The following is a 72,089-nucleotide window of genomic DNA, read 5'->3' on the forward strand; positions in this document are numbered from 1 at the left end:
GGGCAGAAGCGACACATGCAGGGAATTGGACACACGACCTTAGTGAATCGCGCCAGACTCCAATCTTCGTCAGAAGACGCACCGCGGGATCCCGACAGGGCCGGGTAAGTAAATCTTCCCCAATAAGGCCGAGGTCCGCCGGAATTCACCTTCTTCTTCCCGGTGCATTTAAGTGCTGATCTTGCGACACATTTCGTTTTCTAAATTCCGTGGTTTTTCCAAATCCGTCAGGTTGTCCGATGGCCACACCCCCTGATTTCTGTCACGTGCAAGCCAGTGCCAATGCACCACAATCCGATCGCGTGCGACAAAATCCTGGGGCAATTCGACGCAAAACGGAAATATTCGGGAAAACCTGACTGAATCCTGGTCCGTGAACCCTTAGTAAATGTTTAGGGCGATGTTACCCAGCGGTTGTGATGGTTTCAGCCCTTGTAGCAGATTGTGTATGTTGAGTAGAGATGAGTGGACAGACGGTCCGGTTGTGTGTTTGGTGTCCGTACAATCCTGGCCGTCACAGTTGTAGGGACATAACTTTGTCAGCTTGGTTGTTCAGCCGGCAATACATCGGGGTCAGGCGGCCGCACCTGACCTTTGACCTGTTGAGTGGACGTCACCAATATACTACAATGTAGGGGACAGGGTAAATATAAAGCGGGGGACCTATTCAGTCCTTGTAAAGTTTGGTATAAATGTCCAACCCCTTTAAGTAAATAAATGACAATAACTTCCAGGGATTTACTCCTCACCCACAAAGGAAAGAAAAGTGCGGAGACGGGATGTAAAGAGGTGGCGTGAGTTTTATTCTTTTACAGTACAATTATATACAAATTAGTCACACGTTACCACCTCCTGTGTACAGTAAGTCGCCACCAAACCATTAACTAGAGTTAAAAACAGATTTAAGAAAAGCTTAAAAACAACCAAAATAGTAACACAAAAAATGGATGTGTAGTAAGTGTGAATGCAGAGCCGGAGGTAAGTCCCCATGATACAGAGCGGGAGGCCCAGGTACTTACCTTCTCTATTGTGCATGGAGGATCATTTGTATCTACAGATTCCCCCATAAGAGCACAACCAGATCCGAAATACCTCCACACAATGCAGGTCCCAGCCGCCCCTCGGCCTCCGAGCGCCCAACCCCGTCATGGTGAATGTATTAGAAGTAAGTGCACCAGTTCTCCAGTAATTAGAGATGAGTGGAGCAGACACACAAGTTCATGTTCGGCCTCTGGACCGGACATATTGCTGGATTGGAGGTTATGGGCGCCCCTAACAACTTAGCCATGGCTGTAACTGACCACCGGATACCCTGACCAATCACAGCCATGGCTATAACTGACCACTGTGATACCCTGACCAATCACAGCCATGGCTATAACTGACCACTGTGATACCCTGACCAATCACAGCCATGGCTATAACTGACTACAGGGACACCCTGACCAATCACAGCCATGGCTATAACTGACCATAGAGACACCCTGACCAATCACAGCCATGGCTATAACTGACCACGGGGACACCCTGACCAATCACAGCCATGGCTATAACTGACCAAAGGGACACCCTGACCAATCACAGCCATGTCTATAACTGACCATGGGGACACCCTGACCAATCACAGCCATGGCTATAACTGACTACAGGGACACCCTGACCAATCACAGCCATGGCTATAACTGACCAAAGGGACACCCTGACCAATCACAGCCATGGCTATAACTGACCAAAGGGACACCCTGACCAATCACAGCCATGGCTATAACTGACCACGGGGGCACCCTGACCAATCACAGCCATGGCTATAACTGACCAAAGGGACACCCTGACCAATCACAGCCATGGCTATAACTGACCACGGGGACACCCTGACCAATCGCAGCCATGGCTATAACTGACCACGGTGACACCCTGACCAATCACAGCCATGGCTATAACTGACCATGGGGACACCCTGACCAATCACAGCCATGGCTATAACTGACCACGGGGACACCCTGACCAATCACAGCCATGGCTATAACTGACCACGGGGACACCCTGACCAATCGCAGCCATGGCTATAACTGACCACGGTGACACCCTGACCAATCACAGCCATGGCTATAACTGACCATGGGGACACCCTGACCAATCACAGCCATGGCTATAACTGACCACGGGGACACCCTGACCAATCACAGCCATGGCTATAACTGACCACGGGGACACCCTGACCAATCGCAGCCATGGCTATAACTGACCACGGTGACACCCTGACCAATCACAACCATGGCTAGTTGTTAGGGGCGTCCATTTTCCGGATTGGCTGATCGGCCACCAGTCCAGCAATATGTTCGGGGCCGAAGCTGAACACCAAATCTGAACTTGCGCATTTGGGCTGCTCATCTCTACTTCCCATATAAATGAAATCTGCAGAATTACTACTTCACTCGGTTATGATAAGCAGAATGATCCCCACGATCCCTCTAACACCAAAAGCTTAGAAAGACAACTATATGTAAAAAGATCCACGTGTCAGGGCCGGGTAGTGCTGCCAGTAATATATCTCACAAATACGCGGCGTAGCAGGGGAGACGAGGGGTAAGTAGCCGTCAGGTGATAGGATTGTTACTGGGGGACCCTTACAGACTGCGCTGACCCCTCCTAAAGTGCCTGGTTACTATGTTACTATCGTGTTTTGGGCATTATTCTAGTTTTCTGCATAGCTGATACCAATAGGACGTATTTCACATCATTCACAGCGCAAGAGACTGGAATCACAGGTCAGCGATGGGAGTTGTAGTCCACAGCTGCTATAAAATCCATATCATCCATATTATTCTAAGTGCCCCCTCCGGGATTTACATTGTTTGTATGATGAGTAATATGCGGTCATGTAGGTGCATGGACATGCGACGCTAAGCAGGAGACCAATCAGCAGGAAGGAAAACGGATCTAAAATGTCTCGTGTCTCTACATATAGAAAATACACAAAGTACAGAAGTGACTGAGGAGGATTATAAACAGGTGGGATGTGAGAGAATCCGCCGTCCCTGTAAGAATGACTACACATGACTAGCGGGAGGCCGGAGCGGTCCTCACAGGGCGCCTAATAGAGGTGGCAGATCTCCGTCTCCACCGGGAAGTAGTTCTCAAAGTGGACGATCTTTCCGCATCTCTCCGCCTCTCGCTTCTGCCTCCCTGTGAGGAGATAAAGACGCGTCATTATGTCAGAACATCGGAATATTATACAAATGCAAAGTCAGATCCCTCTATACATCTCATGATAATCATTGGATCAGAACAAGTCCAAAGCTTCCGTAGTCTTTACCTCGGATGACGCTTCTGCGCTGCAGTTTGTAGGTCTCCTTGTCCTGGCACAGACGACGAATGAAGACGCCCAGTTGGTCGACATTCTCGATGCGATCAGTGACCACCATCTGCTCGTGGATGAGATAAGACTGCGGGAGGTAAGTCCCGGCCTGCGCAAAAAGAAGAGGAAGGAGGAGAATCAATGTCAGTCCTTATATCATCAATGTAACAAGTTTTCCACTTCCATGGATTTCATTATTTGGGGAACAATCACTTTATCTTTACAGTACGGGTCAGGACTTGTCAGAAGCTATAGAACCTTCTCCCCCGACCAGCAGGATCTCAGGACATCTTGGACTCCACTATATATATATATACAGCAGCCGGACACTATAGAACCTTCTCCCCCGACCAGCAGGATCTCAGGACATCTTGGACTCCACTATATATATATATATATACAGCAGCCGGACACTATAGAACCTTCTCCCCCGACCAGCAGCATCTCAGGACATCTTGGACTCCACTATATATATATATATATACAGCAGCCGGACACTATAGAACCTTCTCCCCCGACCAGCAGCATCTCAGGACGTCCTGGACTCCATTATATATATATATATATACAGCAGCCGGACACTATAGAACCTTCTCCCCCGAACAGCAGCATCTCAGGACGTCCTGGACTCCACTATATATATATATATATATACAGCAGCCGGACACTATAGAACCTTCTCCCCCGACCAGCAGCATCTCAGGACATCTTGGACTCCACTATATATATATATACAGCAGCCGGACACTATAGAACCTTCTCCCCCGACCAGCAGCATCTCAGGACGTCCTGGACTCCACTATATATATATATATATACAGCAGCCGGACACTATAGAACCTTCTCCCCCGACCAGCAGCATCTCAGGACATCTTGGACTCCACTATATATATATATACAGCAGCCGGACACTATAGAACCTTCTCCCCCGACCGGCAGCATCTCAGGACATCTTGGACTCCACTATATATATATATATATATATACAGCAGCCGGACACTATAGAACCTTCTCCCCCGACCGGCAGCATCTCAGGACGTCCTGGACTCCACTATATATATATATATACAGCAGCCGGACACTATAGAACCTTCTCCCCCGACCGGCAGCATCTCAGGACGTCCTGGACTCCACTATATATATATATATATATATATATATATATATATATATACAGCAGCCGGACACTATAGAACCTTCTCCCCCGACCGGCAGGATCTCAGGACATCTTGGACTCCACTATATATATATATATATACAGCAGCCGGACACTATAGAACCTTCTCCCCCGACCGGCAGCATCTCAGGACATCTTGGACTCCACTATATATATATATACAGCAGCCGGACACTATAGAACCTTCTCCCCCGACCAGCAGCATCTCAGGACATCTTGGACTCCACTATATATATATATACAGCAGCCGGACACTATAGAACCTTCTCCCCCGACCGGCAGCATCTCAGGACATCTTGGACTCCACTATATATATATATATATATGCAACACCCTCGCCGATGCAATGGCGAGGGAGTGTTTGCGAATACGTCCCACCTGCATGTAACCACATTACACTACATGGTTCTGATAGGACATAGGGGATATTGCAGTGGTGAATCCTGCCTGGCAATGCAGGAGTTAAGTATTTTGTATGATGCAAGATGCTGTTGTCCAATGATATGTGTTACATCCTGTGCTCTGTAAGCTGAGATGTGATTGGAGGAGCAGCCACCACCTGACCAAAGGGAGGTAGTAAAACCTCTGGCCAGGAATGTTCTGGATGTTTTATTCTAGTGTGGAATCCTAGGAGAATCAGTAAGTGAGTGAGAAATCTCAGTCTAACCCATACCAGAGCAGGAAGAGCCTAGCCCCTGCCTCTGAAGAGTGGAGTCTAAGACTAGAGTTAGTATAGTGAGGAAAAGGGATATCATCTTACCTTTAAAGGTGATACCTGAAGCCCTGCAGGACAAGCTGAAGCTTCCTACCAGGACACAGCTGCCTCCCAGCCTGCCCTCTACATCCAGGCTGGTGAACTATCTCCTGCGGCTCCCTCCAACTCACATCTCGGCACCCTACCTACCTGTTAAAGGCACGTTTGCTGCGGTTCCTGCGGTTCAAATAAAGAACTGTAAGTTGTTTTCTTCAACTTCTGTCTCCGTCTGGTCCCTGCTAATACGGCTGCCTTCATCACCGGCACCCTGTCCATCACCCAGAGACTCACACTCGGGACATTAAGGGGTTGCCCCAGGGAGATCCGCTATAGCAGCCTCTCCCTCATCATTTCTTGCCAACACCACCCTGCTGGAGACCTGCCAGGCTGTAGGACAGCCCTCCGGTTCCCCCGTACCAAGCACCGTGACAATAGCGTGCTTAGGCCGCAACCGCCAGCCACTCCGGTACAGCGGGCCCCGGCTGTCTCCAGGCCTCACCTCAAGGGCTAGGCCCCGGTGGGGGATGTTGCAAGTGGCGTCACGAATCACAGGATATTTACTTCTGTGCCTTATCCTGGCACTAAAGACTGTACTTTATTAAGAAAAAGACTGTGCTGCCTAACCCTGCTGCCATCCGGGTTTAGGCCCAAGTATTTGTGTGTTTCTACATTGAACTTTATACTGCTGCCACGTGCTGTCGAGCGCCGCTCCAGCACTCAAGAGGTGAAAAAGCTGGTACAAGAGATGAAGACAGCCAACGTTATCCGGGAGAGTCACAGCCCATGGGCTGCCCCGCTGGTCCTTGTGAAGAAGAAGGATGGAACCCTTCGATTCTGTGTTGACTATAGGAAGATCAACAATATCACCCACAAGGACGCCTATCCTCTGCCTCGAATCGAGGAATCCCTCGCAGCCCTAGGGTCAGCTGCCTACTTCTCTACCCTGGACCTGACCAGTGGCTACTGGCAAGTGGCCATGGCGCCGGAAGACAGAGAGAAGACGGCTTTCACCACCCCAATGGGCTTGTTCGAGTTCAACAACATGCCGTTTGGGCTATGCAACGCCCCAGGCACATTTCAACGGCTGATGGAGAGATGTTTGGGTCATCGCAACTTCGAGACCGTCCTGCTATATTTGGACGACATCATCATCTACTCCAAGACTTATGAAGACCACCTCCACCATCTGGCTGAAGTCTTCCAAATCCTGACCCAACATGGGTTGAAGGTCAAGCCATCCAAGTGCCACCTGCTACAACCTAGCGTCAAGTACCTGGGACATGTGGTGAGCGCTCATGGAATTGAGCCAGATCCAGAGAAGATTGCAGCTGTTTACGACTGGCCTACCCCATCCACCGTACGGGACATCAAAAGCTTCCTGGGATTTGCCAGTTATTACAGGCGTTTCATCCCGAAGTTTGCCCAGCTGGCGGCTCCCCTGCAAGAGCTTCTAAGGGGCCTGCCAAAAGAGAGCCAACGTTCCCGAGTATCCATTGAGTGGACGGCCGAACGAGAAGCTGCCTTCCAGATGCTCAAGCAACGGCTGACTGAACCTCCGGTGTTGGGATATCCAGACTATAGTCTGCCTTTCACCCTATACACTGATGCCAGCAAGCAAGGTCTAGGGGCGGTATTATCCCAGCTCCAAAACGGAACTGAAAGGGTCATAGCCTACGCCAGCCGTTCCCTCCGAGAACCGGAGCAAAACGACCAGAACTATAGTTCCTTCAAGTTGGAGTTTCTGGCGTTAGTCTGGGCTGTGACCGAAAAGTTCAAGGACTACCTAGCTGCATCATCTTTCACTGTCTTTACAGACAATAATCCTTTGGCGCATCTGAACACCGCACGTCTTGGAGCACTGGAACAACGGTGGGCCTCCAGACTTGCCAATTTCAGCTTTACCATCAAGTACCGGGCTGGTAAGACCAATGACAACGCCGACGCTCTGTCCCGTCTCCCTGACCAGTGGGAGGGACCCTCCACGGATGCTCAGTGGGAAGATGTCGAGATGCCAGCGTTCTATGCCCGGTTTGTGCGTCAAGATGCCCAGAGAGTTTACTCCCTACCGACAGAGGCAGCGCCAGCTACTCCTCAAGAAGAGTCAGAGCCCCCTGCGGAAAAGGACCTCTGGATGAGTCTTCAGGCTGATAGCCGTGCCATAGGAGAAGTAATGGACTATCTCTCTAGTGGGCGAGTGCCTGAAAGAATCCGGCGCAGAAGAGCTGATGGAGAACTGTCTCAATTGTGGCGCCAGAGAAAGACTCTGAGCATGCACCAGGGTCTGCTAAAGAGAAGAACTCTGGACCCTATCACTTATGATCGGATATACCAGATCCTGATTCCCAGGAGGGACGCCAAGATAGTACTGGAAATGTACCATGACCAGTCCGGACACTTTGGCGCACAGAAGACTGAAGCCACCCTCCGAAGGCGATTCTACTGGGTCAACATGAAGTCCGACATTGAAGCCTGGTGTCGAGAATGCCCAGCCTGCGCCATCGCTCGAGGAGAGCGGCACAATCAAAGGGCCCCTCTACGTCCCATTGTGAGCCAACGGCCCTTGGAGATCCTGGCATTGGACCATGTGAAGTTGGAGCCCAGCAGATCCGGTCACAGTTATGCTCTTACGATCATCGACCACTATACCAAATTTGTGGTTGCAGTACCTGTCAGAGATCTGTCTGCAAGGACTACCGCAGCGGCCCTGTGGAAGAGCTTCATCCTCCCCTATGGCTGTCCGGACCAGATCCTTACAGACCAAGGAACAGCATTTGAGTCCCAAGTCTTCCAGGAGCTGTGTACTCTATATGGCTGCAAGAAGCTGAGGACCACAGCCTATCATCCCCAAGGCAACGGGCTTTGTGAAAAGATGAACCAGACTCTAATCAATATGCTGAGGACTCTGACCCCTGCAAAAAGGGCTGACTGGCCAAAACTGTTGCCCGAATTAGTGTACCTGTACAACAATACCACTCATTGCTCCACAGGATACACCCCGTATTATCTGATGTTTGGGAGACACGGCCATCTCCCTGCTGATATGACCTGGGACATGGAGTCCCCTGATTCCCAGTCTTTACTCCCCCAGACTGACTGGGTTCACGAACACCAGAGGCGCCTGGCGGATGCCAGAGAAGTTGTGGATCTGCGGTTGGAAGAGGCCCGAGAGAAACAAAAAAGGGACTTTGATCGTAATGCCTGTGCTGAGCCTTTTGCCCCAGGAGATCGAGTGTGGCTGCGCAACAACCATCCTACCAGTAAGCTAGATGGGCGTTGGGAGCGTGAGCCATACCTAGTTAGGGACAGTCTCTCCCCTGAAGTCTACGAGATTTCAAGAGGAGACCGTCCATCACTCCGGGTACATAGGAACCGGCTGAAGAGATGTCTTCGTCCTTTTGCCCCTATGTCTACACCTCTCACCTCGTCCCCCAACTTACAGACCTCCTTGTGTTCGCCTACCCCCAGTTTCTTGGAACTTGTGACTGTGCCTCAATTCTGTTTTGTTTCCACTCCAGTAAGAGGTACCTCGCAGAGACCATCATCCCCACCGCAGTCTCCAATACTGCTGCCTGTGGAGGATGATCCGGCTCCACTGTCTGCAACCCCTGAAACATCAGAGCCAGCTGAGACTCCGACTCCAGCGCCTGAATCAGAGGACGACGATGAGGAGATTGTTATCTTCTCCAGGCCGGAACTTCGAAGGTCTCAAAGGGAGACAAAAGGTAAAGCTCCTGCGTACCTGCAGGAGTACCAGCTGGTGACCCGCAGGAGCAGGAGGCAGGTACGTTTTTCTGACACCGAAGTACTTACCACCGAAGAAGATACTGAGTAACCCCTGAAGGGCTGTAGCCCACTTCAGGTACTGTACTGTGTACATATTGTATATTTCTGTCCTTATCCCTAAAGAGCCAGAAACTGTCCTGAGACTCTTACCCTTATTTATCTCAGTCAAGAGACATACCTTGAACTGATTATTGTCATGTGCTATGATAGCACCCCTTCTCTGCCACAGCAGAGAATTTCTTCAAAGGACTCTGTCCCTCTACACATAGAGGAGACCCTTTGCTTCTCAGTGCACTTTTCCCCACATCAAGGGCTGTACCCAGAAGATGGACTTTGTCGCTAGAGACCTTCTGTGAGACTTTTGCCAGATACTCCAAGGAAAAGTTGCCACTTTATTTATTATCATTTTGCACTTAATGCCTTCCTTTTTAGGTACGGACATTATGTTTGCACTTCCATGCCTTTCCTTTTCAGGTAAAGAGACATTTTCTATTTTGCTACCCTGAGTAGCCTATCTACCTATGTAACGTTTGTAACGTTCAAGATGTGTACCCATTGGGCTCCTAAGCCAATGTGAATTAACCTGTTTGCACACTGTCATATATGCCAGTAGTCTGCATTAACCCTTTCATAGGCTTTTTAGGTTGTAGTGTGGCTGTGTCGGACCGTCTCTATGTAGTACAATGTTTTATTGTGTCACATATGCCAATGTATGCATATATACACTATATAATTGCCGCCAGGGAAGAAGCGTTGATAAAACAAATATACAGGCCTTGGTGCAAGGAGTGGATTACAGGACATGACACCACACCTTTCCTACTGTACAGTTCGGTTTAATGGCGTCAGCGACCAACTGTCATACAGCTACATGTTTTTGTCTCAGTCCGACACCAACCCAGGTGCCTGTCTCCAGGACCATGGGCGGTTTGTCCCTACACATCACATAGCCTGCACTTCCCAGAAGTGCCCTTAGCCCCCTCTGTGCCCCAATACATCTGTAGTCGAGCCGAGGGCGGCTCTTTCAATTGCCCCCGGGGTATGCAACACCCTCGCCGATGCAATGGCGAGGGAGGGTTTGCGAATACGTCCCACCTGCATGTAATACCATTACACTACATGGTCCTGATAGGACATAGGGGTATTGCAGTGGTGAATCCTGCCTGGCAATGCAGGAGTTAAGTATTTTGTATGATGCAAGATGCTGTTGTCCAATGATATGTGTTACATCCTGTGCTCTGTAAGCTGAGATGTGATTGGAGGAGCAGCCACCACCTGACCAAAGGGAGGTAGTAAAACCTCTGGCCAGGAATGTTCTGGATGTTTTATTCTAGTGTGGAATCCTAGAGATCAGTGAGTGAGTGAGAAATCTCAGTCTTGCCCATACCAGAGCAGGAAGAGCCTAGCCCCTGCCTCTGAAGAGTGGAGCATTAGGCTAGAGTTAGTGTAGTGAGGAAAAGGGGTATCATCTTACCTTTAAAGGTGATACCTGAAGCCCTGCAGGACAAGCTGAAGCTTCCTACCAGGACACAGCTGCCTCCCAGCCTGCCCTCTACATCCAGGCTGGTGAACTATCTCCTGAGGCTCCCTCCAACTCACATCTCGGCACCCTACCTACCTGTTAAAGGCACGTTTGCTGCGGTTCCTGCGGTTCAAATAAAGAACTGTAAGTTGTTTTCTTCAACTTCTGTCTCCGTCTGGTCCCTGCTAATACGGCTGCCTTCATCACCGGCACCCTGTCCATCACCCAGAGACTCACACTCGGGACATTAAGGGGTTGCCCCAGGGAGATCCGCTATAGCAGCCGCTCCCTCATCATTTCTTGCCAACACCACCCTGCTGGAGACCTGCCAGGCTGTAGGACAGCCCTCCGGTTCCCCCGTACCAAGCACCGTGACAATAGCGTGCTTAGGCCGCAACCGCCAGCCACTCCGGTACAGCGGGCCCCGGCTGTCTCCAGGCCTCACCTCAAGGGCTAGGCCCCGGTGGGGGATGTTGCATATATATATATATATATATATACAGCAGCCGGACACTATAGAACCTTCTCCCCCGACCGGCAGCATCTCAGGACGTCCTGGACTCCACTATATATATATACAGCAGCCGGCCACGTTATTAGGTCCCCCATGCTAGTAACGGGTTGGACCCCCTTTTGCCTTCAGAACTGCCTCAATTCTTCGTGGCAGAGATACAACAAGGTGCTGGAAGCTCCTCAGAGATTTTGCTCCATAGTGACATGATGGCACAGCCTACCTGAGTATTGTTGCTGCCCATGTCCATCCCTTTATGAGCACAATGTACCCTGTAACATCTGATGGCTACTTTCAGCAGGATAATGCGCCATGTCATAAAGCTGGAAGCATCTCAGACTGGTTTCTTGAACTTGACAATGAGGTCACTGGACACAAATGGCCTCCACAGTCACCAGATCTCAATCCAATAGAGCATCTTTGGGATGTGGTGGAACGGGAGATTCGCATCATGGATGTGCAGCCGGCAAATCTGCGGCAACTGTGTGATGCCATCATGTCACTATGGAGCAAAATCTCTGAGGAGCTTCCAGCACCTTGTTGTATCTATGCCACGAAGAATTGAGGCAGTTCTGAAGGCAAAAGGGGGTCCAACCCGTTACTAGCATGGTGGACCTAATAAAGTGGCCGGTGAGTGTTTATATATATACAGCAGCCGGACACTATAGAACCTTCTCCCCCGACCAGCAGCATCTCAGGACGTCTTGAACTCCACCATTTATATCTACAGCAGCTGGGGGGGGGGGGGGGGGGGTGTTGGACATTTTGGCATTATTTCCTGTTACGCCTGGAATAACAGTTTTTATACTTTGGTATTTCGGGAGGCGGCGATACCCAACATGTTCATGTTTTATTGTATATCTTTATATGGTTTCTAGGGGAAGGCGGTGATGGAACCCTCTCCATACACATACATGGAATATTCCGTCGGTTTTCAGTAAGGACGTTGCCTTCATTTTTCATATTTTACTACCTTAATATTGATCAGAAGCTCCAAGAAATTCCTGGGCGGCATCACAACGGACGTGTTGAGAGGAATCACGTAGCACTTGTTCAGGCTGAGGTCCAGGTAAGCCGTGAGTTTCTGAGGACACAAGAGGTTATGATAGAAATAATAGGGAAATATCTTTCAGCATTTATTATAACATGACGACTTCTGTGTATAGTATAGAGGTACATGGCCGTATGCACCGAGGAGGCGTAACTACAGGGGTAACAGCCATAGCAGCTGCTATGGGGCCCGCAGTGTCAGGGGCCCCAGCATCCAGGATATTGGGTGTGTATATGCTGTGTGTCTGTATATGGCATTGTATGTATGTGTGTGGTGTGCGACATCAGGAATTGTGCCCCCACTTATGTCTTATTGACCAAGGAAGGTAAAACCCTCGGACATGCAGTGCTGAGAACTGATTCATCTCCCCTGCGAGGCTCCTCATACATTCTTATATCTGTGTAGACATCGGGATCAGAAGTATCAGGACCCCCGATATATAATACACGTTACCCTGTGAAAGTCATGGACGATGTCCGCGGGGTCACTGTCAGCAAACTCAGGGACGGGGACACTGATCAGCTCCACTTCTTCTTCCTCTAAGATCTGAATCCTCTCCTTGAAGGAGTGGTAGCGCACGCGGGACTCTGCATAGGGCTCGGTGAGGGACATGTCGTCCTCCGTGTAACGTATTCCGCAGAAGTAGACGCCGCGCTGCAAGAGAAACACGGAGACATCACTAGGACTCATCTCACATCTAGTGCCTCTTCTGCCTGGTGTGCAGGTGGATAATACGACCATTGTCCGGTGCGTTACACATGGAGCCCCCCTCCCTGGGACCCGGTGCCGCTGCCTCTCCCATCACTTCCAGAAATGTTGTTGGCTTTTTACATTTTCTTTTTACTTGTGAAATACAATAATTACATCATCAATAACATAAACGGTAACATGACAGAAGAATTCTACTCCCCACCAGGAGGTTGTGCAAGCAGGAAAGTCCCTACAGCCTGGACCTGGTCCTGGTTCTGGAGGACTGGACAGACACACAACTGTTATAGGATAAATACCACAACAACGAGATGAAATTTCTATAAAGGGAACCTGTAATACCTGGCGGTCTTTTTATTGGGCTTGTGACCTACATGACCTTTAATTTGGCTGAGATACAGGTGCCCAACGTTGTATATTCCAATTCTGAAGTTACTGCTCTATGAGTAGAAATTATGGTTAAGATTCCCTTTTTGTCACATCACAGAGTTAAAATGATATATTGAGTGTAATATTATCGGCAGTTAAAGGGGAGGTTTGAGTTAAACAGATGGTTGTATGTGGTTTCAGTTTGCAAATGAGCTGCGGGTGTGGTGTTCGGGATGTACTGCTCCGGCTTCGCTGCGCATGAGCTGTGGGTCCGGTGTTCGGGATGTGCTGTTCCGGCATCACTGCACATGAGCTGCGGGTGGGATGTTCGGGATGTGCTGCTCCGGCTTCGCTGCGCATGAGCTGCGGGTGTGGTGTTCGGTATGTGCTGCTCCGGCTTCGCTGCGCATGAGCTGCGGGTGTGGTGTTTGGGATGTACTACTCCGGCATCACTGCACATGAGCTGCGGATCCGGTGCTCGGGATGTGCTGCTCCGGCATCACTGCACATGAGCTGCGGGTCCGGTGCTCGGGATGTGCTGCTCCGGCATCACTGCACATGAGCTGCGGGTCCGGTGCTCGGGATGTGCTGCTCCAGCATCACTGCACAAGAGCTGCGGGTCCGGTGCTCGGGATGTGCTGCTCCGGCTACACTGCACATGAGCTGCGGGTTCAGTGCTCGGGATGTACAGCTCCGGCTTCGCTGCGCATGAGCTGCGGGTGTGGTGTTCGGGATGTGCTGTTCCGGCATCACTGCACATGCGCTGCGGGTCCGGTGCTCGGGATGTGCTGCTCCGGCATCACTGCACATGAGCTGCGGGTCCGGTGCTCGGGATGTACTGCTCCGGCATCACTGCACATGAGCTGCGGGTCTGGTGCTCAGGATGTGCTGCTGCGGCTACACTGCGCATGAGCTGCGGGTTCAGTGCTCGGAATGTACTGCTCCGGCTTCGCTGCGCATGAGCTGCGGGTTCAGTGTTCGAGATGTACTGCTCCGGCTTCGCTGCGCATGAGCTGCGGGTGCGATGCTCGGGATGTACTGCTCCGGCTTCGCTGCACATGAGCTGCCGGTCCGGTGCTCGGGATGTACTGCTCTGGCTTCGCTGCGCATGAGCTGCGGGTTCGGTGTTCGGGATGTACTGCTCCGGCTTCGCTGCACATGTGCTGCGGGCCCAGTGCTCGGGATGTGCTACTCCGGCATCACTGCACATGAGCTGCTGATGTGGTGTTTGGGATGTACTGCTCCGAAAACGCTGCACATGAGCTGCAGGTTCAGTGTTCGGGATGTACTACTCCAGCTTCGCTGCACATGAGCTGCTGATGTGGTGTTCGGGATGTACTACTCCGGCTTCGCTGCACATGAGCTGCTGATGTGGTGTTCGGGATGTACTGCTCCGGCTTCGCTGCACATGAGCTGCGGGTCCGGTGCTCGGGATGTGCTGCTCCAAGCATGGAACACCAGAGACGGGTCCAATGCACCTTTTTTTTTTGTAGTGGGCACAGGAGGACTTGCTTAAGGGCAATTTGGGACACTAAACCACTGGCTCATAAGGTCCTGTGAGTGGGTTAGTGACAGGTTCCCTTCAAGTTTGTAATTTTAGTGGTCCATGCAGAGCTGGGGGCAGAGCTTTAAGGCTTTGTTTCTTTTCCTGCAACAGGACGGATGTGATAAACATAAAAAGGAAACGACTGCAGACAAGAAGCAAACACGTAATAAATCAGGTAAAACGCTCCACACGGCAATAAGCACTGGAGCAGCGGCACGGCGCTTACGGCTTTCCCTCTGTTACTTGTTTTTTCAGTTTTTCCGGAGAGCGAGGGAACCCCCAGCAATGTGGATATAGATTATATATAGATCTTTGTCGCAGGACGTTGTGCCAAAATAAGACAATCCACAGAAGAATTCCGGGTTTTTTATTATAAAAATATGGAAAGCAAAGTAATCATAAGTGCAAACCTCCCAAAACTATAGCAATAAACTCTACAGCTCATGCTGCAACCCCTACAGAGCCCGAGTATGATCAAACTCCGCCCCTTCAGAGCCAGAGTATGATGAAACCCCGCCCCTGCAGACCCTGAATATTATGAAACTCCGCCCCTACAGAGGCAGAGTATGATGAAACCCCGCCCCTACAGACCCTGAATATTATGAAACTCCGCCCCTACAGAGCCTGGGTATTATGAAACCCGCCCCTACAGACCCTGAATATTATGAAACTCTACCCCTTCAGAGCCAGAGTATGATGAAACCCTGCCCCTACAGACCCTGAATATCATGAAACTCCGCCCCTACAGAGCCTGAGTATTATGAAACCCCGCCCCTAAAGAGCCAGTGTATGATGAAACCCCGCCCTACTGAGCCAGAGTATTATGAAACCCCGCTCCTGCAGAGCCAAAGTATGGTGAAATCCAGCCCTAGGAGCCCAAATATGATGAAACTCCGCCCCTATGGAGCCTGAGTATGCTGAAATCCCGCCCCTATGGAGCCTGCTATGATGAAACCCCGCCCCTCTGACACCAATCCAGCAATATGTCCAGGTCACGCGGCCGAATACAAATGCCAGATCCGCTCATCTCTAATGATTCCTTACTCTGGGCTAATTGTATAACAAGAATACAGGGAGGGCCCCAAACACGTGAGGCCAGTAGCTTACAGGTAAGTGTATAGATGGACCCTTAGGGTTAGTGCACATGATGCGCTGGGGCAGTGATAGAGGCGCCTGCATGTACCTCCTCCAGCTCGCTCAGGGGTTGTGTGAAAGTGGACACATTGGGGGTTATTTTACAGCACAGACACCGGTACATAGATTTACATAGATATAATAAAGTAGAAGGAGAGCTGCACTTCCGTTACTTATGGATTGTGTATGGATGATACAGACAGTAGGGATTCCCGCTGCCTCCATTGTAAGGGGATTCCCTATAAATCCTCATAATCCTCTGCCAGGACCTTATGTCAATGGTAAGAAAGAAGAATCCAACAAGAATGATCCTTCTTATCTAATGAATGTAGAGACACTTTCCTCCTGACATGTACTTTCATCTATTCTCTATGTTTGGAGGTTGATGCGTCACTGCTGAAAAGTAGAAATGGAAAGTCTCAAATATATTGGATAAAATTAGTTAATATTGTGTCACATTCCACTGAACGGATATAAATGAATACATCACCTGTGACACAAAGTATCGGTAGAGGTAGGCTCCGCCCAGCACGATGCCCGCCAGCATGAAGGCCAGTCCAAAGCACATGCACCAGCACCAGGCCCGTCTCTGTGCCAGCGGCACAACTTCTTCCACCTCCTGCAACATAAAGAGACAAAAGGCTTTAGGAAGGAGACGGTAACACTCACCGCAAATATTTATCTTCACTGCCTGGAATATTTACAGGGAACCTGTCAGCAGAAATGTACCTAATAACCCCTTCCAGATCATCATCGTGGCCCAATGTGGTGGCATCATCCAGAAAATTAACTTTTTTGTGAGATGTAAATTGGATGTGTAAAGTTGTGGAGGCGGAGAGTTCAGGACTGAAGTCAAACTCTCCTCGTGTTGCATTGTCTCCTCCACTCTAATTGACAGCCCAGCATCAAGTCACAACCAACTATTCAGAAGTTCATCACATCTGAGGGGAGTATTGAGAAAGGGAGAGCTTGACTGTAGCGCTGAACTCTCTGCCTTCCTGTCATTATACAACACATTTACATCTCGCTTTAAAGTTTATTTTCTGGATGACGCCCCCATGCTAGACATGATAGAGGAGGGGTAAGCGGCATGACAACATACTGATACAGCTATTTTGGGTAAGTTGCACAGCTGGAACTAGCAGTTATCAGTCTTTACTTTCAAATCCCAATAAACCAATAAGGCTATCACATGGGATTAAGGCTGGAGAAGGGCCGGATAAAGGCTGGTGGAGGCCCCTTAGTGGTGGGAGCCCTGGGGTGTGCGCCTCAGGAGCCCTCCCCATAATAACCCAGATAACCCTAGACCACCCATCTGACAATAGGGAAGATAACTAAGAAGTTGGTTTCCTCACAGCCGCTAACGTGGTCATTCCATTGCGCCAGTGTATGAACACGGTATCTGAATCTGAATGTTATTACGTTCACTGTTTATGTTTTCGTACTCAGTTCTGTGTCTGTGCAGTGATTGGGGCCTCACGTGGTCAGCACCTCGTGGTACATCCACGGCTCAGCTCCTATAACGCTTCTGATTTGTATTGTAGCTTCTACACTTAATTGTATCAATCTCCTTACACTTTGTATGCGAACCTCAACATTCTTTCAATAAACTTTATTGAATATAATGAACAAGTTCGGAGCTGAAACTGACAGCAATGACTGGGGACTAGAGAAAAAAATTCCACCTGGACCCGGAGCAGTGAGTGAAGGGAAACCTATACCCGGTGCAGGAGTTACACTTGGTGAAGGGGGAGATACGTCCTTAACTGATTCACAGAAATGTCAGTAACACTTGTGCCACATAATAATAATATCACCATAAAGAGCACAAAGCCGAGTGTAGGTGACCCCTGCTCCTCCATGACCCCTGCTCCTCCATGTCCCCTGCTCCTCCATGTCCCCTGCTCCTCCATGACCCCTGCTCCTCCATGTCCCCTGCTCCTCCATGACCCCTGCTCCTCCATGACCCCTGCTCCTCCATGACCCCTGCTCCTCCATGTCCCCTGCTCCTCCATGACCCCTGCTCCTCCATGTCCCCTGCTCCTCCATGACCCCTGCTCCTCCATGTCCCCTGCTCCTCCATGACCCCTGCTCCTCCATGACCCCTGCTCCTCCATGTCCCCTGCTCCTCCATGTCCCCTGCTCCTCCATGTCCCCTGCTCCTCCATGTCCCCTGCTCCTCCATGTCCCCTGCTCCTCCATGACCCCTGCTCCTTCATGACCACTGCTCCTCCATGACCACTGCTCCTCCATGTCCCCTGCTCCTCCATGACCCCTGCTCCTCCATGACCCCTGCTCCTCCATGACCCCTGCTCCTCCATGACCCCTGCTCCTCCATGACCCCTGCTCCTCCATGTCCCCTGCTCCTCCATGTCCCCTGCTCCTCCATGACCCCTGCTCCTCCATGACCCCTGCTCCTCCATGTCCTCTGCTCCTCCATGACCCCTGCTCCTCCATGTCCCCTGCTCCTCCATGTCCCCTGCTCCTCCATGACCCCTGCTCCTCCATGACCCCTGCTCCTCCATGACCCCTGCTCCTCCATGTCCCCTGCTCCTCCATGTCCCCTGCTCCTCCATGACCCCTGCTCCTCCATGACCCCTGCTCCTCCATGAACCTGTTCCTCCATGACCCCTGCTCCTCCATGACCCCTGCTCCTCCATGACCCCTGCTCCTCCATGAACCTGTTCCTCCATGACCCCTGCTCATCCATGACCCCTGCTCCTCCATGACCCCTGCTCCTCCATGACCCCTGCTCCTCCATGTCCCCTGCTCCTCCATGTCCCCTGCTCCTCCATGACCCCTGCTCCTCCATGACCCCTGCTCCTCCATGTCCCCTGCTCCTCCATGACCCCTGCTCCTCCATGACCCCTGCTCCTCCATGACCCCTGCTCCTCCATGAACCTGTTCCTCCATGACCCCTGCTCCTCCATGACCCCTGCTCCTCCAGCAATTAATGACTAAGCAGAATACTCGCTTATCTCTGGGACTTAAGTACCTAATTAAACTCCATTTATCACCTCGATTCTATGTAGAGTAAAAGCTGCAATATTCAGAAATAGTCCATGACACATCGGGAGGAGGCCATAAACCCCGGGAGAGCAGCAGAACAGGTCGCACTGACCCAGCGATGGAGATGGAGGTTCATACATACAAAATGCTCTCTTTGGGTAATCACATATATTCAGGTTTTTTAATGGAGTTTTTTAAACCAAATCAAGGTTGGGGTCTTAAAGGGAACCTGTCATCAGAAATCCTTGTTCTGGCTCCACATGTCCCCATAGAGAATAGTGTACACATTGCCAAAGAGTTTTTATAGTAAAACTGGCTTTTTCCGAAAAAAAAGATGAGATCAAAGTTTACCTTTCTGTATGCAGAGCCGTGTCCCTAGTTCCATGGGAGGAGCCAGTGACGAGTGGTCAACCCCCCCCCCCATCGGGAAACCGACCCATCATGCATCGGTTTCAAATTAAAAATAACTCCCATGTCCCCCATGTGACGTCTGATGTTCTGTGTCTTCCAACACTTAATAACTGAAGACCTATCTGGCCCTTATAGCGCTCAGTATAGGAGCTTGAATCTTTAAGCGATCTCTAACAGATTTTTGCAGTTTTGCATTAAGGAACTAAAAAAATAAAAAACATTAACATGAACTATTGGTCTCAAAACCCATCATCCGAATCTAATGATGGGGATTTTCAAACTGCAAAATCCCCCGTCAAACCCTGCCATGTGACCAAACCCTCCGGCCGTGTTCACATGTGGCGTTTGAATCGCGTTGTGCTTGGGCTTATCGCGTAGGATCAGTAACGATCGCCACGTGTTTTACATTGTTTATGTGCAAAACATGAAATGAAGAAGATGAAATGACACATCGGGACGTTCCCCCCGTTACTATGTATCATATAACGTCATGAGTCCAGCGCATCCACTCATCCACATGGAAGCGGAATAATAAGATCTGTGAAGGTGAAGGGAGGACGGAAAGAAAACACTTCAGGAGCCTCAGACGATGATCTTCAAGCTCTGATGCCCGGACAGGACGCTCAATGTTATAGGAAATGCTGAGCACGAAAACAAACCATCAGAAGGAAGCGAAATCGGAAAATAGATGGAAACCCGCAAGTCCTCTAAACCCGTCGTCCTCTAAACCCGTCGTCCTCTAAACCCGATGTCCTCTAAACCCTTCATCCTCTAAACCCGTCGTACTCTAAACCCTTCATCCTCTAAACCCTTCATCCTCTAAACCCGTCGTCCTCTAAACCCGTCGTCCTCTAAACCCGTCGTCCTCTAAACCCGTCATCCTCCAAACCCGTCGTCCTCTAAACCCGCCGTCCTCTCAACCCGCCGTCCTCTAAACCTGTCGTCCTCTAAACCCGTCGTCCTCTAAACCCTTCGTCCTCTAAACCGGTCGTCCTCTAAACCGGTCGTCCTCTAAACCCGACGTCCTCTAATCCCGCTGTCCTCTAAACCCGCCGTCCTCTAAACCCGTCGTCCTCTAAACCCGACGTCCTCTAAACCCGACGTCCTCTAATCCCGACGTCCTCTAATCCCGCCATCCTCTAAACTCGTTGTCTTCTAAACCCGTCGTCCTCTAAACCCTTAATCCTCTAAGCCCGTCGTCCTCTAAACCCTTAATCCTCTAAGCCCGTCGTCCTCTAAACCCGACGTCCTCTAAACCCGTCGTCCTCTAAACCCTTCATCCTCTAAACCCGCTGTCCTCTAAACCCGCCATCCTCTAAACCCGATGTCCTCCAAACCCGTCGTCCTCTAAACCCGTCGTCCTCTAAACCCGTCGTCCTCTAAACCCGTCGTCCTCTAAACCCGATGTCCTCTAAACCCGATGTCCTCTAAACCTGCCGTCCTCTAAACCCACCGTCCTCTAAACCCTTCATCCTCTAAACCCGTCGTCCTCTAAACCCGTCGTCCTCTAAACCCTTCATCCTCTAAACCCGTCGTCCTCTAAACCCTTCATCCTCTAAACCCGTCGTCCTCTAAACCTGTCGTCCTCTAAACCCGTCGTCCTCTAAACCCGTCGTCCTCTAAACCCGTCGTCCTCTAAACCCATCGTCCTCTAAACCCTTCATCCTCTAAACCCGTCGTCCTCTAAACCCGTCGTCCTCTAAACCCTTCATCCTCTAAACCCGATGTCCTCCAAACCCGTCGTCCTCTAAACCCGCCGTCCTCTCAACCCGTCGTCCTCTAAACCCGCCATCCTCTAAACCCAATGTCCTCCAAACCCGTCGTCCTCTAAACCCGTCGTCCTCTAAACCCGCCATCCTCTAAACCCGATGTCCTCCAAACCCGTCGTCCTCTAAACCCGTCGTCCTCTAAACCCGTCGTCCTCTAAACCCTTCGTCCTCTAAACCCGTCGTCCTCTAAACCCGATGTCCTCTAAACCCGATGTCCTCTTAACCTGACGTCCTCTAAACCCTTCGTCCTCTAAACCCTTCGTCCTCTAAACTGGTCGTCCTCTAAACTGGTCGTCCTCTAAACCCGTCGTCCTCTAAACCCGATGTCCTCTAAACCCGATGTCCTCTTAACCTGACGTCCTCTAAACCCTTCGTCCTCTAAACCCTTCGTCCTCTAAACTGGTCGTCCTCTAAACTGGTCGTCCTCTAAACTGGTCGTCCTCTAAACCCGATGTCCTCTAAACCAGTCGTCTTCTAAACCCGCCGACCTATATTGTGGATTCTACACCCCTGATCCCTGATCACAGACGCGCCGTCCCTCCATGATTTGTTTGGCTTATTTTGCCCTTCACCAGTTATTTATTTATTATGCTATAGAAATGAATTAATGTCAGTGATGTAGACAGTCACCCTACAGTTAGGGCTCATTCATACCGGCGTGTTTTGACGGTCGTATGCTATCCGAGAGCCGGACAAAAATGGCAGCTTCCATAAACTGTTTTAGAGGATGACAGGTTTAGAGGACTTGTGGGTTTCCATCTATTTTCCTATTTCTGCAAACTAATAGTGAAGGGGTTAATCCTCCCTTCTCAGAGTTGTTTAACCAAACACAGGGAAATTATATGTGAGCCTATGCAGCCTCCATAGACATACACATCTCTATGGGAGGGATCTCTTCATTGATTTTATAATGAAGTATTTTAGAAAACTGTTCACCCCCCCCACCCTCCCTCCCCCCGCACACATTATAAAAAGTTCTCAAATGACGGCTACACTTCAGACTTTTCATTACTGTTAACTGGAACCAGAAAGGAAGATTTCACAAATAACATTTATCTAACAGGAAACAAAACACAAAAGCAAAACTGACTGCAGCCAAGGGAAGCCCCGGATCCCAATCTGTTCATACCAGGATCCTTCTCCAAGACCCAGCACATGCTGCACTAACACAGAACAAGTCATTTCCTACAGAATGCATCCGCCCAACCTCTAAATTCATCGTTAATCACAATCTGGATCAAAACAAAAATCTTGCAGAAGGAAAATATCTAAAAAGTAAAAATAGATAACATGGAGCTGGGATAACGGGTCCTCACTAGAGATGAGACGACCCAATGCTCCCGCTTGGGATTCAGGATCGGCCACGCAACCTCAATGTATTTCCAATCCAGCAAATTGACGCCCCTAAAAATTAAGCCATGGATAAGGGGGAGACAACAAGCTGTGGTTACCGAGAGGTCAGACAGTCCACAGGATCCGAGAGGTCAGACAGTCCACAGGATCCGAGAGGTCAGACAGTCCACAGGATCTGAGAGGTCAGACAGTCCACAGGATCCGAGAGGTCAGACAGTCCACAGAATCCGAGAGGTCAGACAGTCCACAGAATCCGAGAGGTCAGACAGTCCACAGGATCCGAGAGGTCAGACAGTCCACAGAATCCGAGAGGTCAGACAGTCCACAGGATCCGAGAGGTCAGAAAGTCCACAGGATCCGAGAGGTCAGACAGTCCACAGGATCCGAGAGGTCAGACAGTCCACAGGATCCGAGAGGTCAGACAGTCCACAGGATCCGAGAGGTCAGACAGTCCACAGAATCCGAGAGGTCAGACAGTCCACAGGATCCGAGAGGTCAGACAATCCACAGGATCCGAGAGGTCAGACAGTCCACAGGATCCGAGAGGTCAGAAAATCCACAGGATCTGAGAGGTCAGACAGTCCACAGGATCCGAGAGGTCAGAAAATCCACCGGATCCGAGAGGTCAGACAGTCCACAGGATCCGAGAGGTCAGACAGTCCACAGGATCCGAGAGGTCAGACAGTCCACAGGATCCGAGAGGTCAGACAGTCCACAGGATCTGAGAGGTCAGACAGTCCACAGGATCCGAGAGGTCAGACAGTCCACAGAATCCGAGAGGTCAGACAGTCCACAGAATCCGAGAGGTCAGACAGTCCACAGGATCCGAGAGGTCAGACAGTCCACAGAATCCGAGAGGTCAGACAGTCCACAGGATCCGAGAGGTCAGAAAGTCCACAGGATCCGAGAGGTCAGACAGTCCACAGGATCCGAGAGGTCAGACAGTCCACAGGATCCGAGAGGTCAGACAGTCCACAGGATCCGAGAGGTCAGACAGTCCACAGAATCCGAGAGGTCAGACAGTCCACAGGATCCGAGAGGTCAGACAATCCACAGGATCCGAGAGGTCAGACAGTCCACAGGATCCGAGAGGTCAGAAAATCCACAGGATCTGAGAGGTCAGACAGTCCACAGGATCCGAGAGGTCAGAAAATCCACCGGATCCGAGAGGTCAGACAGTCCACAGGATCCGAGAGGTCAGACAGTCCACAGGATCCGAGAGGTCAGACAGTCCACAGGATCCGAGAGGTCAGACAGTCCACAGGATCCGAGAGGTCAGAAAGTCCACAGGATCCGAGAGGTCAGACAGTCCACAGGATCCGAGAGGTCAGACAGTCCACAGGATCCGCGAGGTCCGCGAGGTCAGACAGTCCACAGGATCCCAGAGGTCAGACAGTGCACAGGATCCCAGAGGTCAGACAATCCACAGGATCAGAGAGGTCAGACAGACCACAGGATCCCAGAGGTCAGACAGTCCACAGGATCCCAGAGGTCAGACAGTCCACTGGATCCCAGAGGTCAGACAGTCCACAGGATCCCAGAGTTCAGACAATCCACAGGATCCCAGAGGTCAGACAGTCCACAGGATCCCAGAGGTCAGACAGTCCACAGGATCCCAGAGTTCAGACAATCCACAGGATCCCAGAGGTCAGACAGTCCACAGGATCCCAGAGGTCAGACAATCCACAGGATCCCAGAGGTCAGACAGTCCACAGGATCTGTTCCCAGAGCGTCCAGGAACATCCAGGAGCATCCCAGAGCGTCTAGGAACATCCAGGAGAGTCCAGGAACATCCAAGAGCGTCCCAGAGCGTCCAGGAACATCCAGGAGCAGCCCAGAGCGTCCAGGAACATCCAGGAGCGTCCCAGAACGTCCAGGAACATCCAAGAGCGTCCCACACTTGTCCTGTGTACAGTCCTACTACACCTGATCACTGGTCCTGTGTACAGTCCTACTACACCTGATCACTGGTCCTGTGTACAGTCCTACTACACCTGATCACTGGTCCTGTGTACAGTCCTACTACACCTGATCACTGGTCCTGTGTACAGTCCTACTACACCTGATCACTGGTCCCGTGTACAGTCCTACTACACCTGATCACTGGTCCTGTGTACAGTCCTACTACACCTGATCACTGATCCTGTGTACAGTCCTACTACACCTGATCACTGGTCCCGTGTACAGTCCTACTACACCTGATCACTGGTCCTGTGTACAGTCCTACTACACCTGATCACTGGTCCCGTGTACAGTCCTACTACACCTGATCACTGGTCCCGTGTACAGTCCTACTACACCTGATCACTGGTCCTGTGTACAGTCCTACTACACCTGATCACTGGTCCTGTGTACAGTCCTACTACACCTTATCACTGGTCCTGTGTACAGTCCTACTACACCTGATCACTGGTCCTGTGTACAGTCCTACTACACCTGATCACTGGTCCTGTGTACAGTCCTACTACATCTGATCACTGGTCCTGTGTACAGTCCTACCACACCTGATCACTGGTCCTGTGTACAGTCCTACTACACCTGATCACTGGTCCTGTGTACAATCCTACTACACCTGATCACTGGTCCTGTGTACAATCCTACTACACCTGATCACTGGTCCTGTGTACAATCCTACTACACCTGATCACTGGTCCTGTGTATAGTCCTACTACACCTGATCACTGGTCCTGTGTACAGTCCTACTACACCTGATCACTGGTCCTGTGTACAGTCCTACTACACCTGATCACTGGTCCCGTGTACAGTCCTACTACACCTGATCACTGGTCCTGTGTACAGTCCTACTACACCTGATCACTGGTCCTGTGTACAGTCCTACTACACCTGATCACTGGTCCTGTGTACAGTCCTACTACACCTGATCACTGGTCCTGTGTACAGTCCTACTACACCTGATCACTGGTCCTGTGTACAGTCCTACTACATCTGATCACTGGTCCTGTGTACAGTCCTACTACACCTGATCACTGGTCCTGTGTACAGTCTTACTACACCTGATCACTGGTCCCGTGTACAGTCCTACTACACCTGATCACTGGTCCTGTGTACAGTCCTACTACACCTGATCACTGGTCCTGTGTACAGTCCTACTACACCTGATCACTGGTCCTGTGTACAGTCCTACTACACCTGATCACTGGTCCTGTGTACAGTCCTACTACACCTGATCACTGGTCCCGTGTACAGTCCTACTACACCTGATCACTGGTCCTGTGTACAGTCCTACTACACCTGATCACTGGTCCTGTGTACAGTCCTACTACACCTGATCACTGGTCCTGTGTACAGTCCTACTACACCTGATCACTGGTCCTGTGTACAGTCCTACTACACCTGATCACTGGTCCTGTGTACAGTCCTACTACATCTGATCACTGGTCCTGTGTACAGTCCTACTACACCTGATCACTGGTCCTGTGTACAGTCCTACTACACCTGATCACTGGTCCTGTGTACAGTCCTACTACACCTGATCACTGGTCCTGTGTACAGTCCTACTACATCTGATCACTGGTCCTGTGTACAGTCCTACTACACCTGATCACTGGTCCTGTGTACAGTCCTACTACACCTGATCACTGGTCCCGTGTACAGTCCTACTACACCTGATCACTGGTCCTGTGTACAGTCCTACTACACCTGATCACTGGTCCTGTGTATAGTCCTACTACACCTGATCACTGGTCCTGTGTACAATCCTACTACACCTGATCACTGGTCCTGTGTATAGTCCTACTACACCTGATCACTGGTCCCGTGCACAGTCCTACTACACCTGATCACTGGTCCTGTGTACAGTCCTACTACACCTGATCACTGGTCCTGTGTACAGTCCTACCACACCTGATCACTGGTCCTGTGTACAGTCCTACTACACCTGATCACTGGTCCCGTGTACAGTCCTACTACACCTGATAACTGGTCCTGTGTACAATCCTACTACACCTGATCACTGGTCCTGTGCACAGTCCTACTACACCTGATCACTGGTCCTGTGTACAGTCCTACTACACCTGATCACTGGTCCCGTGTACAGTCCTACTACACCTGATCACTGGTCCTGTGCACAGTCCTACTACACCTGATCACTGGCCCTGTGCACAGTCCTACTACACCTGATCACTGGTCCTGTGTACAGTCCTACTACACCTGATCACTGGTCCCATGTACAGTCCTACTACACCTGATCACTGGTCCTGTGTACAGTCCTACTACACCTGATCACTGGTCCTGTGTACAGTCCTACTACACCTGATCACTGGTCCCGAGTACAGTCCTACTACACCTGATCACTGGTCCTGTGTACAGTCCTACTACACCTGATCACTGGTCCTGTGTACAATCCTACTACACCTGATCACTGGTCCTGTGTATAGTCCTACTACACCTGATCACTGGTCCTGTGTATAGTCCTACTACACCTGATCACTGGTCCTGTGTACAGTCCTACTACACCTGATCACTGGTCCTGTGTACAGTCCTACTACACCTGATCACTGGTCCTGTGTACAGTCCTACTACACCTCATCACTGGTCCTGTGTACAGTCCTACTACACCTGATCACTGGTCCTGTGTATAGTCCTACTACACCTGATCACTGGTCCTGTGTACAATTCTACTACACCTGATCACTGGTCCTGTGTACAGTCCTACTACACCTGATCACTGGTCCTGTGTACAGTCCTACTACACCTGATCACTGGTCCTGTGTACAGTCCTACTACACCTGATCACTGGTCCTGTGTACAATTCTACTACACCTGATCACTGGTCCTGTGTATAGTCCTACTACACCTGATCACTGGTCCTGTCTACAGTCCTACTACACATGTTACAGTCCTACTACACCTGATCACTGGTCCCGTGTACAGTCCTTCTACACCTGATCACTGGTCCCTTGTACAGTCCTTCTACACCTGATCACTGGTCCTGTGTACAGTCCTACTACACCTGATCACTTGTTTTGTGTACAGTCCTACTACACCTGATCACTGGTCCTGTGTACAGTCCTACTACATCTGATCACTGGTCCTGTGTACAGTCCTACTACACCTGATCACTGGTCCTGTGTACAGTCCTACTACACCTGATCACTGGTCCCGTGTACAGTCCTACTACACCTGATCACTGGTCCTGTGTACAGTCCTACTACACCTGATCACTGGTCCCGTGTACAGTCCTACTACACCTGATCACTGGTCCTGTGTACAGTCCTACTACACCTGATCACTGGTCCTGTGTACAGTCCTACTACACCTGATCACTGGTCCTGTGTACAGTCCTACTACACCTGATCACTGGTCCTGTGTACAGTCCTACTACACCTGATCACTGGTCCTGTGTACAGTCCTACTACACCTGATCACTGGTCCTGTGTACAGTCCTACTACACCTGATCACTGGTCCTGTGTACAGTCCTACTACACCTGATCACTGGTCCTGTGTACAGTCCTACTACACCTGATCACTGGTCCTGTGTACAGTCCTACTACATCTGATCACTGGTCCTGTGTACAGTCCTACTACATCGGATCACTGGTCCTGTGTACAGTCCTACTACACCTGATCACTGGTCCTGTGTACAGTCCTACTACACCTGATCACTGGTCCCGTGTACAGTCCTACTACACCTGATCACTGGTCCTGTGTACAGTCCTACTACACCTGATCACTGGTCCTGTGTACAGTCCTACTACACCTGATCACTGGTCCTGTGTACAGTCCTACTACACCTGATCACTGGTCCCTTGTACAGTCCTACTACACCTGATCACTGGTCCTGTGTACAGTCCTACTACACCTGATCACTGGTCCTGTGTACAGTCCTACTACACCTGATCACTGGTCCTGTGTACAGTCCTACTACACCTGATGACTGGTCCTGTGTACAATCCTACTACACCTGATCACTGGTCCTGTGTATAGTCCTACTACACCTGATCACTGGTCCCGTGCACAGTCCTACTACACCTGATCACTGGTCCTGTGTACAGTCCTACTACACCTGATCACTGGTCCTGTGTACAGTCCTACCACACCTGATCACTGGTCCTGTGTACAGTCCTACTACACCTGATCACTGGTCCCGTGTACAGTCCTACTACACCTGATAACTGGTCCTGTGTACAATCCTACTACACCTGATCACTGGTCCTGTGCACAGTCCTACTACACCTGATCACTGGTCCTGTGTACAGTCTACTACACCTGATCACTGGTCCCGTGTACAGTCCTACTACACCTGATCACTGGTCCTGTGCACAGTCCTACTACACCTGATCACTGGTCCTGTGCACAGTCCTACTACACCTGATCACTGGTCCTGTGTACAGTCCTACTACACCTGATCACTGGTCCCGTGTACAGTCCTACTACACCTGATCACTGGTCCTGTGTACAGTCCTACTACACCTGATCACTGGTCCTGTGTACAGTCCTACTACACCTGATCACTGGTCCCGTGTACAGTCCTACTACACCTGATCACTGGTCCCGTGTACAGTCCTACTACACCTGATCACTGGTCCTGTGTACAATCCTACTACACCTGATCACTGGTCCTGTGTATAGTCCTACTACACCTGATCACTGGTCCTGTGTATAGTCCTACTACACCTGATCACTGGTCCTGTGTACAGTCCTACTACACCTGATCACTGGTCCTGTGTACAGTCCTACTACACCTGATCACTGGTCCTGTGTACAGTCCTACTACACCTCATCACTGGTCCTGTGTACAGTCCTACTACACCTGATCACTGGTCCTGTGTATAGTCCTACTACACCTGATCACTGGTCCCGTGTACAGTCCAACTACATCTGATCACTGGTCCCGTGTACAGTCCTACTACACCTGATCACTTGTCCCGTGTACAGTCCTACTACACATGATCACTGGTCCTGTGTACAGTCCAACTACACATGATCACTGGTCCCGTGTACAGTCCTTCTACACCTGATCACTGGTCCTGTGTACAGTCCTACTACACCTGATCACTGGTCCTGTGTACAGTCCTACTACACCTGATCACTGGTCCTGTGTACAGTCCTACTACACCTGATCACTGGTCCTGTGTACAATCCTACTACACCTGATCACTGGTCCTGTGTACAGTCCTACTACACCTGATCACTGGTCCTGTGTACAGTCCTACTACACCTGATCACTGGTCCTGTGTACAATCCTACTACACCTGATCACTGGTCCTGTGTATCGTCCTACTACATCTGATCACTGGTCCTGTGTACAGTCCTACTACACCTGATCACTGGTCCCGTGTACAGTCCTACTACACCTGATCACTTGTCCTGTGTACAGTCCTACTACACCTGATCACTGGTCCTGTGTACAGTCCTACTACACCTGATCACTGGTCCTGTGTACAGTCCTACTACACCTGATCACTGGTCCTGTGTACAGTCCTACTACACCTGATCACTGGTCCTGTGCACAGTCCTACTACACCTGATCACTGGTCCTGTGTACAATCCAACTACACCTGATCACTGGTCCTGTGTACAGTCCTACTACACCTGATCACTGGTCCTGTGTACAGTCCTACTACACCTGATCACTTGTCCTGTGTACAGTCCTACTACACCTGATCACTGGTCCCGTGTACAGTCCTTCTACACCTGATCACTGGTCCCGTGTGCAGGTGTCATAGGACTGTACATGGGACCACTGATCAGTCATTAAGACAACAAGTTCTGTGTTGCGTTTTGGTTGTGTTTTCATTGCGTTTTGAACTGCATTACAGCAGCTGAGGAGGTGACTTGTGTAATTACATTACTGTTTACATTTGTTATATTTGTTTATATTAACGCAAATGTTAACAGTTATGTAATTAGACAAATCACCTCTCCTCAGCTGCATTTTAAAACGCAAGGAAAACGCAACCAAAGCGCAAATTGAGAACGCACCCTCAGGCTCAGGGTCACACTCAGGCTCAGGGTCACACTCAGGCTCAGGGTCACACTCAGGCTCAGGGTCACACTCAGGCTCACACTCAGGCTCAGGGTCACACTCAGGGTCACAGAGTCTGCAATCATTGAGCAAGTGACAGGGAACCTGTAGAGCAGCAGCCGTGACACATGACACAGATATGACGAGACAAGTGCAGACCGATCCCGGACTCGCCCCTTTCATCCACCTCAACTACAAGTCTGTAATTTATGAGGATGAAATGTTATACAAAACACAACTACAACCTGAGAAGCCAAAAAATGCTAATATATGCAAATATGTTTTCCAAGACGGGAAAAGGAAAGCAATGCGTCCAGAGCTACCCTGAAGGGAACCTGTCAGCAGGATTCTCATATCATTATACACAACACAAAGATGGATTTATCTAAGAATTCACATTAAACTTTTAGGGTTTTCCCACAAAGCAAGGGGGTCCATACTCTGCTGTAATCTGCGCCAGCTCCATAGAGATGAAGAGGGCAGCCCGGGAATGCACAGCCAGCTGCTCTGACCATCTCCGGTGGTGTTAGGAGGGGTGCACAGGGACCCTCCATGGCAGAGAGTGATTGGGGGTGTGGCTTAGGGGGATCGCCGCTACGCGTGCCGCTACGCGTGCCGTTATGCGTGCCGCCATTTTGTCCCTCTTTCCCTTTCACAAATGTTGGGAGGTATGCTCAACACTGCTCACCCTCACAACACTGCTCACCCTCACAACACTGCTCACCCTCAACACTGCTCACCCTCACATCACTGCTCACCCTCACAACATTGCTCACCCTCACAACACTGCTCACCCTCACAACACTGCTCACCCTCACAACACTGCTCACCCTCACAACACTGCTCACCCTCACAACACTGCTCACCCTCAACACTGCTCACCCTCACAACACTGCTCACCCTCACAACACTGCTCACCCTCACAACACTGCTCACCCTCACAACACTGCTCACCCTCACAACACTGCTCACCCTCACATCACTGCTCACCCTCACAACACTTCTCACCCTCACAACACTGCTCACCCTCACAACACTGCTCACCCTCACAACACTGCTCACCCTCGCCCCTCTCCAGAGCGATGCATAGCGCGTGGCGCTGTAATACGGGGTAATGATAAGACATGTCCTATCTGTTTCCCAGGAATGGCTCCATTGCCGGCCAATGGGAGACTTATATACAATGCAGAGGCAGAGATTCTTCCTGTCATTGTACACAACATGTTATCTATATGTTACTGCTGTGATATATATACAATATACATGTACAACATGAGCCGGAAAGGGTTAAACACCTCACCCACAATGCACCTCACACCACATTGTCATGGCCCGGCCTGAGGCAGTGAGGGGAGCAGTGACATGGCCCGGCCTGAGGCAGTGAGGGGAGCAGTGACATGGCTCGGCCTGAGGCAGTGAGGAGAGCAGTGACATGGCCCGGCCTGAGGCAGTGAGGAGAGCAGTGACATGGCTCGGCCTGAGGCAGTGAGGGGAGCAGTGACATGGCTCGGCCTGAGGCAGTGAGGGGAGCAGTGACATGGCTCGGCCTGAGGCAGTGAGGGGAGCAGTGACATGGCCCGGCCTGAGGTAGTGAGGGGAGCAGTGACATGGCCCGGCCTGAGGCAGTGAGGAGAGCAGTGACATGGCTCGGCCTGAGGCAGTGAGGGGAGCAGTGACATGGCTCGGGCTGAGGCAGTGAGGGGAGCAGTGACATGGCTCGGCCTGAGGCAGTGAGGGGAGCAGTGACATGGCCCGGCCTGAGGCAGTGAGGGGAGCAGTGACATGGCCCGGCCTGAGGCAGTGAGGAGAGCAGTGACATGGCCCGGCCTGAGGCAGTGAGGGGAGCAGTGACATGGCCCGGCCTGAGGCAGTGAGGGGAGCAGTGACATGGCTCGGCCTGAGGCAGTGAGGGGAGCAGTGACATGGCCCGGCCTGAGGCAGTGAGGAGAGCAGTGACATGGCCCGGCCTGAGGCAATGAGGAGAGCAGTGACATGGCCCGGCCTGAGGCAGTGAGGAGAGCAGTGACATGGCCCGTCCTGAGGCAGTGAGGAGAGCAGTGACATGGCTCGGCCTGAGGCAGTGAGGGGAGCAGTGACATGGCCCGGCCTGAGGCAGTGAGGGGAGCAGTGACATGGCCCGGCCTGAGGCAGTGAGGAGAGCAGTAACATGGCTCGGCCTGAGGCAGTGAGGAGACCAGTGACATGGCCCGGCCTGAGGCAGTGAGGAGAGCAGTGACATGGCTCGGCCTGAGGCAGTGAGGAGAGCAGTGACATGGCCCGTCCTGAGGCAGTGAGGAGAGCAGTGACATGGCCCGGCCTGAGGCAGTGAGGAGAGCAGTGACATGGCCGGGCCTGAGGCACTGAGGGGAGCAGTGACACGGCCCGGCCTGAGGCAGTGAGGAGAGCAGTGACATGGCCCGGCCTGAGGCAGTGAGGAGAGCAGTGACATGGCCCGGCCTGAGGTAGTGAGGAGAGCAGTGACATGGCCCAGCCTGAGGCAGTGAGGGGAGCAGTGACATGGCTCGGCCTGAGGCAGTGAGGAGAGCAGTGACATGGCTCGGCCTGAGGCAGTGAGGGGAGCAGTGACATGGCTCGGCCTGAGGCAGTGAGGAGAGCAGTGACATGGCTCGGCCTGAGGCAGTCAGGGGAGCAGTGACATGGCTTGGCCTGAGGCAGTGAGGGGAGCAGTGACATGGCCCAGCCTGAGGCAGTGAGGGGAGCAGTGACATGGCTTGGCCTGAGGCAGTGAGGAGAGCAGTGACATGGCACGGCCTGAGGCAGTGAGGAGAGCAGTGACATGGCTCGGTCTGAGGCAGTGAGGGGAGCAGTGACATGGCTCGGCCTGAGGCAGTGAGGGGAGCAGTGACATGGCCCGGCCTGAGGCAGTGAGAGGAGCAGTGACATGGCCCAGCCTGAGGCAGTGAGGAGAGCAGTGACATGGCCATGCCTGAGGCAGTGAGGGGAGCAGTGACATGGCCCGGCCTGAGGCAGTGAGGGGAGCAGTGACATGGCTCGGCCTGAGGCAGTGAGGGGAGCAGTGACATGGCTCCGCCTGAGGCAGTGAGGGGAGCAGTGACATGGCTCCGCCTGAGGCAGTGAGGGGAGCAGTGACATGGCTCGGCCTGAGGCAGTGAGGGGAGCAGTGACATGGCTCGGCCTGAGCCAGTGAGGAGAGCAGTGACATGGCCCGGCCTGAGGCAGTGAGGGGAGCAGTGACATGGCCCGGCCTGAGGCAGTGAGGAGAGCAGTGACATGGCTCGGCCTGAGGCAGTGAGGGGAGCAGTGACATGGCCAGGCCTGAGGCAGTGAGATGAGCAGTGACATGGCCCGGCCTGAGGCAGTGAGGGGAGCAGTGACATGGCCCGGCCTGAGGCAGTGAGGGGAGCAGTGACATGGCCAGGCCTGAGGCAGTGAGGGGAGCAGTGACATGGCACGGCCTGAGGTAGTGAGGAGAGCAGTGACATGGCGCGGCCTGAGGCAGTGAGGGGAGCAGTGACATGGCCAGGCCTGAGGCAGTGAGGAGAGCAGTGACATGGCTCGGCCTGAGGCAGTGAGGGGAGCAGTGACATGGCCCGGCCTGAGGCAGTGAGGGGAGCAGTGACATGGCTCGGCCTGAGGCAGTGAGGAGAGCAGTGACATGGCCCGGCCTGAGGCAGTGAGGGGAGCAGTGACATGGCCAGGCCTGAGGCAGTGAGGAGAGCAGTGACATGGCTCGGCCTGAGGCAGTGAGGGGAGCAGTGACATGGCCCGGCCTGAGGCAGTGAGGGGAGCAGTGACATGGCTCGGCCTGAGGCAGTGAGGGGAGCAGTGACATGGCCCGGCCTGAGGCAGTGAGGGGAGCAGTGACATGGCCCGGCCTGAGGCCGTGAGGCGAGCAGTGACATGGCCCGGCCTGAGGCAGTGAGGGGAGCAGTGACATGGCCCGGCCTGAGGCAGTGAGGGGAGCAGTGACATGGCCCGGCCTGAGGCAGTGAGGAGAGCAGTGACATGGCTCGGCCTGAGGCAGTGAGGGGAGCAGTGACATGGCCTGGCCTGAGGCAGTGAGGGGAGCAGTGACATGGCCTGGCCTGAGGCAGTGAGGGGAGCAGTGACATGGCCCGGCCTGAGGCAGTGAGGGGAGCAGTGACATGGCCCGGCCTGAGGCAGTGAGGGGAGCAGTGACATTGCCCGGCCTGAGGCAGTGAGGAGAGCAGTGACATGGCCCGGCCTGAGGCAGTGAGGGGAGCAGTGACATGGCCCGGCCTGAGGCAGTGAGGGGAGCAGTGACATGGCCCGGCCTGAGGCAGTGAGGGGAGCAGTGACATGGCTCGGCCTGAGGCAGTGAGGGGAGCAGTGACATTGCCCGGCCTGAGGCAGTGAGGAGAGCAGTGACATGGCCCGGCCTGAGGCAGTGAGGGGAGCAGTGACATGGCTCGGCCTGAGGCAGTGAGGGGAGCAGTGACATGGCTCGGCCTGAGGCAGTGAGGGGAGCAGTGACATGGCCCGGCCTGAGGCAGTGAGGGGAGCAGTGACATGGCCCGGCCTGAGGCAGTGAGGGGAGCAGTGACATGGCCCGGCCTGAGGCAGTGAGGAGAGCAGTGACATGGCCCGGCCTGAGGCAGTGAGGAGAGCAGTGACATGTTGCTTCTCTGCAGTAAAGAGTGGCCTGACAGTTACTGTCTACATTGCCTTTGAGTGTGAGTGTGAGCGGTGTGGTGCGTTCCCCCACCACTGTCTGTGTCGCACCTGAGGTAGAAAGCTCAAGCTCAGAGATGTTTGCAACGTGACAACATCTACCACTTGCTCTGCCCCTTCCTATCCCCTGGGGCAGCAGATAACATGATGTCTGCACTCCCACTCCGCATCTGAAAGTGAAAGGCTCTGCCCTTGTACCATGTGAGACTTGGGCCCAATTCAGACAGAAACACTCGTTAGAGGCTGCAGGAGGAGGGTACGTGATACGCACAGCCCTGGCTCCTGTCATCCATTTTCTCGAGCTTATCTCCCTGCTGCTATCTGATCAGTCACACGGAGCTGCCTCCATTTTATTCCCCTTTCTGTCTCCCTGCTGCCACAACAGTAGCCCCCACACTTGTATCAGTCTGACAGGAAGCCCCTCATAGCTATCCCCCATGCTGTAACTTGAGCTGTGTACAGAGCGCCGAGCAGAGATCAGGATGACGGAGCACAGAGCAGATTTTCAGTGACCTGCGTACACACAGAAGCTGCATGATCAGGTCCTCGTAATCACTTGTCCCTGTACAGCCCCGGCCATGACACAGCGGCCACCATCACCTGTCCCTGTACAGCCCCGGCCATGACAGAGCGGCCACCATCACCTGTCCCTGTACAGCCCCGGCCATGACCGAGCGGCCACCATCACCTGTCCCTGTACAGCCCCGGCCATGACAGAGCGGCCACCATCACCTGTCCCTGTACAGCCCCGGCCATGACAGAGCGGCCACCATCACCTCTCCCTGTACAGCCCCGGCCATGACAGAGCGGCCACCATCACCTGTCCCTGTACAGCCCCGGCCATGACAGAGCGCCCACCATCACCTGTCCTTGTATAGACCCGGCCATGACAGAGCGGCCACCATCACCTCTCCCTTCACAGCCCCGGCCATGACAGAGCAGCCACCATCACCTGTCCCTGTACAGCCTCAGCCATGACAGAGCGGCCACCATCACCTGTCCCTGTACAGCCCCGGCCATGACAGAGCGGCCACTATCACCTGTCCTTGTACAGCCCCGGCCATGACAGAGCGGCCACCATCACCTGTCCCTGTACAGCCCCGGCCATGACAGTGCGGCCACCATCACCTCTCCCTGTACAGCCCCGGCCATGACAGAGCGGCCACCATCACCTGTCCTTGTACAGCCTCGGCCATGACAGAGCGGCCACCATCACCTGTCCCTGTACAGCCCCGGCCATGACAGAGCGGCCACCATTACCTGTCCTTGTACAGCCCCGGCCATGACAGAGCGGCCACCACCACCTGTCCCTGTACAGCCCCGGCCATGACAGAGTGGCCACCATCACCTGTCCCTGTACAGCCCCGGCCATGACAAAGCGGCCACCATCACCTGTCCTTGTACAGCCCCGGCCATGACAGAGCGGCCACCATCACCTGTCCCTGTACAGCCCCGGCCATGACAGAGCGGCCACCATCACCTGTCCCTGTACAGCCCCGGCCATGACAGAGCGGCCACCATAACCTGTCCCTGTACAGCCCCGGCCATGACAGAGCGGCCACCATCACCTCTCCCTGTACAGCCCCGGCCATGACAGAGCGGCCACCGTCAACTGTCCCTGTACAGCCCCGGCCATGACAGAGCGGCCACCGTCACCTGTCCCTGTACAGCCCCGGCCATGACAGTGCGGCCACCATCACCTGTCCCTGTACAGCCCCGGCCATGACAGAGCGGCCACCATCACCTGTCCCTGTACAGCCCCGGCCATGACAGAACAGCCATCATCACCTGTCCCTGTACAGCCCGGGCCATGACAGAGCGCCCACCACCACCTGTCCCTGTACAGCCCCGGCCATGACAGAGCAGCCGCCATCACCTGTCCCTGAACAGCCCTGGCCATGACAGAACGGCCGCGATCACCAGTCCCTGTACAGCCCCGGCCATGGCAGAGCGGCCACCATCACCTGTCCCTGTACATCCCCGGCCATGACAGAGCGGCCACCACCACATGTCCCTGTACAGCCCCGGCCATGACAGAGCGGCCACCATCACCTGTCCCTGTACAGCCCCGGCCATGACAGAACAGCCATCATCACCTGTCCCTGTACAGCCCGGGCCATGACAGAGCGCCCACCACCACCTGTCCCTGTACAGCCCCGGCCATGACAGAGCAGCCACCATCACCTGTCCCTGAACAGCCCTGGCCATGACAGAACGGCCACGATCACCAGTCCCTGTACAGCCCCGGCCATGGCAGAGCGGCCACCATCACCTGTCCCTGTACATCCCCGGCCATGACAGAGCGGCCACCACCACATGTCCCTGTACAGCCCCGGCCATGACACAGCGGCCACCATCACCTGTCCCTGTACAGCCCCGGCCATGACAAAGCTGCCACCATCACCTGTCCTTGTACAGCCCCGGCCATGACAGAGCGGCCACCATCACCTGTCCCTGTACAGCCCCGGCCATGACAGAGCAGCCACCATCACCTGTCCCTGTACAGCCCCGGCCATGACAGAGCGGCCACCATCACCTGTCCCTGTACAGCCCCGGCCATGACAGAGCGGCCAGCCGTCACCTGTCCCTGTATAGCCCCGGCCATGACAGAGCGGCCACCATCACCTGTCCCTGTACAGCCCCGGCCATGACAGAGCGGCCACCGTCACCTGTCCCTGTACAGTCCCGGCCATGACAGAGCGGCCACCGTCACCTGTCCCTGTACAGTCCCGGCCATGACAGAGCGGCCACCGTCAACTGTCCCTGTACAGCCCTGGCCATGAAAGAACGGCCATCATCACCTGTCCCTGTACAGCCCGGGCCATAACAGAGCGGCCACCATCACCTGTCCCTGTACAGCCCCGGCCATGACAGAGCAGCCACCATCACCTGTCCCTGAACAGCCCTGGCCATGACAGAACGGCCACGATCACCAGTCCCTGTACAGCCCCGGCCATGGCAGAGCGGCCACCATCACCTGTCCCTGTACATCCCCGGCCATGACAGAGCGGCCACCATCACCTGTCCCTGTACAGCCCCGGCCATGACAGAGTGGCCACCATCACCTGTCCCTGTACAGTCCTGGTCATGACAGAGCGGCCACCATCACCTGTCCCTGTACAGCCCGGGCCATGACAGAGCGCCCACCACCACCTGTCCCTGTACAGCCCCGGCCATGGCAGAGTGGCCACCATCACCTGTTCCTGTACAGCCATGGCCATGACAGAGCAGCCACCATCACCTGTCCCTGTACAGTCCTGGCCATGACAGAACGGCCACCATTACCTGTCCCTGTACAGTCCCGACCATGACAGAGCGGCCACCATCACCTGTCCTTGTACAGTCCGGGCCATGACAGAACGGCCACCATCACTTGTCCCTGTACAGCCCCGGCCACGACAGAGTGGCCACCATCACCTGTCCCTGTACAGTCCTGGCCATGACAGAGCGGCCACCATCACCTGTCCCTGTACAGCCCGGGCCATGACAGAGCAGAGCGGTTACCATCACCTGTCCCTGTACAGTCCCGGCCATGACAAAGCAGCCACCATCACCTGTCCTTGTACAGCACCGGCCATGACAGAACGGCCACCATCACCTGTCCCTGTACAGCCCCGGCGATGACCGAGCGGCCACCATCACCTGTCCCTGTACAGCCCCGGCCATGACAGAGCGGCCACCATCACCTGTCCCTGTAGAGCCCTGGCCATGACAGAGCGGCCACCATCACCTGTCCCTGTATAGCCCCGGCCATGACAGAGCGGCCACCATCACCTGTCCCTGTACAGCCCCGGCCATGATAGAGCGGCCACCATCACCTGTCCCTGTATAGCCCCGGCCATGACAGAGCGGCCACCATCACCTGTCCCTGTACAGCCCCGACCATGATAGAGCGGCCACCATCACCTGTCCCTGTACAGCCCCGGCCATGACAGAGCGGCCACCATCACCTGTCCCTGTACAGTCCTGGCCATGACAGAATGGCCACCATCACCTGTCCTTGTAAAGCCCCGGCCATGACAGAGCGGCCACCACCACCTGTGCCTGTACAGCCCCGGCCATGACAGAACGGCCACCATCACCTGTCCCTGTACAGCCCCGGCCATAACAGAGCGCCCACCATCACCTGTCCCTGTACAGCCTTGGCCATGACAGAGCGGCCACGATCACCTGTCCCTGTACAGCCCCGGCTATGACAGAGCGGCCACCATCACCTGTCCCTGTACAGTCCTGGCCATGACAGAGCGGCCACCATCACCAGTCCCTGTACAGCCCGGGCCATGACAGAGCGGCCACCATCACCTGTCCCTGTACAGCCCCGGCCACGACAGAGTGGCCACCATCACCTGTCCCTGTACAGCCTTGGCCATGACAGAGTGGCCAACATCACCAGTCCCTGTACAGCCCGGGCCATGACAGAGCGGCCACCATCACCTGTCCCTGTACAGCCCTGGCCATGACAGAGCGGCCACCATCACCTGTCTCTGTGCAGCCCCGGCCATGACAGAGCGGCCACCATCACCTGTCCCTGTACAGCCCCGGCCATGACAGAGCAGCCACCATCACCTGTCCCTGTACAGCCCCGGCCATGACAGAGCGGCCACTATCACCTGTCCCTGTACAGCCCCGGCCATGACAGAGCGGCCACCACCACCTGTCCCTGTACAGCCCCGGCCATGACAGAGCGGCCACCATCACCTGTCCCTGTACAGTCCTGGCCATGACAGAATGGCCACCACCACCTGTCCCTGTACAGCCCCGGCCATGACAGAGCGGCCACCATCACCTGTCCCTGTACAGCCCCGGCCATGACAGAGCGGCCACCATCACCTGTCCCTGTACAGCCCCGGCCATGACAGAGCGGCCACCACCACCTGTCCCTGTACAGCCCCGGCCATGACAGAGCGGCCACCACCACCTGTCCCTGTACAGCCCCGGCCATGACAGAGCGGCCACTATCACCTGTCCCTGTACAGCCCCGGCCATGACAGAGCTGCCACCATCACCTGTCCCTGTGCAGCCCCGGCCATGACAGAGCTGCTCCTGTGCTGTGTTCAGGCCGCAGCGGCTCTCACCTTGTTCTCTGGGATGATCAGGACCTCGTTGTTCTCATCTTCTTTCTTGGAGTCTTTTTGCGCCAGTGACGAATTAAAGGCTAATTTCACCATGTTCTCTGGGGGCCGCAGCGGCAGAGGAGGCTGCAGGCTCCGGGACGGGTGACAGGCGGCCGGGTTTTCTCTTTGTTGTGAGCACAAGACTGCAAGTCTCCGAGGAGAGGAGAAATGTGGAGGAGGGAGGAAGCAGAGAGGAGGTGGAGGAGGAGAGGTTGGCCTCAGTGACGTAACACAACAATAAAACTGGGAAACAGCGCTGTCTACAGCCGGGAATCTGTCCCTTCTGGAATAGATACAGATTAGAGATGAGCGAGTATACTCGTCCGAGCTTGATGCTCGTTCGAGTATTAAGGTACTCGAAACGGCTCGTTGCTCGGACGAGTATTTCCCCTGCTCGAGATCGAGCATTTAATTAAAAAAACACAGTGAAGAACAATGAAGAATAGAATAAAAACAGTGACCACATTTAAGTGAAAAAGACAGTGAAGAACACAGTGAAGAATAGATTACAGATGTTCAGCACATCTGCTTACTTGTTGGAAGATACGCACGGAACGGCAGCAGGGAGACATCAAGCAGCAGGGAGACATCAAGCAGCACGGGGGAGACATCGGGCAGCGGGGAGACATCGGGCAGCGGGTAGACATCGGGCAGCGGGGAGACAGACATCGGGCAGCACGGGGGACACAGATATCGGGCAGCACGGAGGACACAGACATCGGGCAGCACGGGGGACACAGACATCGGGCAGCACGGGGGACACAGACATCGGGCAGCACGGGGGAGACAGACATCGGGCAGCACGGGGGAGACAGACATCGGGCAGCAGGGGGGAGACAGACATCGGGCAGCACGGGGGAGACAGACATCGGGCAGCACGGGGGAGACAGACATCGGGCAGCACGGGGGAGACAGACATCGGGCAGCACGGGGGAGACAGACATCGGGCAGCACGGGGGACACAGACATCGGGCTGCACGGGGGAGACAGACATCGGGCAGCACGGGGGAGACAGACATCGGGCAGCACGGGGGAGACAGACATCGGGCAGCACGGGGGAGACAGACATCGGGCAGCACGGGGGAGACAGACATCGGGCAGCAGGGGGGAGACAGACATCGGGCAGCACGGGGGAGACAGACATCGGGCAGCACGGGGGAGGCAGACATCGGGCAGCACGGGGAGACTTCAGTGGAAGAAGGGGAGCGATCCCGGGACATCACCCCGACAAGTAAGCAGATGTGCCGAACATCTGTAATCTATTCTTCACTGCGTTTTTCACTTAAATGATCCTGTGGTCACTGTTTTTATTCTATTCTTCACTGTTCTTCACATCTGATAACTTGTCGGGAGATAATATACGCACGGAACAGTGAAGAATAGATTGCAGATGTTTGCATACATCTGCTAACTTATCAGAAGACATTCTTTTTCAATTAAATAACACATTTTATTCCTGAGCCATGGTCCCTTTGAAAAATGCTCGGGTCTCCCATTGACTTCAATGGGGTTCGTTATTCGAGACGAGCACTCGAGCATCTGGAAAAGTTCGTCTCGAATAACGAGCACCCGAGCATTTTAGTGCTCGCTCATCTGTAATACTGATTTGTCTTTAATCCCACATCATGTCATTAGGTTTCCTAAAAGTCCAGCTTGATGCATAGTGAGCTGCCTTACAAGGTAGAGAAAAGAGGCAATGTTTTCTTTGTCTCATCCTGGAAAATGTATTTGCATATATCCAAGAATCCTAATGGAGCATCAATGGCTGTAAGGCTCCACAGGCCTGCAAGGCCGCCTTAAATGACAAAGTCTCTGTAAAGAGAACTCTTACTTTCCGACCCTACAAGAATAATAGCACAGCTATCCCAGCCTTCACACTCCTATCCCAGCCTCGACACAGCTATCTCAGCCTACACACTCCTATCCAAGCCTCGAAACAGCGATCCCAGCCTTCACACTTATGTACCAGCCTTGACACAGCTACCCCAGCCTTGACGCTCCTACCCCGGCCTGAACGCCTCTACCCCAGCCTCGGTAGCCTTAACACTCCTACCTCAGCCTCGATGCTCCAAACCCAGCCCCGACGCTCCTATCCCAGCCCCGACACTCCTATCCCAGCCCTGACACAGTTATCCAAACCCTAATTCCCAGAATCGCCTCTGCACAGCTATCACAGCCTCTGCACTGCCACCCCAACCTCGACACAGCTACCCCAGCCCCTGCACTGCTACCTCAGCCTCCACACAGCTGCCCCAGCCTTGACGCTCCTACCCCGGCCTCGACGCGCCTACCCCAGATTACCCAGCCTTGACGCTCCTACCTCACACCTTCACACTTCTATCCCAGACTCTGTACAGCTACCCCAGCCGCAACCCTCCTATCCCAGCCTCGACACTCCTATCCCAGCCCCAACGTTCCTATCCCAACCTTCACACTTCTATCCCAGCCTCAACACAGCTAGCCCCGCCTCGACACAGCTTTCCCATCCTCGACGCAGTTATCCCAGCCTTCGCACTTCTATCCCAGCATCGACACAGTTATCTTAGCCTTGTCACAGCTATCCCAGCCTTCACACACCTATGCACAGCTACCCCAGCCTCTGCAGAGCTACCCCAGCCCATGCACTGCTACCTCAGCCCCAACGCTACTATCCCAGGCCCGACGCTCCTATCCAAGCCCTGACACAGCTATTCAAACCCTAATTCCCAGAATAGCCTCTGCACATCTACCCCAGCCTCGACATAGCTATCCCAGCTTCGACACAGCTTCCCCAGCCTCCACACAGCTTCCCCAGCCTCCACACAGCTACCCCAGCCTCCACACAGCTACCCCAGCCTCCACACAGCTATCCCAGCCTTCACACTTCTATTCCAGCCTCTACACTGCTACCCCAGCCTCTGCACTTCTATCCCAGCCTCTGCACAGCTATCCCAGCCTCTGCACTTCTACCCCAGCCTCTGCACTGCTATCCCAGCCTCTGCACTTCTATCCCAGCCTCTGCACAGCTATCCCAGCCTCTGCACAGCTATCCCAGCCTCTGCACAGCTATCCCAGCCTCTGCACTTCTATCCCAGCCTCTGCACAGCTATCCCAGCCTCTGCACTTCTACCCCAGCCTCGACGCTCCTACCCCGGCCTCTACACTTCTATCCCAGCCTTTGCACAGCTACCCCAGCCTCTGCACTGCTACCCCAGCCTTTGCACTTCTACCCCAGCCTCAACGCTCCTACCCCGGCCTTAACGCGCCTACCCCAGCCTCCCCAGCCTCAACGCTCATATCCCAGCCCCAACGCTCCTATCCCAACCTTCACACTTCTATCCCAACCTCGACACAGCTATCCCTGCCTTCACACTGCTATCCCCTCCTTCGCACTTCTATCCCAGCATCGACACAGCTACCCCAGCCTCTGCACTGCTACCCCAGACTCTGCACTGCTACCCCAGCCTCCACACAGCTTCCCCAGCCTCAACAGAGCTATCCCAGCCTCCACACAGCTATCCCAGCCTTCACACTTCTATCCCAACCTCGACAGAGCTATCCCAGTGTCGACACAGCTATCCCAGCCTTGACACATCTATCCCAGCCTTGATACACCTATTCCAGCCTTGTCATAGCTATCCCAGCCTCGACACAGCTAGCCCGGCATTCAAAATTTTTTTTTACTAGCCTCTGCACAGCTATCCCAGCTTCGGCACTACTTACCCAGCCTCTGCACTGCTACCTCAGCCTCGACGCTCGTATCCCAGCCCCGACACCGCTATCCAAACCCTAATTCCCAGAATTGCCTCTGCACATCTACCCCAGCCTCCACACTGCTACCCCAGCCTCCACACTGCTACCCCAGCCTCTGCACAGCTATTCCAGCCTCGACATAGCTATCCCAGCTTCGACACAGCTACCACAGCCTGTACACTGCTACCCCAGTCTCCACACAGCTTCACCATCCTCCACAAAGCTTTCCCTGCCTCAACGCTCTTACCCCAGCCTCGACACAGCTACCCCTGTCTTCACACTTCTTTTCCGGACTCGACACAGCTACCCCAGCCTCTACACTGCTACCCCAGCCTCCACACAGCTTCCTCAGCCTCCACACAGATACCGCAGCCTCGGCGCCCCTACCCCAGCCTCGACGCGCCTATTCCAGCCTCGACGCTCCTATCCCAGCCTTGACACAGCTATCCCAGCCTTGACACACAGCTACCCCACGCCTCTACACAACTACCCCAGCTTCCACACAGCTACCCCAGCATCAACACAACTACCCCAGCCTCTACACTGCTACCCCAGCCACTACACTGCTACCCCAGCCTCTACACTGCTACCCCAGCTACTACACTGCTACCCCAGCCTCGACACAGCTACCCCAGCCTCGACACAGCTACCCCAGCCTCTGCACTGCTACCCCAGCCTCCACACAGCTACCCCAGGCTCAACGCTCCTACCCCGGCCTCAAAGTGCCTATCCCAGCCCGACGCTCTTATCCAAACCCTGACACAGCTATCCAAACCCTAATTCCCAGAATAGCCTCTGCAATCTACCCCATCCTTCACACAGCTACCCCAGCCTCAACGCTCCTACCCCGGCCTCAACGTGCCTATCCAAGCCCGACGCTCTTATCCAAACCAGGACACAGCTATCCAATCCCTAATTCCCAGAATAGCCTCAACACAGCTACCCCAGCCTCCACACAGCTACCCCAGCCTCAACACAGCTACCCCAGCCTCCACACTGCTACCCCAGCCTCCACACAGCTACCCCAGCCTCTACACTGCTATCCCAGCCTCCACACAGCTACCCCAGCCTCTACATTGCTACCCCAGCCTCTGCACTGCTACCCCAGCCTCTACACTGCTACCCCAGCCTCCACACAGCTACCCCAGCCTCTGCACTTCTACCACAGCCTCGACGCTCCTACCCCTGCCTTCACACTTCTTTTCCGGCCTCGACACAGCTACCCCAGCCTCTACACTGCTACCCCAGCCTATACACTGCTACCCCAGCCTCTACACTGCTACCCCAGCCTATACACTGCTACCCCAGCCTCTACACTGCTACCCCAGCCTCTACACTGCTACCCCAGCCTCCACACAGCTTCCTCAGCCTCCACACAGATACCGCAGCCTCGGCGCCCCTACCCCGGCCTCGACGCGCCTATTCCAGCCTCGCCGCTCCTATCCCAGCCTTGACACAGCTATCCCAGCCTTGACACAGCTACCCCACGCCTCTACACAACTACCCCAGCCTCCACACAGCTACCCCAGCCTCAACACAGCTACCCCAGCCTCTACACTGCTACCCAGCCACTACACTGCTACCCCAGCCTATACACTGCTACCCCAGCCTATACACTGCTACCCCAGCTACTACACTGCTACCCCAGCCTCGACTCAGCTACCCCAGCCTCTGCAATGCTACCCCAGCCTCCACACAGCTACCCCAGCCTCAACGCTCCTACCCCGGCCTCAACGTGCCTATCCCAGCCCGACGCTCTTATCCAAACCAGGACACAGCTATCCAAACCCTAATTCCCAGAATAGCCTCAACACAGCTACCCCAGCCTCCACACTGCTACCCCAGCCTCTGCACAGCTATTCCAGCCTCGACATAGCTATCCCAGCTTCGACACAGCTACCACAGCCTGTACACTGCTACCCCAGTCTCCACACAGCTTCACCATCCTCCACAAAGCTTTCCCTGCCTCAACGCTCTTACCCCAGCCTCGACACAGCTACCCCTGTCTTCACACTTCTTTTCCGGACTCGACACAGCTACCCCAGCCTCTACACTGCTACCCCAGCCTCCACACAGCTTCCTCAGCCTCCACACAGATACCGCAGCCTCGGCGCCCCTACCCCAGCCTCGACGCGCCTATTCCAGCCTCGACGCTCCTATCCCAGCCTTGACACAGCTATCCCAGCCTTGACACACAGCTACCCCACGCCTCTACACAACTACCCCAGCTTCCACACAGCTACCCCAGCATCAACACAACTACCCCAGCCTCTACACTGCTACCCCAGCCACTACACTGCTACCCCAGCCTCTACACTGCTACCCCAGCTACTACACTGCTACCCCAGCCTCGACACAGCTACCCCAGCCTCGACACAGCTACCCCAGCCTCTGCACTGCTACCCCAGCCTCCACACAGCTACCCCAGGCTCAACGCTCCTACCCCGGCCTCAAAGTGCCTATCCCAGCCCGACGCTCTTATCCAAACCCTGACACAGCTATCCAAACCCTAATTCCCAGAATAGCCTCTGCAATCTACCCCAGCCTTCACACAGCTACCCCAGCCTCAACGCTCCTACCCCGGCCTCAACGTGCCTATCCAAGCCCGACGCTCTTATCCAAACCAGGACACAGCTATCCAATCCCTAATTCCCAGAATAGCCTCAACACAGCTACCCCAGCCTCCACACAGCTACCCCAGCCTCAACACAGCTACCCCAGCCTCCACACTGCTACCCCAGCCTCCACACAGCTACCCCAGCCTCTACACTGCTATCCCAGCCTCCACACAGCTACCCCAGCCTCTACATTGCTACCCCAGCCTCTGCACTGCTACCCCAGCCTCTACACTGCTACCCCAGCCTCCACACAGCTACCCCAGCCTCTGCACTTCTACCACAGCCTCGACGCTCCTACCCCTGCCTTCACACTTCTTTTCCGGCCTCGACACAGCTACCCCAGCCTCTACACTGCTACCCCAGCCTCTACACTGCTACCCCAGCCTCCACACAGCTTCCTCAGCCTCCACACAGATACCGCAGCCTCGGCGCCCCTACCCCGGCCTCGACGCGCCTATTCCAGCCTCGCCGCTCCTATCCCAGCCTTGACACAGCTATCCCAGCCTTGACACAGCTACCCCACGCCTCTACACAACTACCCCAGCCTCCACACAGCTACCCCAGCCTCAACACAGCTACCCCAGCCTCTACACTGCTACCCAGCCACTACACTGCTACCCCAGCCTATACACTGCTACCCCAGCCTATACACTGCTACCCCAGCTACTACACTGCTACCCCAGCCTCGACTCAGCTACCCCAGCCTCTGCAATGCTACCCCAGCCTCCACACAGCTACCCCAGCCTCAACGCTCCTACCCCGGCCTCAACGTGCCTATCCCAGCCCGACGCTCTTATCCAAACCAGGACACAGCTATCCAAACCCTAATTCCCAGAATAGCCTCAACACAGCTACCCCAGCCTCCACACTGCTACCCCAGCCTCTGCACAGCTATTCCAGCCTCGACATAGCTATCCCAGCTTCGACACAGCTACCACAGCCTGTACACTGCTACCCCAGTCTCCACACAGCTTCACCATCCTCCACAAAGCTTTCCCTGCCTCAACGCTCTTACCCCAGCCTCGACACAGCTACCCCTGTCTTCACACTTCTTTTCCGGACTCGACACAGCTACCCCAGCCTCTACACTGCTACCCCAGCCTCCACACAGCTTCCTCAGCCTCCACACAGATACCGCAGCCTCGGCGCCCCTACCCCAGCCTCGACGCGCCTATTCCAGCCTCGACGCTCCTATCCCAGCCTTGACACAGCTATCCCAGCCTTGACACACAGCTACCCCACGCCTCTACACAACTACCCCAGCTTCCACACAGCTACCCCAGCATCAACACAACTACCCCAGCCTCTACACTGCTACCCCAGCCACTACACTGCTACCCCAGCCTCTACACTGCTACCCCAGCTACTACACTGCTACCCCAGCCTCGACACAGCTACCCCAGCCTCGACACAGCTACCCCAGCCTCTGCACTGCTACCCCAGCCTCCACACAGCTACCCCAGGCTCAACGCTCCTACCCCGGCCTCAAAGTGCCTATCCCAGCCCGACGCTCTTATCCAAACCCTGACACAGCTATCCAAACCCTAATTCCCAGAATAGCCTCTGCAATCTACCCCAGCCTTCACACAGCTACCCCAGCCTCAACGCTCCTACCCCGGCCTCAACGTGCCTATCCAAGCCCGACGCTCTTATCCAAACCAGGACACAGCTATCCAATCCCTAATTCCCAGAATAGCCTCAACACAGCTACCCCAGCCTCCACACAGCTACCCCAGCCTCAACACAGCTACCCCAGCCTCCACACTGCTACCCCAGCCTCCACACAGCTACCCCAGCCTCTACACTGCTATCCCAGCCTCCACACAGCTACCCCAGCCTCTACATTGCTACCCCAGCCTCTGCACTGCTACCCCAGCCTCTACACTGCTACCCCAGCCTCCACACAGCTACCCCAGCCTCTGCACTTCTACCACAGCCTCGACGCTCCTACCCCTGCCTTCACACTTCTTTTCCGGCCTCGACACAGCTACCCCAGCCTCTACACTGCTACCCCAGCCTCTACACTGCTACCCCAGCCTCCACACAGCTTCCTCAGCCTCCACACAGATACCGCAGCCTCGGCGCCCCTACCCCGGCCTCGACGCGCCTATTCCAGCCTCGCCGCTCCTATCCCAGCCTTGACACAGCTATCCCAGCCTTGACACAGCTACCCCACGCCTCTACACAACTACCCCAGCCTCCACACAGCTACCCCAGCCTCAACACAGCTACCCCAGCCTCTACACTGCTACCCAGCCACTACACTGCTACCCCAGCCTATACACTGCTACCCCAGCCTATACACTGCTACCCCAGCTACTACACTGCTACCCCAGCCTCGACTCAGCTACCCCAGCCTCTGCAATGCTACCCCAGCCTCCACACAGCTACCCCAGCCTCAACGCTCCTACCCCGGCCTCAACGTGCCTATCCCAGCCCGACGCTCTTATCCAAACCAGGACACAGCTATCCAAACCCTAATTCCCAGAATAGCCTCAACACAGCTACCCCAGCCTCCACACTGCTACCCCAGCCTCTGCACAGCTACCCCAGCCTCTACACTGCTACCCCAGCCTCTGCACTGCTACCCCAGCCTCTACACTGCTACCCCAGCCTCCACACAGCTTCCCCAGCCTCTACACTGCTACCCCAGCCACTACACTGCTACCCCAGCCTATACACTGCTACCCCAGCCTCTGCACTGCTACCCCAGCCTCTACACTGCTACCCCAGCCTCCACACAGCTTCCCCAGCCTCTACACTGCTACCCCAGCCACTACACTGCTACCCCAGCCTATACACTGCTACCCCAGCTACTACACTGCTACCCCAGCCTCTGCACTGCTACCCCAGCCTCAACGCTCCTGCCCCGGCCTCAACGCTCCTATCCCAGCCCGACGCTCTTATCCAAACCCTGACACAGCTATATAAACCCTAATTCCCAGAATCCCAGAATAGCCTCTAGACATCTACCCCAGCCTCAACAGAGCTACCTTAGCCTCTGCACTGCTACCCCAGGCTCTGCACTGCTAGCCCAGCCTCTGCACAGCCTCGATGCTCATACCACAGCCTTGACGCTCCTATCCCAGCCTTTACACTCCTACCCCAGCCTCCACACAGCAACCTCAGCCTCGACGCTCCTAATCCAACCTTGACGCTCCTATCCCAGCCTGACGCTCCTATCCCAGCTCTGACCCAGCTATCCAAACCCTAATTCCCAGAATACCTTCCACCCTTATAAATTCTGATACCTATAGAAACCTACAATTCCCTGACCCTTCTTATCAGGGGCAGCTGCTGCTTTAGGGGCATCTAGGATTATAGGATGAAGGAGGCTGTGGGTCAGAGAACAGATGTCGGAGGATTAGAGGGCCACCTCCCCCCAGGGCTCCTCTCCATATGTGCTCCATACTTAACCCCTTAACGACTTGGTCCTATTTTGTTTTTGCGTTTCCGTTTCCCTACCTTCAAAGACCTATAACTTTGTTATGTTTCTGTGTGCAGCGCTGTGTGTGCGGTCTTGTGTTTTGTGCACTTGGTAGTGACAGTGTTTGATATTCCAGGCCAGCTACAGGGAATCAGGAAACAAATTCCAAATGCTGTGAGATTGGTGAGAAATCACATTCCCGCTATTTCCTTATGAACTTGTTTTTTTACGGCTTTCACTCTGTGCGTCAAATCACTCGTCTCCTTTATTCTTGGGGTCGGTGCGATCACTGGGATGCCACAGCAGATGCCCCCTTTACTGTAATATCCACAGCAGATGCTCCCTTAATAGTATTGTCCACAGCAGAGGCCCTCTTTAATGTAATATCCACAGCAGATGCCCCCTTTAATGTAATGTCCACAGCAGATGCCCCCTTTAATGTAATATCCACAGCAGATGCCCCCTTAAATGTATTGTCCACAGCAGATGCCCCCTTAAATGTATTGTCCACAGCAGATGCCCTTTTTAATGTAAAGTCCACAGCAGATGCCCCCTTTAATGAAATGTCCACAGCATTCCCTGTGGGGCGATTTATCATTGTCTTTTTTGTCAATGTTTTGCATTGTTTTGCCGCAGTTGTCCAAATGAACATAGGACAGTGCGGAGTCACTTTAAAATGCGCCAAATTCATTATCTGCATAGACTGATTTTCACAATAATGAACCGAATTCATGATTTGCGATTTGGTGCAAATTTTGGTTTAGGCGCAAAATGGGGGATATTTATCATGATAGCCCCACCGCTGCAAATTCGCAGCCCGATACATGAAGAGGCTTCTGCCTCTTCATGTATCGGGCTGCCAGTTGCGCAGCGTCTATCCTACGCCAGGCCCTGCCTGGCGTAGAAAAAAACGCAACCGGCGGCTTTTCACGTATGAAAAGTCGCCGGCAGCAGCGAGTGCATGTAAGTGCATTGTCCGTGTATAATGTGCAGTGCGGGGAGTCACTAAGATCCTGCGCCCGATATCCTGCATGTGTCGCTTCCCCGCTCAGGTCCCTGGAGTTCACCTTCTTCTTCCTGGTGCATGTAAGTGCATTGTCCGTGTATAATGCGCTGTGCGGGGAGTCACTAAGATCCTGCGCCCGATATCCTGCATGTGTCGCTTCCCTGCTCAGGTCCCCGGAGTTCACCTTCTTCTTCCTGGTGCATGTAAGTGCATTGTCCGTGTATAATGCGCTGTGCGGGGAGTCACTAAGATCCTGCGCCCGATATCCTGCATGTGTCGCTTCCCTGCTCAGGTCCCCGGAGTTCACCTTCTTCTTCCTGGTGCATGTAAGTGCATTGTCCGTGTATAATGCGCTGTGCGGGGAGTCACTAAGATCCTGCGCCCGATATCCTGCATGTGTCGCTTCCCCGCTCAGGTCCCCGGAGTTCACCTTCTTCTTCCTGGTGCATGTAAGTGTATTGTCCGTGTATAATGCGCTGTGCGGGGAGTCACTAAGATCCTGCGCCCGATATCCTGCATGTGTCTCTTCCCCGCTCAGGTCCCCGGAGTTCACCTTCTTCTTCCTGGTGCATGTAAGTGCATTGTCCGTGTATAATGCGCTGTGCGGGGAGTCACTAAGATCCTGCCCCCGATATCCTGCATGTGTCACTTCCCCGCTCAGGTCCCTGGAGTTCACCTTCTTCCTGGTGCATGTAAGTGCATTGTCCGTGTATAATGCGCTGTGCGGGGAGTCACTAAGATCGTGCGCCCAATATCCTGCATGTGTCGCTTACCCGCTCAGGTCCCTGGAGTTCACCTTCTTCTTCCTGGTGCATGTAAGTGCATTGTCCATGTATAATGAGCTGTGCGGGGAGTCACTAAGATCCTGCACCCGATATCCTGCATGTGTCGCTTCCCCGCTCAGGTCCCTGGAGTTCACCTTCTTCTTCCTGGTGCATGTAAGTGCATTGTCCGTGTATAATGCACCGTGCAGGGAGTCACTAAGATCGTGCGTCCAATATCCTGCAAGTGTCACTTCCCCGCTCAGGTCCCCGGAGTTCACCTTCTTCTTCCTGGTGCATGTAAGTGCATTGTCCGTGTATAATGCGCTGTGCGGGGAGACACTAAGATCCTGCGCCCGATATCCTGCATGTGTCGCTTCCCCGCTCAGGTCCCTGGAGTTCACCTTCTTCTTCCTGGTCCATGTAAGTGCATTGTCCGTGTATAATGCGCTGTGCGGGGAGTCACTAAGATCCTGCACCCGATATCCTGCATGTGTCGCTTCCCCGTTCAGGTCCCTGGAGTTCACCTTCTTCTTCCTGGTGCATGTAACTGCTTGATCTTGTGACACAATTTGAAAGTTAATTCCCTTGCTCAGTCCGAATCCGTTGAATCATCTGACGGCACCCCCCCCCCCCCCAATTTCTGTAGCATAGTGCTTGGTCTTGCTGCTCGGTCTTGATTCTCGGTCTTGGTGCTCCGTCCTGCTGCTTCGTCCCAGTGCTCGGTCTTGGTGCTCGGTCTTGGTGCTTGGTTCTGCTGCTCGGTCCTAGTGCTCGGTCTTGGTGCTTGGTCTTGGTGCTTGGCCCCGGTGCTCGGTCTTGGTGCTTGGTTCTGCTGCTTGGTCCTAGTGCTCGGTCTTGGTGCTCGGTCTTGGTGCTCGGTCTTGGTGCTCGGTCTTGGTGCTTGGTCCTGCTGCTTGGTCTTGGTGCTCGGTCTTGGTGCTTGGTCCCAGTGCTCGGTCTTGGTGCTCGGTCTTGGTACTTGGTCTTGGTGCTCGTCTTGGTGCTTGGTCCTGCTGCTTGGTCCTGCTGCTTGGTCCCAGTGCTCAGTCTTGGTGCTCGGTCTTGGTGCTCGGTCTTGGTGCTTGGTCCTGCTGCTTGGTTCTGCTGCTTGGTCCTAGTGCTCAGTCTTGGTGCTCAGTGTTGCTGCTTGGGATGCAGACGGCAGGTTTGCTGTCAGGGCATCAGAATCTAAAACCTAAACACTTTTGCTTGAGTGGTTTGTCGGCTGAACATCACCTACAGGCGCATCCCGCATGTCAGCAGTTTTGTAGGTTACTGTTTAGCAGCTTAGAGGACGGCGCATGAAACGGAAGGGAAATTATATCCACTATTACGTTTCAGTCATATAGAGCAGGGGAAATATTCCTCCCTCTGTAATTTATTCAAACATTTTATTTCACAGATCTTTTTTTTTTCTATCTACCTATAGAAGCAAATAAGAGGAAAGCAGCGGCTGCACATGGTGGTCGTATCTCACGTCTTCTCCCTTCTCCCTCATTGTTGGATGCATCTTTCAACCATATACTCTGCCTTTCACTTCATTCACAGCAATGTCTATCGCTCAACCCATTCTCTTCCATCTGCCAGTGATATCAGATTCTTCTTTACCTAATTCAAACTTCTCACTCGCGTCTTCAGGACTTCCCCCGAGCTGCACCAATTCTCTGGAATGCTCTTCACCAGACTCTCAGACTAATCCCCACCCTCCAAAGCTTCAAACCTGCTCTTATATCCCATCTCTTTAGGCAGATTTATCACATCACTAACTGCATGAAATGTCACCTCTCCCTATACTAATCCTCCTGTGTCCTCCTCCCGTCTGTTATTCACCAGACACTGAGCTCCCGGCTTCTCCGCAGTCACTTCTCCCCGGACTCTGTATATAAGATGCGGCTGATGACTGGGTCCTGCAGCAGAATTTTTATTTATTAAATAATTTTATTTTATTCCCCTTTAAAGAATAACAGGACCATTATACAAGCTCTTATATCTCCTGTGTAACCCCTCATCCTCATAGACTGTAAGCTCTTGTGTCCTCCACTCATCCTCATAGACTGTAAGCTCTTGTGTCACCTCCTCATCCTCATAGACTGTAAGCTCTTGTGTCACCCCCTCATCCTCATAGACTGTAAGCTCTTGTGTCACCCCCTCATCCTCATAGACTGTAAGCTCTTGTGTCTCCCCCTCATCCTCATAGACTGTAAGCTCATGTGTCCTCCCTCATCCTCATAGACTGTAAGCTCTTGTGTCACCCCTCATCCTCATAGACTGTAAGCTCTTGTGTCCCCCCCTCATCCTCATAGACTGTAAGCTCATGTGTCCTCCCTCATCCTCATAGACTGTAAGCTCTTGTGTCCTCCCCTCATCCTCAGAGACTGTAAGCTCTTGTGTCACCCCCTCATCCTCAGAGACTGTAAGCTCTTGTATCCCCCTCATCCTCATAGACTGTAAGCTCTTGTGTCACCCCCTCATCCTCATAGACTGTAAGCTCTTGTGTACCCCCTCATCCTCATAGACTGTAAGCTCTTTTGTCACCCCCTCATCCTCATAGACTGTAAGCTCTTGTGTCACCCACTCATCCTCATAGACTGTAAGCTCTTGTGTCACCCCTCATCCTCATAGACTGTAAGCTCTTGTGTACCCCCTCATCCTCATAGACTGTAAGCTCTTGTGTCACCCACTCATCCTCATAGACTGTAAGCTCTTGTGTCACCCCTCATCCTCATAGACTGTAAGCTCTTGTGTCCCTCCTCATCCTCATAGACTGTAAGCTCTTGTGTCACCCCTTCATCCTCATAGACTGTAAGCTCTTGTGTCCCCCCTCATCCTCATAGACTGTAAGCTCTTCTGTCACCCCCTCATCCTCATAGACTGTAAGCTCTTGTGTCACCCCTCATCCTCAGAGACTGTAAGCTCTTGTGTCCCCCCCTCATCCTCATAGACTGTAAGCTCTTGTGTCACCCCCTCATCCTCATAGACTGTAAGCTCTTGTGTCCCCCCCTCATCCTCATAGACTGTAAGCTCTTGTGTCACCCCCTCATCCTCATAGACTGTAAGCTCTTGTATCCCCCTCATCCTCATAGACTGTAAGCTCTTGTGTCACCCCCTCATCCTCATAGACTGTAAGCTCTTGGGTCCCCCCTCATCCTCATAGACTGTAAGCTCTTGTGTCACCCCCTCATCCTCATAGACTGTAAGCTCTTGTGTCACCCCCTCATCCTCATAGACTGTAAGCTCTTGTGTCACCCCTCATCCTCAGAGACTGTAAGCTCTTGTGTCCCCCCCTCATCCTCATAGACTGTAAGCTCTTGTGTCACCCCTCATCCTCAGAGACTGTAAGCTCTTGTCACCCCCTCATCCTCATAGACTGTAAGCTCTTATGTCCCCCCCCTCATCCTCATAGACTGTAAGCTCTTGTGTCACCCCCTCATCCTCATAGACTGTAAGCTCTTGTGTCACCCCCTCATCCTCATAGACTGTAAGCTCTTGTGTCACCCCCTCATCCTCATAGACTGTAAGCTCTTGTGTCACCCCCTCATCCTCATAGACTGTAAGCTCTTGTGTCACCTCCTCATCCTCATAGACTGTAAGCTCTTGTGTCACCCCCTCATCCTCATAGACTGTAAGCTCTTGTGTCACCCCCTCATCCTCATAGACTGTAAGCTCTTGTGTCACCCCCTCATCCTCATAGACTGTAAGCTCTTGTGTCACCCCTCATCCTCATAGACTGTAAGCTCTTGTGTCCCCCCCTCATCCTCATAGACTGTGAGCTCTTGTCTCACCCCCTCATCCTCATAGACTGTAAGCTCTTGTGTCACCCCCTCATCCTCATAGACTGTAAGCTCTTGTGTCCCTCCTCATCCTCATAGACTGTAAGCTCTTGTGTCCCTCCTCATCCTCATAGACTGTAAGCTCTTGTGTCACCCCCTCATCCTCATAGACTGTAAGCTCTTGTGTCCTCCCTCATCCTCATAGACTGTAAGCTCTTGTCTCACCCCCTCATCCTCATAGACTGTAAGCTCTTGTGTCACCCCCTCATCCTCATAAACTGTAAGCTCTTGTGTCCCCCTTCATCCTCACAGACTGTAAGCTCTTGTGTCTCCCCCTCATCCTCATAGACTGTAAGCTCTTGTGTCACCCCCTCATCCTCATAGACTGTAAGCTCTTGTGTCACCCCCTCATCCTCATAGACTGTAAGCTCTTGTGTCATCCCTCATCCTCATAGACTGTAAGCTCTTGTCTCACCCCCTCATCCTCATAGACTGTAAGCTCTTGAGTCACCCCCTCATCCTCATAGACTGTAAGCTCTTGTGTCACCCCCTCATCCTCGTAGACTGTAAGCTCTTGTGTCACCCCCTCATCCTCATAGACTGTAAGCTCTTGTGTCTCTCCTCATCCTCATAGACTGTAAGCTCTTGTGTCACCCCCCTCATCCTCATAGACTGTAAGCTCTTGTGTCCTCCCCTCATCCTCATAGACTGTAAGCTCTTGTGTCCCCCCTCATCCTCATAGACTGTAAGCTCGTGTCCCCCCCCTCATCCTCATAGACTATAAGCTCTTGTGTCACCCTCCTCATCCTCATAGACTGTAAGCTCTTGTGTCCTCCTCCTCATAGACTGTAAGCTCTTGTGTCCTCCCCTCATCCTCATAGACTGTGAGTCTCTCTCTCTCTCTCTCTCTCATATAGAGATACATGTATACACTGTGGTAACACATGGGATCAGTGGCAGATGATCCATGGAGCAGCTGATGCCGTTAGTTCTGGGTTTGGGCTGCTGACAGGAAGCAGAGATCTTGTGCCAGCAGCGTCTCCCTGGCAGGGGGAGGGCGTCATCTGCTCCCGAGCCTCTGGTGATGAGTCCGTCCTGTTCTCCATCCTCTCATTTATCGGCTTAAGATTTTCTTCTACTAAAAGCTGCAGAACACGACGGCCGGTGACTGGGGGAGGATTTGGCCGGACATTGGGCGTTAAAGGGAACCTACCTAATCAGGAACCTACCTAATCAGGAACCTACCTAATCAGGAACCTACCAAATCAGGAACCTACCTAATCAGGAACCTACCAAATCAGGAACCTACCAAATCAGGAACCTACCAAATCAGGAACCTACCTAATCAGGAACCTACCTAATCAGGAACCTACCATCAAGAACCTACCTAATCAGGAACCTACCATCAGGAACCTACCTAATCAGGAACCTACCTAATCAGGAACCTACCTAATCAGGAACCTACCAAATCAGGAACCTACCTAATCAGGAACCTACCTAATCAGGAACCTACCAAATCAGGAACCTACCAAATCAGGAACCTACCAAATCAGGAACCTACCTAATCAGGAACCTACCAAATCAGGAACCTACCTAATCAGGAACCTACCATCAAGAACCTACCTAATCAGGAACCTACCTAATCAGGAACCTACCAAATCAGGAACCTACCTAATCAGGAACCTACCAAATCAGGAACCTACCTAATCAGGAACCTACCTAATCAGGAACCTACCATCAGGAACCTACCTAATCAGGAACCTACCTAATCAGGAACCTACCTAATCAGGAACCTACCAAATCAGGAACCTACCTAATCAGGAACCTACCTAATCAGGAACCTACCTAATCAGGAACCTACCAAATCAGGAACTTACCTAATCAGGAACCTACCATCAGGAACCTACCTAATCAGGAACCTACCATCAAGAACCAACCATCAGGAACCTACCTAATCAGGAACCTACCAAATCAGGAACCTACCTAATCAGGAACCTACCAAATCAGGAACCTACCTAATCAGGAACCTACCTAATCAGGAACCTACCATCAGGAACCTACCTAATCAGGAACCTACCTAATCAGGAACCTACCATCAAGAACCTACCATCAGGAACCTACCTAATCAGGAACCTACCAAATCAGGAACCTACCATCAAGAACCTACCTAATCAGGAACCTACCTAATCAGGAACCTACCATCAAGAACCTACCATCAGGAACCTACCTAATCAGGAACCTACCTAATCAGGAACCTACCATCAGGAACCTACCTAATCAGGAACCTACCAAATCAGGAACCTACCTAATCAGGAACCTACCAAATCAGGAACCTACCTAATCAGGAACCTACCTAATCAGGAACCTACCATCAAGAACCTACCATCAGGAACCTACCTAATCAGGAACCTACCAAATCAGGAACTTACCTAATCAGGAACCTACCATCAGGAACCTACCTAATCAGGAACCTACCTAATCAGGAACCTACCTAATCAAGTCAATCTGATGGTTCCTCCTAACATCCTGAGCCCCGGAGCGTCTTTCCCTTATCCTATAACATTTCCTAACCAGATGTAAATTTTATCTTACTAATATGCAAATCTTCAGCAGAGGCTACAGGGGCGGGGAGTAGTCTCTCCGGGTTGTGGGAGCACAGACTACTCCACACCCCGGTAGCCCCTGCTGTCCCGTCTCATAGCGGGTCCTCGGGGGCTCCTGGTACGGTTGGTGCTTGTGCAAAAGGTGTGTCCATGATACATGCGTGCGCTTAAGGGGCCACCAGGCAAGCACCAGCTGTACCAGGAGCCCCTGAGGACCCGCTAGGAGACGGGACAGCAGGGGCTACCGGGGCGTGGAGTAGTCTGTGCTCCCACAACCCGGAGAGACTACTCCCCACCCCTGTAGCCTCTGTTGAAAATTTGCATATTAGTAAGATAAAGTTAAAAAAAAATTTTTTTTAAAAATCGCCACATTCCAAAAATGTCGGATCTATCAAAATATAATAATGGTTATTTCTGACGTTTAACCCCATAATGTGAAATAGTGCCTTGTGTCAAAAACGCCACTTTTTTGCCATTGTGCAACATATAAAAAAAAAAATGTAATAAAAAGTGATCAAAAGGTCATACAGCAATGAAAACCTCATCTCATCGACTCAAAAATGACTCCGCCCCCAGCAGCGAAGTATAAAAAAGTTATTAGCGCCAGAAGAAAAAATTTTCTTTCTTTACAGCAGGTTTTAATTTCTGTAAGTGTATGAAAACATAATAAAAAACATATAAATGTGATGTCCTGTCATCGCACCGACCCAAAGAATAAAGTAGACGCGTCATGTGGGGCGCACAGTGAAAGCCGTAAAATCCAGGCCCACAAGAAAACGGCACAAATGTGTTTTTTCACCAATATCATTATTTTCCTGCTTCCCAGTACATGGCAGGAATATTAATACCGTCACTATGAAGTGCGATTTCTCATGCAAATTATGCAATAAAAAAAAGTAAAATATTTTTTAGTCTCGCAGAAACGCAAAAACAAAAAAGGGCCTTGACGTTAAAGGGTTAATCGTCTGATGAAATTTAATATGGTTAAAGAGTTAATAATTTACAGTAAACTCCAGAAATACTCAATAGAGATAACGATGGATTCGCTTTCCAGGACTGGTCAAAAACTGAAATGTCAGCAGAAATGTTGCGTTGTCTTTGGTATCTGTGTGGGACGTGTCCCGGCGTGTCCTGCCCCGTGGCTCTAGCTGCTCTGTAACATGAGATGTGTCCCTCCGGCACAGAGACACCGACCTGAGGAGGACAAGGTCCACATCCAGCAGCTGCAGCAGACTCCCCCGTCAGGGAATCAGCCCATCAAGTCATCAGCCACATCTTATATACAGAGTCCGGGAGATGTGACGGAGAAGCCGGGAGCTCGGTGTCTGGTGATTGCCGGATAACAGATGGGAGACAGGACACAGGATGAGAGAGGGGACATTTCATGAAGTTAGTGATGTGATAGATCTGCCTAAAGAGATGGGATATAAGAGCAGGTTTGAAACTTTGGGAGTCCCTTAGTCCAGGGAAGAGCATTCCAGAGAATTGGTGCAGCTCGGGAGAAGTCTTGGAGCCGCGAACGTAAGGTTCGAATTAAAGGAGAGAGTAAAAGGAGAATTAAAGGAGAGATCACTGTTGGATCATAGAGCACGGGTTGGGTGATGACTGAAATAAGATAAGAGAGATAGGGAGGTGCAGCATTGTGCAGAGCTGTGTGGATAAGGGTGATTATTTTAAACTGTATTTGGAAGAGGACGGGCAACCAGTGCAATGACCGGTACAGACTGGAGAGGAACTGTATGAGATGTGAGAGGAGAGGGACTGTATGAGGTGTGAGGAGAGTGGAACTGTATGAGATGTGAGAGGAGAGGGACTGTATGAGATATGAGAGGAGAGGGACTGTATGAGATATGAGAGGAGAGGGACTGTATGAGATATGAGAGGAGAGGAACTGTATGAGATATGAGGGGAGAGGGACTGTATGAGATATGAGAGGAGAGGGACTGTATGAGATATGAGAGGAGAGGGACTGTACGAGATGTGAGAGGAGAGAAAAACTGTGTGAGGGGAGAGGAGAGGGACTGTATGAGATATGAGAGGAGAGGGACTGTATGAGATATGAGGGGAGAGGAACTGTATGAGATATGAGAGGAGAGGGACTGTATGAGATATGAGGGGAGAGGAACTGTATGAGATATGAGAGGAGAGGGACTGTATGAGATATGAGAGGAGAGGGACTGTATGAGATATGAGAGGAGAGGGACTGTATGAGATATGAGAGGAGAGGAACTGTGTGAGATATGAGGGGAGAGGAACTGTATGAGATATGAGAGGAGAGGGACTGTATGAGATATGAGAGGAGAGGGACTGTATGAGATATGAGGGGAGAGGGACTGTATGAGATATGAGAGGAGAGGGACTGTATGAGATATGAGGGGAGAGGAACTGTATGAGATATGAGAGGAGAGGGACTGTGTGAGATATGAGGGGAGAGGAACTGTATGAGATATGAGAGGAGAGGGACTGTATGAGATATGAGAGGAGAGGGACTGTATGAGATATGAGAGGAGAGGGACTGTATGAGATATGAGAGGAGAGGGACTGTGTGAGATATGAGGGGAGAGGAACTGTATGAGATATGAGAGGAGAGGGACTGTATGAGATATGAGAGGAGAGGAACTGTATGAGATATGAGAGGAGAGGGACTGTATGAGATATGAGGGGAGAGGGACTGTACGAGATGTGAGAGGAGAGAAAAACTGTGTGAGGGGAGAGGGACTATACGAGGATTGAGGGGAGAGGGACTGTATGAGGTGAAGGAGGAGAGAGACTATACAAAAAGTGAGGGAGAGGGACTATACAAGGTGCAAGGGGAGAGGGACTATACAAGGTGCAAGGGGAGAGGGACTATACAAGATGCAAGGGGAGAGGGACTATACAAGGTGAAGTTGACTGCACAGGGATTGCCAGAACTTGGAAACAAACTGAACCCCACGGTCTGAGACGATGTGCTGAGGAAGACCATGAAGCCGAAAGATATGGAGGAAGAACCGGCTGGTAAGGCGCGGAGCTGACCTGGCAAAGGCACAAAGGACATCTTGGAGAACCTGTTACCACCCAGATGATTATATTCCCGGAAGAAGATGGGAGATCCGTAATAAAGTTCATGGCTATGAGTCCACAAAAGTTCCGTGATCAGAGGCAGTGGGTAGCGGTTTTTCACCGTAACTTTATTGAGACCGCGGGAATTGATGCATGGACAGAGGGAACCATCCTTCTTGGCCACAAAGAAGAATCCAGCACTGGCAGGAGAAGAAGACTTGCAGATAAATCCCTGCTGCAGATTTTCTCCTTGATGTAGGCCGACATAGTCGTGGAGATATCCAGCGGCTTCCGAAGGCGAACCACAGGAAAGTGATACTGGGAGACCAGGGAAGCATCCAAAAAGTTTCCTCCAGAGCCAGAATCCAGGAAGGCAGAGGCTTGAAACTGACTACCTGCCCCGGAGCGGAGTAGGACAGGTATGTTCAGGCATGGAGATTTGTTCTCACCTAGAGTTGCTTCTTCCAAGAACCTTAGGTGGGTGCATTTCCCAGACGCTGAGGGCAAACTGGACAAGTCGGGAGAAAGTGTTACGGCTGGCACAATAGAGACAGAGGTTCTCTTGTCACACTCTTGGGGCGTCAGCCGAGCCTTAGCCACCTGCATGGGTGGACGCAGACGCAGAGGACGGCAGAGGGGATCTTTGGAAGACTGGAGCCAAGCGGAGTAGTTGTTGGACCATGGCTTGCACTTGCTCACCTCACTGCTCTTCCAAGCGCTCACAGAAGTGGATGTCAATCCGAGTGGTCGGGGAGATCAGGCTGCTCATAGAAAACGGCACGTCCCATGCATCCAGGGCATCTTTGATCTGACCAGACAGTCCTATTTTAAAGGTAACGACCAAGGCCGCTTCATTCCACGAGAGCTCGGATGCTAGTGTGACTATGAACCGCACGGTCACCAACAGACAGGTTCCCTCGGCACAAATTCAGTAGAGCGGTTTTTGGATGGACCGGAATTCTGCAAGGAATGTAGTAACGTTAGCAGTGACTGGGTCATTCCTGTCCCAGAGGGGGGAGGTAGCCCATGCCAGGGCTTTCCTGGAGAGCAGACTGATGCCACCTTATACCTCTTCATGGTGAACTGCGTAGGCATCAGCTCAATGTGCAGAGAGCACTTGGTGATGAACACCTCGACAACTTGGGGTCTCCGTCAGAGTTGCTGACCGTGCACAGCCAATCTGCTGGGCCAAAGGTGGTGAGATCAGCCACTTCAGGTAGTGGAATTTTGGCTGGATCCATGGCCGGAGCTCACTGTCAGGATTCAGGGGTAGTGGACCCAGTGGACCAACACGAGCGATGATGTAAGCCGACACCTGCGAGCGGAGTCTAAGTTGCACCTGGTTTTCACCAGAGCCGCCGCAAAGCGGGTTGGACTTGCTGCGCCGCGATAACGCCAGGTCAGTCCACAGGTGTGACTTTGCTCGTGGTGGCGGCTAAGGCAAAATACAGAATCATGAGGCGGATGCGGAACCATGGTCAGACAGAAGGTCAGGACAGCGGCACAGAATCAGAGAACATGAATCAAGGTCACAACGGGAAATAATCCCAGGAATGACGCAGGGAAGCTTTCTCAGAGGCACAAAGATCCGGCAGGGGACACAAGAAGGGGCCGGGAATATAACAGGGAAGGCGGCCGTGCAGCACCAATTATCGACGTGCTGGCCCTATCTCACAATGCCGTCGCATGCCCTAGGAGGCGGGGACTAGCACGCCGGAGCGACGAGACTGGAACGCGGAATCTAGAACTATTTTTCCATGTACAGAGCAATGTGACGGTTTTTTTTTACTGCGTAACAAATTGCACTTCATAGTGACGTTATTTATTATTCCATGCCGTGTACTGGGAAGCAGGGAAAAAACTCCAAATGCAGTGAAATTGGTGAAAAAACGCTTTTCTGACGTTTTCTTGGGCTTGGATTTTATGTCTTTCACTCTGCGCCCCAATGACGCGTCTACTTTATTATTTGGGTCGGTGCGATCACAGGGAGACCTCATTTATACAGGTTTTATAATCTTCAAAAATTAAAACCTCCTGTACGAAAAATTTTATTTTGCCGTCTTCGGTTGCTAATAACTTTTTCATACTTCGGTGCACGGAGCTGAGGGTGGTGTCATTCTGTGCTACTTTTTATGATGTGTTCAACGCTTCTATGTTTAGGACTGTACGACCTTTTCATCAATTTTTAAAGAATTTTTTATATTTTTCAAAATGGCAAAAAAAGTGGCATTTTCAACTTTGGGTGCTATTCTCGGTTACGGGGTTAAACGCTGTTAAGAACGGTTTCTATATTTTAATAGATCGGACATTTTGACTTTTTTCTTTACTATTTTTCAGACCCCCCCTGGGTACTTTATCTCTAGGTGGCCTGATTGATCCTACCATATACTGGCATACTCCTGTATGTGGGGATTTTTCCTCCTCATTCGCACATTGTAATGAGAAGGTTAAATGATTTGCCGCCCGTGGAGCCGACGTCATGGGGAGCGACGATCCTCACCAACAGACAATATGCAGCAGATAATTACCGGCTGTGGAGAGGGCTCGGCCCATGAACCCTCTCCTTTCACCCACTGCAGACGCGTGACATCAGTAAGGGGTTTGACTTGACTTCAGTGTTAGACTCCGCCTCCTTGACTTCATAAAGTTGATTTTCTGGATGATGTCACCGCACCAGGCCATGCAGGGAGCATCCTCTAGAAGCTTCTCCGCTGCTGATAACCTACTGCTAGTGGATTATTAGGACAATGTCTGATGACAGGTTCCCTTAAAGCGACACTTCAAAAACCAGTGTAACACCAAACACCAAAGTGTTCATTGTGATCAGGAAATTATCCTCAAAGCCCCGAACCCAAGCTCTGTACACGGCTACATGTGTGTCATATATGTGCATCCCCATGTAGGAGGCTCAGGAGCTCATTACTTTGCTCTTTTATTACTTAGTTGTAATGTTCATTCCATTACCCCTGTCATGTTACCTCTGTCATGTTACCCCCGTCATGTTACCCCCGTCATGTTCCCTCCGTCATGTTACCCCCGTCATGTTCCCTCTGTCATGTTACCCCTGTCATGTTACCCCTGTCATGTTACCCCTGTCATGTTCCCTCAGTCATGTTCCCTCAGTCATGTTCCCTCAGTCATGTTACCCCCGTCATGTTCCCTCCGTCATGTTACCCCCGTCATGTCACCCCCGTCATGTCACCCTCTGTCATGTTACCCTCTGTCATGTTCCCCCTGTCATGTTCCCCCTGTCATGTTCCCTCTGTCATGTTCCCTCTGTCATGTTCCCTCTGTCATGTTACCCCTGTCATGTTCCCTCAGTCATGTTCCCTCTGTCATGTTCCCTCTGTCATGTTCCCTCTGTCATGTTCCCCCTGTCATGTTCCCTCTGTCATGTTCCCTCTGTCATGTTCCCTCTGTCATGTTACCCCTGTCATGTTCCCTCAGTCATGTTACCCCCGTCATGTTCCCTCCGTCATGTTACCCCTGTCATGTTCCCTCTGTCATGTTACCCCTGTCATGTTACCCCTGTCATGTTACCCCTGTCATGTTACCCCCGTCATGTTCCCTCCGTCATGTTACCCCCGTCATGTCACCCCTGTCATGTTCCCTCTGTCATGTTACCCCTGTCATGTTACCCCTGTCATGTTACCCCTGTCATGTTCCCTCAGTCATGTTACCCCCGTCATGTTCCCTCTGTCATGTTACCCCCGTCATGTTACCTCTGTCATGTCACCCCCGTCATGTTCCCTCTGTCATGTTACCCCTGTCATGTTCCCTCTGTCATGTTACCCCTGTCATGTTACCCCTGTCATGTTACCCCTGTCATGTTACCCCTGTCATGTTACCCCCGTCATGTTCCCTCTGTCATGTTCCCTCTGTCATGTTCCCTCTGTCATGTCACCCCCGTCATGTTCCCTCTGTCATGTTCCCTCTGTCATGTTCCCTCTGTCATGTTACCCCTGTCATGTTACCCCTGTCATGTTCCCTCTGTCATGTTACCCCTGTCATGTTACCCCTGTCATGTTACCCCTGTCATGTTACCCCTGTCATGTTCCCTCTGTCATGTTACCCCCGTCATGTTCCCTCTGTCATGTTACCCCCGTCATGTTCCCTCTGTCATGTTACCCCTGTCATGTTCCCTCTGTCATGTTACCCCTGTCATGTTCCCCCTGTCATGTTACCCCTGTCATGTTACCCCTGTCATGTTACCCCTGTCATGTTCCCTCTGTCATGTTCCCTCTGTCATGTTACCCCTGTCATGTTCCCTCTGTCATGTTCCCTCTGTCATGTCACCCCCGTCATGTTCCCTCTGTCATGTTCCCTCTGTCATGTCACCCCCGTCATGTTCCCTCTGTCATGTTCCCTCTGTCATGTCACCCCCGTCATGTTCCCTCTGTCATGTCACCCCCGTCATGTTCCCTCTGTCATGTCACCCCTGTCATGTTCCCTCTGTCATGTTCCCTCTGTCATGTCACCCCCGTCATGTTCCCTCTGTCATGTCACCCCCGTCATGTTCCCTCTGTCATGTCACCCCTGTCATGTTACCCCTCTCATGTTACCCCCGTCATGTCACCCCCGTCATGTTCCCTCTGTCATGTTCCCTCTGTCATGTTCCCCCTGTCATGTTCCCCCTGTCATGTTACCCCTGTCATGTTACCCCTGTCATGTTCCCTCTGTCATGTTACCCCTGTCATGTTCCCTCTGTCATGTTACCCCTGTCATGTTCCCTCTGTCATGTTACCCCTGTCATGTCACCCCCGCCATGTCACCCCCGCCATGTCACCCCCGCCATGTCACCCCCGCCATGTCACCCCTGTCATGTTACCCCTGATATCCATCCTGTCACTGTCTGCGCGGACTGTTGTTTATAAAGCTGAGCGCAGTGTGACTCCTCCCACACATGTGACGGGTCACGTGCTGGTGACGTCACCGCAGGTCCTGTAGGCTGTGTGGGTGCTGGGTGTACTATGGGGGACAAGGTGTCTCCCCCGGACTCCTCCGCGGACGCCGCTCCCCGGGCGCTGCCCTTCAAGCTGCCGCATTTCCTGGTAATGTCCTGACCCGACTCCATAATCACCGTATTATTATATGTCTGTTATCTGCACCCATCATGTAATATATATATCACCATCATATACCGCAGCGCAGCACAGAGCATGGGGGACACAGAATATACTACACAACACAGAGGCCTGACCACAGGAGCTTACACTCTACGAGGATGAGGGGGTGACACAAGAGCTTACAGTCTATGAGGATGAGGGGGTGACACAAGAGCTTACAGTCTATGAGGATGAGGGGGGACACAAGAGCTTACAGTCTATGAGGATGAGGAGGTGACACAAGAGCTTACAGTCTATGAGGATGAGGAGGGACACAAGAGCTTACAGTCTATGAGAATGAGGGAGGACACAAGAGCTTACCGTCTATGAGGATGAGGAGGTGAGACAAGAGCTTACAGTCTATGAGGATGAGGGGATGACACAAGAGCTTACAGTCTATGAGGATGAGGGGAGGACACAAGAGCTTACAGTCTATGAGGATGAGGGGGTGACACAAGAGCTACAGTCTATGAGGATGAGGGGGTGACACAAGAGCTTACAGTCTATGAGGATGAGGGGGTGACACAAGAGCTTACAGTCTATGAGGATGAGGGGGGAACACAAGAGCTTACAGTCTATGAGGATGAGGGGGGAACACAAGAGCTTACAGTCTATGAGGATGAGGAGGTGACACAAGAGCTTACAGTCTATGAGGATGAGGGGGGACACAAGAGCTTACAGTCTATGAGGATGAGGGGGTGACACAAGAGCTTACAGTCTATGAGGATGAGGGGGGACACAAGAGCTTACAGTCTATGAGGATGAGGGGGGAACACAAGAGCTTACAGTCTATGAGGATGAGGAGGTGACACAAGAGCTTACAGTCTATGAGGATGAGGGGGGACACAAGAGCTTACAGTCTATGAGGATGAGGGGGTGACACAAGAGCTTACAGTCTATGAGGATGAGGGGAGGACACAAGAGCTTACAGTCTATGAGGATGAGGGGGGGGACACAAGAGCTTACAGTCTATGAGGATGAGGGGGTGACACAAGAGCTTACAGTCTATGAGGATGAGGGGGTGACACAAGAGCTTACAGTCTATGAGGATGAGGGGGTGAGACAAGAGCTCACAGTCTATGAGGATGAGGGGATGACACAAGAGCTTACAGTCTATGAGGATGAGGGGGTGACACAAGAGCTTACAGTCTATGAGGATGAGGGGGTGACACAAGAGCTTACAGTCTATGAGGATGAGGGGGGACACAAGAGCTTACAGTCTATGAGGATGAGGGGGTGACACAAGAGCTTATAGTCTATGAGGATGAGGGGGGACACAAGAGCTTACAGTCCATGAGGATGAGGGGGGACACAAGAGCTTACAGTCTATGAGGATGAGGGGAGGACACAAGAGCTTACAGTCTATGAGGATGAGGGGGGTGACACAAGAGCTTACAGTCTATGAGGATGAGGAGAGACACAAGAGCTTACAGTCTATGAGGATGAGGGGGTGACACAAGAGCTTACAGTCTATGAGGATGGGGGGGTGACACAAGAGCTTACTGTCTATGAGGATGAGGGGGTGACACAAGAGCTTACAGTCTATGACAGTGATGGCAAACCTTTTAGAGACCGAGTGCCCAAACTACAACAAAGACCCGCTTATTTATCGCAGAGTGCCAACACTGAAATTTAATTAGTGATTTATATTCCCTTCTCTGTCACAGTTTTCATTGATACCAGCCCCTGAGGACACCAATACAGCAGAAAATAGTCCCAGGTAGAGCTGTCACTTTAATATGGCTCTGTGCACAGCAAGTCCTGGGCTGTCTGGGACTACAGGAAGATACCTGGAGTCATCTCTGGTGATGGCCTGAGTGCCCACAGAAAGGGCTCTGAGTGCCACCTCTGGCACCAGTGCCATAGGTTAGCCATCACTGGTCTATGAGGATGAGGAGGACACAAGAGCTTACAGTCTATGAGGATGAGGGGTGACACAAGAGCTTCCAGTCTGTGAGGATGAGGGGGGTGACACAAGAGCTTACAGTCTATGAGGATGAGGGGGTGACACAAGAGCTTACAGTCTATGAGGATGAGGAGGTGACACAAGAGCTTACAGTCTATGAGGATGAGGGGGTGACACAAGAGCTTACAGTCTATGAGGATGGGGGGGTGACACAAGAGCTTACAGTCTATGAGGATGAGGAGGACACAAGAGCTTACAGTCTATGAGGATGAGGGGTGACACAAGAGCTTCCAGTCTATGAGGATGAGGGGAGACACAAGAGCTTACAGTCTATGAGGATGAGGGGTGACACGAGAGCTTACAGTCTATGAGGATGAGGGGGGTGACACAAGAGCTTACAGTCTATGAGGATGAGGGGAGACACAAGAGCTTACAGTCTATGAGGATGAGGGGGACACAAGAGCTTACAGTCTATGAGGACGAGGGGGGACACAAGAGCTTACAGTCTATGAGGATGAGGGGGTGACACAAGAGCTTACAGTCTATGAGGATGAGGGGGGCACCAGAGCTTACAGTCTATGAGGATGAGGGGGTGACACAAGAGCTTACAGTCTATGAGGATGAGGGGGGTGACACAAGAGCTTACAGTCTATGAGGATGAGGGGGGGACACAAGAGCTTACAGTCTATGAGGATGAGGGGGTGACACAAGAGCTTACAGTCTATGAGGATGAGGGGGTGACACAAGAGCTTACAGTCTATGAGGATGAGGGAGGACACAAGAGCTTACAGTCTATGAGGATGAGGGGGTGACACAAGAGCTTACAGTCTATGAGGATGAGGGGGTGACACAAGAGCTTATAGTCTATGAGGATGAGGGGTGACACAAGAGCTTACAGTCTATGAGGATGAGGGGTGACACAAGAGCTTACAGTCTATGAGGATGAGGGGGGTGACACAAGAGCTTACAGTCTATGAGGATGAGGGGGTGACACAAGAGCTTGCAGTCTATGAGGATGAGGAGAGACACAAGAGCTTACAGTCTATGAGGATGAGGGGGTGACACAAGAGCTTACAGTCTATGAGGATGAGGGAGGACACAAGAGCTTACAGTCTATGAGGATGAGGGGGTGACACAAGAGCTTACAGTCTATGAGGATGAGGGGGTGACACAAGAGCTTATAGTCTATGAGGATGAGGGGTGACACAAGAGCTTACAGTCTATGAGGATGAGGGGTGACACAAGAGCTTACAGTCTATGAGGATGGGGGGGTGACACAAGAGCTTACAGTCTATGAGGATGAGGGGTGACACAAGAGCTTACAGTCTATGAGGATGAGGGGGGAACACAAGAGCTTACAGTCTATGAGGATGAGGAGGACACAAGAGCTTACAGTCTATGAGGATGAGGGGTGACACAAGAGCTTACAGTCTATGAGGATGAGGGGGTGACACAAGAGCTTACAGTCTATGAGGATGAGGGGGGTGACACAAGAGCTTACAGTCTATGAGGATGAGGGGGTGACACAAGAGCTTACAGTCTATGAGGATGAGGAGAGACACAAGAGCTTACAGTCTATGAGGATGAGGGGGTGACACAAGAGCTTACAGTCTATGAGGATGAGGGAGGACACAAGAGCTTACAGTCTATGAGGATGAGGGGGTGACACAAGAGCTTACAGTCTATGAGGATGAGGGGGGACACAAGAGCTTACAGTCTATGAGGATGAGGGGGTGACACAAGAGCTTACAGTCTATGAGGATGAGGGGGTGACACAAGAGCTTACAGTCTATGAGGATGAGGGGGGTGACACAAGAGCTTACAGTCTATGAGGATGAGGGGGGTGACACAAGAGCTTACAGTCTATGAGGATGAGGGGGTGACACAAGAGCTTACAGTCTATGAGGATGAGGGGGTGACACAAGAGCTTACAGTCTATGAGGATGAGGGGGGTGACACAAGAGGTTACAGTCTATGAGGATGAGGGGGTGACACAAGAGCTTACAGTCTATGACAGTGATGGCGAACCTATGGCACTGGTGCCAGAGGTGGCACTCAGAGCCCTTTCTGTGGGCACTCAGGCCATCACCAGAGATGACTCCAGGTATCTTCCTGCAGTCCCAGACAGCCCAGGACTTGCTGTGCACAGAGCCATATTAAAGTGACAGCTCTACCTGGGACTATTTTCTGCTGTATTGGTGTCCTCAGGGGCTGGTATCAATGAAAACTGTGACAGAGAAGGGAATATAAATCACACATTACATTTCTGTGTTGGCACTCTGCGATAAATAAGCGGGTCTTTGTCGTAGTTTGGGCACTCCGTCTCTAAAAGGTTCGCCATCACTGGTCTATGAGGATGAGGGGGGACACGAGCTTACAGTCTATGAGGATGAGGGGGGTGACACAAGAGCTTACAGTCTATGAGGATGAGGACACAAGAGCTTACAGTCTATGAGGATGAGGGGAGGACACAAGAGCTTACAGTCTATGAGGATGAGGGGTGACACAAGAGCTTACAGTCTATGAGGATGAGGGGAGGACACAAGAGCTTACAGTCTATGAGGATGAGGGGAGACACAAGAGCTTACAGTCTATGAGGATGAGGGGGGGACACAAGAGCTTACAGTCTATGAGGATGAGGGGAGACACAAGAGCTTACAGTCTATGAGGATGAGGGGGTGACACAAGAGCTTACAGTCTATGAGGATGAGGGGGTGACACAAGAGCTTACAGTCTATGAGGATGAGGGGGTGACACAAGAGCTTACAGTCTATGAGGGTGAGGGGGTGACACAAGAGCTTACAGTCTATGAGGATGAGGGGATGACACAAGAGCTTACAGTCCATGAGAATGAGGGGGGACACAAGAGCTTACAATCTATGAGGATGAGGGGAGACACAAGAGCTTACAGTCTATGAGGATGAGGGGGTGACACAAGAGCTTACAGTCTATGAGGATGAGGGGAGGACACAAGAGCTTACAGTCTATGAGGATGAGGGAGGACACAAGAGCTTACAGTCTATGAGGAGGAGGGGTGACACAAGAGCTTACAGTCTATGAGGATGAGGGGAGGACACAAGAGCTTACAGTCTATGTGGATGAGGGGGACACAAGAGCTTACAGTCTATGAGGATGAGGGGGTGACACAAGAGCTTACAGTCTATGAGGATGAGGGGAGGACACAAGAGCTTACAGTCTATGAGGATGAGGGGGTGACACAAGAGCTTACAGTCTATGAGGATGAGGGGGGGGGACACAAGAGCTTACAGTCTATGAGGATGAGGGGGGGCACAAGAGCTTACAGTCTATGAGGATGAGGGGGGGACACAAGAGCTTACAATCTATGAGGATGAGGGGAGACACAAGAGCTTACAGTCTATGAGGGTGAGGGGGTTACACAAGAGCTTACAGTCTATGAGGATGAGGGGGTGACACAAGAGCTTACAGTCTATGAGGATGAGGGGGGGGGACACAAGAGCTTACAGTCTATGAGGATGAGGGGGGGCACAAGAGCTTACAGTCTATGAGGATGAGGGGGGGACACAAGAGCTTACAATCTATGAGGATGAGGGGAGACACAAGAGCTTACAGTCTATGAGGGTGAGGGGGTTACACAAGAGCTTACAGTCTATGAGGGTGAGGGGGTTACACAAGAGCTTACAGTCTATGAGGATGAGGGAGGACATGCCATGTTTTATTATAGGGCTTCTTGCTTTGCTCCCCTACCTGTATCCACCATAATCTTAGATCCAGGAACCATGGTTGTGGTTTTCTTCTTATATTTGTTATTCATACTTTCTTCGAAAATCAATTATTATAATTATGCAAAGGAGTCTGAGGGTCTCCTGGGGATGTCACCAGAGCCCTTAGCTTCACAGACTATTA

General features: G+C 52.6%; 2 protein-coding genes across 2 annotated transcripts in view; one reads left to right on the forward strand and one right to left on the reverse strand.

The window, feature by feature from the left end:
- Positions 1-782: 782 nt before the first annotated feature.
- On the reverse strand, positions 783-40,425 carry ITM2B (integral membrane protein 2B). Its single transcript, XM_072150984.1, has 6 exons — positions 40,193-40,425; positions 16,404-16,532; positions 12,610-12,810; positions 12,079-12,189; positions 3,317-3,467; positions 783-3,186 (listed from the first exon to the last, which is right to left on the reverse strand). The coding sequence occupies exons 1-6, from the start codon at positions 40,283-40,285 to the stop codon at positions 3,095-3,097; spliced, it is 777 nt and encodes a 258-aa protein (XP_072007085.1). The 5' UTR covers positions 40,286-40,425; the 3' UTR covers positions 783-3,094.
- Positions 40,426-66,078: 25,653 nt separating this feature from the next.
- The window catches only part of INO80C (INO80 complex subunit C), a 9,165-nt gene continuing 3,154 nt past the window's right edge, over positions 66,079-72,089 (forward strand). The window contains exon 1 of the mRNA XM_072150985.1: positions 66,079-66,244. Coding sequence (XP_072007086.1) covers positions 66,164-66,244 — 81 coding nt within the window. The 5' untranslated portion in view covers positions 66,079-66,163. The remainder of the gene's footprint in view (positions 66,245-72,089) is intronic.

This window comes from Engystomops pustulosus, chromosome 5, assembly GCF_040894005.1.
Source record: "Engystomops pustulosus chromosome 5, aEngPut4.maternal, whole genome shotgun sequence".
Taxonomy (NCBI): Eukaryota; Metazoa; Chordata; class Amphibia; order Anura; family Leptodactylidae; genus Engystomops; species Engystomops pustulosus.

Bases quoted from the DNA above. Each gene is read 5' to 3' on its own strand.
- ITM2B (XM_072150984.1), bottom strand. From the start codon at position 40,285: ATGGTGAAATTAGCCTTTAATTCGTCACTGGCGCAAAAAGACTCCAAG. The intron at 3,468-12,078 runs GTAGTAAAATAT...CTTTTTGCGCAG, and splicing joins AGCTTCTGATCAATATTAAG to GCCGGGACTTACCTCCCGCA. The intron at 3,187-3,316 runs GTAAAGACTACG...ATCTCCTCACAG, and splicing joins GCGCAGAAGCGTCATCCGAG to GGAGGCAGAAGCGAGAGGCG.